This window comes from Pararge aegeria, chromosome 1, assembly GCF_905163445.1.
Source record: "Pararge aegeria chromosome 1, ilParAegt1.1, whole genome shotgun sequence".
Classification (NCBI taxonomy): domain Eukaryota; kingdom Metazoa; phylum Arthropoda; class Insecta; order Lepidoptera; family Nymphalidae; genus Pararge; species Pararge aegeria.
In genome coordinates this window covers 2,742,441-2,814,529 of record NC_053180.1, presented here as the reverse complement: position 1 = coordinate 2,814,529, position 72,089 = coordinate 2,742,441, and the positions used below count along the sequence as shown (strand labels likewise).

The window sequence follows — 72,089 nt, the reverse complement described above, 5'->3', positions numbered from 1 at the left end:
TACAATTAGTTGGAAAATCTTTATGTTCTTTATGGTATCCCTGGGGCCTGGATATACATATAAACAAATTCACATTTGCATTATCTATATTAGTTACTATGCATTTGTGAGTTTTATTATACCTTCAAATGGGAATTTATTTTCCAAGTAAATCAATAAAAATGAATTCCTGTGTGATCAGCTTAGGAATTGCATTTTAATTCATGGGCTGATGATATAATCCACCTCGCTTCGATGGAGTGTATGAAAGCTGCCCAAGAGAGAAAAGAGTGGCAAGATATGGAGGAAGGAGGCTTTCACCCATCCTATGGGATCCATCTAGCATCAGGACTAACATACTAACTAAAGAATTTATTGAAAATCACAATAACCAAGAACTAACACAAGTAGTTTGTGAGGATTGAAACTTTTTTGTAAATTTATATGGAAAAAAATATTTTTATTTTTTATCATTATTATTATATTTTAATTAATTTGAATCTTACAACATGGCAGTTTTAACTGAAGCATTTTCTTAATTTTATTACATTGAGAACAAACTGTTAAATTAACGCAGATAGAATCTAGCTAGGATAGCCAGTTTTTCAACTCATTATATGTGCAATTTTGATGAAAGAAATAAACAATATTATTATAAACCTCATAATTTTGTATTCATTTCAGTTGCACCTTCTACGGTATTCATTTACTGACATGTTGGTTCTACAACAACAGTTTCCCCACCACATTCTCCTGGTGGGCGCTCAACATAGCTTGCGCTTCGGTCATGTGCGTAGCTGGTGAGTTCCTCTGCCTACGCACCGAGCTTCAAGCCATTCCACTTACTAACATCGGCGCTAAAGTGGATTTATGAAAGTTAACCGTTATATTCACATAATGGTTGGACTATTCGTTGATAGCTGGACTATGCCGGGTGGACTATTTCTGTGCAATGGCTGGAATCCTAACGATGTGTGAAAAGTTACTCTGTACGTGAATGTGTAAAAAATAAGTCTGATAAATATGGGTACATGACCAATGACTAACGTTCTTCATTACGATTTATATAATGTAGACTTCAGTTTTCATAAAGATAATTTATTAAAAAAGCCGATTCCGTTTATAGAACCATGATAGGTGGTCTGGATTGTTTTTTATGCGCATTTCTCTAAAACGTGACGTGAATGCAAAAAATTAAAAGAGAAATTTGGTAATAAATAACTATTTTAGTGACAGCTGACTTTCTGATAGACGATGGGTTAAACCAAGAAAATATTACGAAGCTTTCTCTTTGTTAAGCCTAATGTTATTATTCTAATGAGTGAACACCGTCCACCATAGTATCTGGATGAGCATTTATCATAAAATGTGCATTCATCTTATAAAGTGAATAGCAGGAAAATGTACCAGTGAAAATGAAAATGAAAATGACCTCTAAGTAATATTGGCGCTAAAGTGGATTTATGAATTTTAACTGTTGTATGTACAAAATTCCTCTCTCGAACCTGTGCTTACACAAAAAAACTTAAAATGAAGCGGTGATAGCTCATTGGGCAGCAGCTCGACTTCCCTTTCGGGGGGACGAGTTCGGATCCCAGCACGCAACTCTAACTTTTCTAAGTTATGTGCGTTTCAAGTAATTAAAATATCACTTGCTCCAACGGTGTAAGAAAACATCGTGAGGAAACCAGCATGCCTGAAAGTCTACATTATTGAGTCCATCAATCCGCACTGGGCCAGAGTGGTGGACGACGACTTTAACCCCTTCTCATTGGGTTGATGTGATGATTAAGATTTACAAAATGGTTGGACTAGTCGCGTGGGGACGAACTAGAAGTATTTAAGGGATGGACTATTCGTGTTTAATGATTGAACTACTCGGCTGTAAAATTGTAAACAATTACTCATAATGTGAAGTATAGTAGTGTCTACTCGTAGCATCCTACAAAGCTAGGTATAAAAAAATATACGATTGGTCGGCTAAGTGTACTAACAAATGTTTCTCATATCATTCTGATGCTGGTGTGAACCACCAAGCGTGTTACATATGAGCTGGCGAATTCTTTCGCCAACACCTCGAGCCTGCCTGTTATAGAGGCTATGTATTTATGGAAGTTAAAAGGTAGGTTAAAAGTTACTATATGAATATAATGATTGGACTTTTTTTTTTTTATTAGTCAACTTAAGAGCAAAACAAATTACGACAACTAGGTCACTCACCTCATCGCAAACCACACAGAGTTTGTGACAAGGTATAGATTAATGATATTCATTTTTAAAACAATATTTTTTTTATTATTTAAGTTGCAATCACAACCCTACCAGTAGTCAGTCTTTATGGTGTGTAGTGTGAAATGTTGCGAATAGGAGTAAACAAGCTGATACCCGTCACTTCGACTAAATACATGCCAAATTTCATCCAAATACGTTCAGCCGTTTTTGCGTGATTGAGTAACAAGCATCCTTACTTTCACATTTATAATATTACTAGATGTGCCATGCGGCTTCGCCCGCGTAATTTTGGGAGGTAGCGTACTGCTGCATATTCTAATATGAGATTTTTACACAAATTTTTTTCAATGAAAAGTAGGTACTATGTTATTTCAAATACCTCCAAGAATATGTATAAAAAGTTTCATGAACATCGGTTAAGTAGTTTTCGCGTAAAGGCGTAACAAAGGAACTTACATTCACATTTATAATATTAGTAGGGATTGTAGGATTTTTCCAAGTAGTAGTAGAATTTTATTTAAGATCGGTGTTAAAAACCGACATTAAGTTAAGAACGGACTCTCAGGTATCCGTCAATCAATGAGTAAAACTTAATTTGGGAGTCTGCTCGGTAACTTACAGAGCTAGTGAGTAGGTTAAGGATCGTGCTTACTATATTTTTAACAAATCTCTAAACAAAATTATATTGACAGGTCTAAAAAGCTCTTACAGTGAAAAAATCCTTCTCACTATGCTCGTCGTAGAACACAACACCTGTCAATTTTGACTAAAACTTTAGGTTAAAATAGATTTGTGCCTAATAATTGTCACCAATTAATCTTTGGCTGTGCTCTATGTAAATTTTAAATGGCGTAAAGGCTACATCTTTGGTCATCATAATAATAAATTGATATTTTTAAGGGCAATGGGCAGGACTTCGGGCTTTCTTTTGGGGGTCCGAATTCTATTCAAGCCACCGATTCGATCGTTTAAGCAATAAAATGTCACTTGATTCAACGTTGAAGGAATCCTGACTAAGAATTCTCCACAATGTTCTAGAAGGCTACGTGAAGGCTACCAATTCGTAATAGGCCAGCGTGGTGGACTACGGGCAGTGGCGTGCACTTTATACATGCACAAAAGCACTGCCTACCCTAAAATTTATAAATAACTGGTGTTAGAAGAGGATTTTTAACCCTTTCCATACAGAGACCGTGACCTGTATAGGGCTCGAAATGGGTGGATGATGATAACAATATTTGGGGTTTGGCCCTAACATTGAAAAAAAAAATACGAAACCCTTATAAGATATAGGTACTTTAGTTTTCACGTTTTATTACGCAGGCATAAAAACCTACTGTCGTGTTTATGTAGATTGTGGACTGTATTATAGATTATGTAATGAAATTAAACTGATTGCTGGTTAACTAGGAAATTTATTTTGTTAGAAAGATTTGTAGTAAATGCACTGAGTCAGTCGATGCGAGAATGCGAGTGCCGGCCACGTAAGATGCACTCGCGTTTTTGATGCATACAGGTGGACATCGACCATATACAATCCGCGAATACCATGTTTGCATTATTGTATTTGTATTCTATAATTTATTTTAATTCTTAAGGATAGCGATTCTCTTCAGAACAAAGTTATGGGTGATGTAAGGACGAAAACTTACTTTTTATTTGTGTTTTTAAATGAACATGCCAGCTGGAAAATGGCATTCATTGTAAAGAATACAACTTTTTGTTAAAATCAATAGTTTTAACTGTACGAATCTGGCAAAAAATTTAGCGATGACAAAACATCAGCTGTTTTTTCATCAGTAAGGTCTTGGTCACGGATTATTATGACAACAGAAAATAATATGATAAAGTCCTAATATATACACACGAATACACATTGTGAAAGTGATGTCAACATATTATAACTTTTCATTATAAAATAACCATTCAGAAAATTGTCAACAATGTCTAATTGCAATGTGTGGATTCACACGTGTATCTGTGTGCGTAAATTGAAGTTTTTTTTTTTCGGTTCACATATCCTTAAATAATATATGTATACATAGCTGATGTTACGGTTGACACCGCGTAAGTTTTATGAAGATTTTGTTGATACATCCTTAGTACCACGAATTGCCTGCCTTGTAGGGCTGTGACAGAAGGACAGACGGACGAGAGCTCTTGTCAAAAAGGATTTGTACTTGGATTTATAGACCGGAATTTTCTATTTTAATTACATAATAAATATTTACATAATAATTAAAAATTAATTTGTAATCCCCACACGGACTAAACAACTGTTTAAATAAAAATTACAATAAAACGTTGTGTTACTTTTTGATTAATTGTTAATAAATATAATTAATTACATAAAAATTGTTTTATTTTATGTACTAATAATATGAATCTAAATACAATATACGACCTACCTACTAGAACTTACCACCAGTTCGTGATGCGTAGTGAGAGATTCTCTACCTACGATTACCGATTCGATCGTATAAAAGTTAACTACTATTTGATATGGAATCGAAAGAACGCCATCTAGTGACACTAATATTTCACAGAATTGTAACTAGATGCTACTTTGATTCCATACAATTTTAGGCGAGGATATATAAAGGGGATTTTAAATAGCTACATTCAAATTCCAGCGCCCCCGTTAACGATTCTTCTCGGTAGAATCTGCCTTCCGAACCATACATACTTGACGTGGTAGTCATTACAAACAGACATACTTGACGTTCAAAAGTGCTTATATTAGGTTGTTTTTTTTTTTTGATGTGGCAGCATTAAATTTCCTAAGTACGAAAATTGAAAAAAATCGGGCTCTAGAAAGTTAGTGAAGTATGAATAAAACCAGGAGATTGATTATAAAGATATATTTCAAAACAAAACAACAATTAGTATCAGCAACATAATAAAAATATGGAAGTTATCACAATATTTCACAATACAGTTCAGATACCTACTACAGTTAAGCTATTGCATTTCACATTACATAACTTAGCTTAAAAACTAATTTATATTATCTATGTTTTTCATTTGCTCGTATGGCTCGTATATTGGATATTCGGATACATGTTTACCATAAGTAACTAAAAATAAATATAGGACTCATCATTTTTATCATTTTTACTATCGATACAAAAGTGCATTCCATATTGGCCAACACACTACTATTATCCAGATAGTTGCAAGAAGCCGTTTCCATAGTTTCATAGCCTTAAAATAACTTAGGTAAACATCAGTGGCGTGGGGTTTTTGACCAGGGTAAGCATAAAGAAGGAATGTGCCATAAAATGGAAAAATCTTTCGCATTTACGAGTCATACAATAATTTTAGGGTATGCAGTGCTTTTGTGCATGTATGAAGTGCACGCCACTGGTAAACATGCATCAAATTTTACCATCTAAAGTCATAACTTAAGTCACAATTACCAACATTTCAAAGCAGATTATTACAATTGACTGCATTTTTCCACGTGCCTGAAGAAAAATGGTAATAATATGTTTGTTACCACAATTGCTTAAAATAAACCACTGGACCGATTTGAATGCAGTTTTCTATACTAAGTAGCTATAACTTTAGTTTTATGATATGTATTGCGGCTATAATATTACATAAGGGCGCTGCATAATAAACATATTAGTCATTAATTGAATTGTACAAATTAATTGTATTAAGTATAATATAATAACTAATAATAATAATTGTATTTTATTTATATTTAATAATTTTATTGTATTTATAATTAAGTCCACGTAAACTTCAAGTAAATTGCATGCCATATTTACGTGGTTTAAGATGTGCATTTTGAACACCTGTTATCAACATTAGCCAATATATAAAAATATTTGTTACCAACCTCCAAAGAAGTGTAAAGTAGAAAAAAAATCGCATTAAAATCGGTCCTGTTATTTTTTAAAGCATATATATTCATATAGCTACAATCTCGGTTTGGTTGATTTGTTAATTTTTGATCATTATCTGGTAAGTAGGTAATACCTGGTTTCGAGGCCTAGGTCATAATTTAAAATTTGTCTCTCATTAGTCGATCAATGGCATAAAGTAGTGTATTATGAAAATTAAGCTTAATTTGCTATATTATATGGTGTAATTTATAATTTCTTCAATCTTTATACTCCACACCAAACAGTTCTTCGGCAATGTAACCCTCTACGCACGTTTCGCTCCGAAACCGGAGCATCCTCAGGAGATGTTGACTTTACAATGAATAAGGGGGGTTTGTTGTGGGCTTCTTCTTAGACCGGGACGCGTTTGGAACCCTCGTAGCTTTAGTTTTAAGTTTACGAATGTGGTTATCGCCATCATCTCACTACCGTGTAATTCTTATGTACGCATCAAAAGTGCCACCTGTGGGCCTACTTGAATAAAGATATTTTTGACTTTGACTTTGACTTTGACTTTGACTAAGTAGTTGTTGAAAACCACAATAATTCATTGTAAAGATCTGGTACGGTACATAGCGGTATAGCAAATTAGGATGAATTTTCATAATATAAATTAAAAAAAAATAACATTTACTTTTGTACCCACTCTTGGGTCTCTATGTAAGTCTTCAAGTCTTGTTATCTTTTACGGCTACCGTAAGTTATGTACCAAGAAGTTAATCAATAAAAAAAAAACAATTAGTGCTGATTTCATCATATTTTGAATGGTCAAACGACTTAATAAAATACGCGTTTTTCATACTTTGATTTCATTGATCGACCACTGAGACAAAATTGCAAAAAGTCCACTACTTTTTGCTCTAGGGCGTAATAACATTATTACTTAATTATTAGTAGCATTATAATTACCTACGTTATTGGTACAATGTTGCGGTGCGCTAGCGTCCTTTATTTATGAGGTGCGTGTATCTTATTAAGTATATTATAGTTATTTCACAACACATATAGGTATACTATGTAACATATTGATATATTTAATTTCCAGCCAGCCATTTAGCGACAGGATATACTGTAATACTTTTTGTTATAATATAACATAATTTGCAACGCATTGGTGTTAAAAAACAGAAGGTATACGTCGTGCCCTGAAAAAAGAGCGCTATCTTATTTGTAAAGAAAATTGTAAAGTTACATTTTGCCTTTGACCACAAACGCTTTAAAAAAAGGCATACTCTTAAATCAATATCCAAATTTAAATGATTTCATAAATGGCAATTCGTTGTTCTAACTTGGCAATTAGTTCCTGTTCATTGTGTGTTAATATTTAGTTTTAAGTGGTTATTGGATGTGGGACTTACAGGGTCATTTAGGAAAAACCTATGGTGTTTGTGTCTATATTTGTAGAAAAAACACTTTACAATTTCTGGATCGGTAATCTAAGCAAAAACCACGTAAACCGCATGCTGGCCACTGGACCAACGATCGCACTCAGTCGCAAGTTAACAACTCTCTTTTTGCGTGACACCTTGGAACTCGAATATAATGTAGCTAATTTTTATGAGCTCTTTTAAATACTGGTCTTCTGCCCAGCGTGGTTATTATTACTTTTACTCCAGCAGTGGACTGTAGGCTAATGATGTATTAAGATAGTCAACTCTAGGTCAAATATATAAAAAAAAATACTCATTTAAGATCTCGTTCAGATCACTTAATAACAATAAAAATAATATCTGGTAACATTATGACATAGATAACTAACAAATTTATGGCTAAAAATTCACTAGTCATTTTTAATGGTAACTATTCTGTTACTAAATTATGATTGTACAAGAGTTTTTGGTTTAACTTAGGAGTTTCTAAAGAAATAATCCTACTAAAGAACCCTTAGTACGTGGTTTTTTAGTTTTCGCAAAAGTGATAGTCGAGTTAACAATATACGTTTAAGATCAGATCGGTACAACTAATTAGAACAACAGTATTAAGAATCCATTTTTTTAACATTCTAACATTGTGACAACTAGTGTCTTGTTAGGCAAGGAGTGTTTTGGAATTTTTATTTTTGTTTGCAAACAAAAAACAAAATGATCATTATTCATTAATTTTACTTACAAGTAGACCAATTTAAACACTATTGACCCGTAATTAATGCCTGTTTGCAATGCAGATTCTACTTAGAAGAAGCCGGCAAGAAACTAAGCAGTTGTAGTTTTTTTTTCACAATTGAAACAACATTTCACAATTTAACAACGATTTCACAATATTTTGTGATCGATGCGAGCGACATTAAAACCTGGTTGTAGTTTCTCGATTCTCGAAATAGATCGACGTCTGCGAGGTGTGTAATCCCTTACGTACTAAAGGTATAACGCTAATGTTTTTATTGCATCTTATAATAAATACATACAATTTACATGCGCTTAGTAAGGCTCCGGTAAGTATAAAAGCAAATAAGTAGGCAAATTAAGGTCTATCCGCATATTTCAGGAAGACGAGTGATGGTCATGGAACCACTTTTAAAATTACATATTAATTTGGGCTGAACCGGTTACATAAATAGGGTGTCGTTCGTTAGTAAATTTAGAAACGATGTATCGAACTGTTCTTTAACTGGTCTCTTCCGTGAGATCGAATACGAGCGGTCAATGAACCCACAAACCAAAGAGTACCAAAAGAAGAATAAAAAGATTCAATATAAGCTTCCATTTATTTATTTTCAATTGAGTGAGTTTGAACATATCCATGAGATTTAGTTCGCGCGAAATTCACTCTAATTGAATAGCTTCACAAGTTCACACTCGGTACATACGTAAATGAAATAACAATTGTAAGTAATTTTATATGAGTATAGACATGAGATAGGATTCTTTAGAATAACCCGCGCGATTAAAGAATAGTTTTATAAAAGGGAACTGATGTCCTGGGCCGTGGCATCTCTTAAGCTTAAAAGGCGTCCGAAGTCGTGATATCACATTCGCAATATACTTATTATAATTAAATAAATATACTACGACAATACATCTCCAACTAGCCCCAAAGTAAGCGTAGCTTGGGTTATGACTGACTGACTCGTACTAGATGACGGAATATTTTTACGAATAATATACACAAATACTTACATACAGATAAACACCCAGACACTGAAAAACATTACTGTTCATTACACAAAAAAAAAGTTGTGGGAATCAAACTCACGGCCTTGGACTCTGAAAGCAGGGTCGCTGCCAACTGCGACAATCGCACATGTGCCGTAGAAGATATTCGAATCGGGTTTGAGCCCCGGCTTGATAACTTCTAAATCACGGTCTGGACTGCTGGAAAGACGTGTTGTCTATCTATTTAGCGTACCAGTACGCCGTGTATAACCCGATAAGGGGTATCTACCGGGTTATTACACTACATCATCTTATCCAAGGGTAATTTGTAGAATTAAAAAAACCGCCCGTATGTTATGCTTAAGAGATGCCACGACTCTGCTTGTTTTTATAAAACTACTAGCTTTTGTTTTTCGAAAGACATGTGCCTCATAAATGTGGCAGCACTTTATATATTTAGGATAGCTAAGCCTGGTGTAAAATCGTCAAAGACTTTCGTCCCCTCTCCCGAGAGAACTGAGCTTAATTTTGGGATAAAAAGCATCCTATACTTCTAATACCTTCAGGAATGTGTACAAAGTTTCGTGATGATCGGTTTAGTAGTTTTTGCATGAAAGCGTAACAAACAAACTTACATTCACATTTATAATATTAAGTAGGGATTCTTTAATCGCGCGGGTTATATTATACTGATAAGGAATAAAATATTTCTATTTATGTATATAATATTTACGCTTAATTATAATTAATAAACACTCAGTTATAATACTAACATTAAACTGTATGTGCAAGGCAGTGAAAAGGCGTGTCGACATTCGATTTTCGTAAATAATTCTAAGCATTTATTAGCATGTCGTGTCATAATATAAAAATTAATTATATTTATATCATAATAATAATAAATAATATAATTCTACTGGGATCGAACGATTATCACTGACAGGTATATTACAGCTAATAGACCTGATATAGTGCTAGTCGATCGATCAGTGCGCCGTGAAATAATTGTTGACATTACTATTCCACATGACGATAATCTGGTGAAAGCTGAAAAGGAAAAAGTATCTAAATACTTGGACCTTGCTCACGAGATTACCGCCATGTGGAATGTTGAGTCGACCGTTGTTTTTCCGATCGTCGTTTCAGTCTCGCGAAAAGCTTCGACCAACATCTCAAGAAGCTTTCGCTTGGTTGTTGGATCAAGGGTCGGATACAGAAGGCAGTAGTCCTTGAAACGGCGCGTATTGTGAGGAGGTTTCTCACTCTGGAGCCCTGACCACCGGTTGCTTGGGCATTCAAAAGCCCCGCAAGCGGAGAGTGGAAGTTTTTTTTTATAAATTTTTAATAGTGTTTTTTAATTTATTCTTAAGCATTGTTAATAATTTAAAAAAAAAAAGAAAAATAATAAATGATAGATAAATAATATAATAATAATTTTAAAGTTTAATTTGCGATTACAAAAACGTTTGATTTAACTTATTAGATTTAATACCCCTTGATAAAGGATACCCGTTTAGTGCATATAGTGTTTTTACAACTTGAATGCCTTTAAGGCAAGAGTGAATAGGCATTTTCTATGATAGTTGTCAAGCGCAAGTCTATCTAGTAATAAAAAAAAAACCCGAAATAAATAAATAGATAAATATACTACGACAATACACACACCGCCATCTAGCCCCAAAGTAAGCGTAGCTTGTGTTATGGATACTAAGACGACAGTCAGTCATCTTAGTACCCATAGCACAAGCTACGCTTACTTTGGGGCTAGATGGCGGTGTGTGTGTATTGTCGTAGTATATTTATTTATTTATAACCTTATTCGAGATAAATCGAAATTGTTGTACTGGCAACACACACGCGAGCAGCTGTCGGCAGATAAATGACATAAGAAAGTCATATCTGACGTGTAATTTAAAAATGGAACGATCTCTTACTGCCTGATCTATCAATTAAGTATGAAAAAAAAAACTCCTGCTATCTTTGGTGATATCGAAGACATTATGGGGATCAAATAAAGTACAGTTTAAGCACTCCAAAAAGCGAAGTGAAGTGCCAGTGTATATTATGTTTGGGTACTTATTTTACCTTCTATCGTATATCTAGTTGATTATTATGTCTTCATACTTAAATATTCGGCCCGGATCGTTGGCAATTTTGACCTCCGCATTCAATTAATTTCCAGTAAACATTGGCAGTTATGTATGAAGGAACGTGCTTCATTATACTTCAAACCGCGGTACTACATCAGATCGACCCATTGCTGGCCCACTACAGAGCACGGGTCTCCTCCCACAGTGGGAAGGGGCAGTGGCGTGCATAGAGGGTATGCACAGGGTATGCAGATGATATAAAATGAAGAAAATCCCCAGTACGAGTTATAAAAAACTTAAGGATAGGCATTGTAACAGTTATAAAAAGCCTACCCATAAGTATTTATAACTGCATTATATTTATATTACATCTGCATACCCTGTGCATACCCTCTATGCACGCCACTGGGAAGGGGTTAAGGCCGTAGTCCACAAAGCTGACCCAGTGCGTATTGGTGGACTCCACATACCTTCGAGAACATTATGTAGAACTCTCAGGCATGCAGGTTTCCTTCACCGTCGAAGCAAGTGATATTTTTGATTACATAAAACGCACATAACTTAGAAAAGTAAGAGGTCCCGCACAGGATTCGAACTCGGCCCCCCGAAGGTGAATTCGAGCTCCTACCCACTGCGCTATCACCGATTCATAACGTACTACATAAATGTGACAAATTAGGGAAAACAGATGTTAATACTTATTTATGCAATTTGCGATTTTATGTATACTTAATATAATAAATATATGAATAATATACATAAATACTTATAAAATACATATAAACACCCAGACACTGAAAACATTCATGCTCATCACACAAACATTTTCCAGCTGTGGGAATCGAACCCACGGCCTTTGACTCAGAAACCAGGCTCGCTGCTCACTGCGCCACTCGGCTGTCAAAATTCAGTTTCGTCAGAAATGTTCACAGAGTATACAGATGAAAAGTGAGAAAATGTGACCAAACACATGTGGCAACGGAAATGTGAACTCCTGTTTTATCAACCAATAATCTCAAACAGAAGGTCCAAAAAAGGTGTATTTCTGCTCCATCTCAATAATGCCAATATCAAACTTAACCTACCCTCTGCCACTGCATACTAAACTATAAAACTCTCGATTGCTTCATAAAATATCACAACTCAGTAAGCTGCCAAAACTGCAAAACTTAACTGGCTTTACGGAACTGGGTTTAAAATTAAAAGCCCTTTCGAGCTTTCAAAAGTGCCATCGTCCGCAAGTGTCGTACTTATGTAAATAAGCTAAAATATGCAACTTTACGAATGAAATCTCGACGGTATAACGTAGTTAGAGCATTCTTACGGCTTACGGTGAGTCTTCATCCACTTCTTTTATTACGGAATCTGATTCCCAACGGGCTCTCTCGGCTAATAGTTCCTGAAGTATCTGTTGAAGATAAAATAATAATAAATAAACAAAGTTTGTGTCAGCTCAGACGCACGACTGGAGTTTACTCCTTAAGTACGATTACGAAACATACACAAAAAGAGTTTATTTAGCTGAATAAAGTTTAATACCATATGAAAGGGTAAATTAAAAATGCTGCGCAATCTATTCACACACGGCGGAAGTGTAACTTCTTAAAAGTAGCCTACGGGAGATTGAGGTGGATGTAGAGTATCAGAACTATTAGGATAAATGTAATGTTTATTATTTAGTTTCCATGGTAACAAGAATAAGAAAAAAAAAATGTATAATGTTTTCTATCTCACTCTGTCCCATATACTTATGTATTTGTGTCTTTACCTAGATAATATTCGGTTTCCTTGGTAACTTAAATAGGAAAAATAAGTTAATTAAACGAAAGCGACGTTGCATGTTTGCGCATTACAGTTGCCGAGCATGCAACGTCGCAAAGCGAAAACGTAACGAGGTCATACATCAGTAGATTTTACTCCTCACATTTTTCTCATACCGGGCGCCTTATATATGAAAATCGATTCTTAAGGAGTAAACTCCAATAATGTTCTTACTCGAAACGACTTCGAGTGACATTGCGAGCTTGTAAATTGTATACTAAGGCTACAGGGCCAGGAGAAAAAATTCTTTAGGATAAACTCACCTCTGGTTTGTCGAGAATGATGATTCTGTTCTCTATTTTGGGCGCCAGCTCACACGCGTTCTGCTCCAAATCGTCCAAGGACGCTCGTCTTGTTAATCTGTGGATAATTTTTTTTACATTTTATTTTTAGTTTTCCCATAGGGTAGGACCTAACCAAGGTAATACGCAAAGGCTCTGTGTGCTAACTGTGAAATGTGTGAATTTTATATAGGAAGAAAGAAAGAAAGAAATGTTTTATTTTACATTTAGCCACACATTAAAATAATCACAATACCACATATGTTATGTGTTGCACAACCTAGAAAAAGGTGGCAGCTCAGCATTGTGCTGCGTGCGCCAGTGGGTGCATACAGCGCTGATTTTCAGTTGGCACCTTGTACTAGGTAACACCACGGAAATACGTAGCCATACACTGTCCACATTTTAATATTTTAATTTAAATGTTTAACAAAAATCAATCAAAACTAGGAACTCGTAACTAGTCACTTGTTGAGGCCTTCTCCCATACGGAAGGAGTAGGGTTGCCAACCGTGGATTGTGTGAATTTAACGTGGTAACAAGAACTTAGTTCAAGATTTGTTCGCTTGCAAACGCGGACTCGTTTTCTAGTATGGAATTACTTGAACATCGGAGTAAAATGAATCTTATTGGCATTATGTTCAATCTCAAATTTGCTTACAATTCTTTAGCTCTGATATCAAATTTTGTGCTCACACGAATTTTAAATTCTCACTTTGCCCCCGCTGCGGAACCCCCCCCCCCCCACTTATAAATCACCACTGCGACAGAGGGGTCGTATCACCGCCAAATTCTGATGTTTGCCATATACATAACAGCATCGTTTCTTATCATTGACGTCAAAATGTAGGTTTAAAAATGGTGAATAATTGTTTAATTTTTTTTTTTTTTTTTTTTAAATTGGCAACCCTATGGCCCTATGCCTAGCGTCAATAGCCTACAACAGTTCACTGCTGGACTAAGGGCCTCTCCTGAACGGCAGGATTTACTTATAATCATCACGCTAGTCAGACGGCTTGGTGATTGCAGAAGATGGTAAGATGGAAAGAGCAACTACTGAGTTTCTTGCCGGCTCTTCTCGGTAGAATCTGCTTTCCGAACCGGTGGTAGAGTCACTACAAACATACATACTTGACGTTTCAAAAGTGCTTATAAAGTAGGCCTACTTGAAATAAATGCATTTGAATTTGGTAGTAGTAGCAGAGTACTGTTATCGGGGGTTACACGATTTAAGTTTTAAAAAAAAGATTTATTACTTGCTATAGAAACTTTAATATAAAAAAAGGAAATAGAAAATATTAAACAATATGGGATTGGTCAATAAAACACGAGTATTTCCCTTGAATGCCGGTGGAAGACTGACTGTCCCTTTCCATTATATTTGATATGCAATAGGACTGAGGCATCACTGTCTCAGCATTATTGCTAGCATGGGGAAGGATATAACAACCCCCATGTTAAGAGGAAACTTACGGAAAGGGTAAGTTTTCGTTAGCCAATGCGTAAGCGAGGTTCGATTGATTGGACTTCAGGGTCGACATTAGAACTTTCTCGGATCGGATCGTCGGATTTCTTAAATAATTTGTAGAAATACTTGTGCTTTTTACAAATATAAGCTAAAGGTAAACAGAGACATAAAATAAAAGATACAATACTTAAGATAGGAAAAGTAACATGATTATTCCACTTTAATGGATTAGCTATTGAATCTAAGTCTTTCACGACTTGATCCGATACTAAATCTAAAGTTTTAAGGTTTTCTAAGTTGACATTTTGGATTTTAATACTTGGTAGGTTTACTGCCTTAAGACGATCTAGTGTACAACAACTGTCATTAAGGATATTAAAAGTTGGTTTTACAATGGGAACGTTAATACTAGTTGATAGTTTACTTACAAATCTAGAATTCTTATGATAAGCTATGCAATCTAGTGGTATAGTAAGTACACCGGTTCCGGAGATAATTAATTCCGTTATTTTATTATTTATACATTCAATAGATAACTTTGCGGGTTTTGATTGAACAAATACCCATTTTTCGTTATGTAGTTTATGCCAGATATCTAAATCGCCATAAACGATCCTGTACTGACAGGTTTGAGGCAATTTCGTTACAGCTTTTGTTATTAGTTCTATTTCACAGGATGGGCTTCCAGCTACAATATAAATATCTGTCATATCACAAAGAAACGTTTTCATAGTAATAACATTCTTACAGAGACTAGTATCCTTGAGAAACGTAAACGAGGACTTGTCTTTGCTTAGTGCGATAAATTCGGAAGAAGGTATAATCATCGCAAATGAGTTAGCATCTTCAGCTATATGTGAAGTTGGTAAAGGTATACTTTTATATAAATTATAATCTAGAGCGTTTACTAAAGGTATCTTAACGACAAAAACTAACTTATTATCTAGATAATAGCAAACTAAATCAGCGATGTTCAGCAGAACATGGATATTACTTAAATCTAGACTTATTGGGAAATCTCTATATTTAGGAACTACTTTAAGATTAGTTAGTATTTCTCTATACAATTGATTTGGAGTTAATACAGACGGATGTAGTATGTTAGCTTTAACGAACAGAATAGAGTTAAGGATGTCCTCTACTTTGAAGGAAAGAGTCAATAGACTTGATTGTAATATGTTTAAAATGGAGTTAAGATTTGTTTTGAAGTTATCTAATTGTATGGCTTGAGAAACATTATTTACTGCTATAGACATTCTGTCAATAGCATCGCTTAGCTTAGCTTGGTTCAGATTCATTTCTTGCAGGGATTGATTCATATTTGACATTGCTATTTGGGATACAATAATACTTTTCTTAACAGAATTAGTTATGATCTTGTCATTATCATACAAGGTCTTAATGGCTTCGTTATAGTGTTTGGCATCATCCTCATTCATAGTGCCAAAAATGTGTTTAAATACAACACCTACACCAGCAAACCATGCTGATCGTTTTGATATGCCATTAGATATTATGTGTGAGATAGAGTCGAAGTCACGTAAAATATCTTTGAATAGTGAATCTAAAGGTTGTAGAATATTCTGATACTTTATGTTGTCCAAACCACTGTTTTCTCGACACTGAAAGCGTACAAGGTTAAATGTTTCATGAATATTTTCAATGTATACTTTATATGGTGAGACGTCCATAGGAATTACAATATGAAATTGGTCATTAATTAATTTTAAAGTTCCGACAGGGTCGAAGAGTATACCAGGACTCTTTGTAATGGGTTCCACATATTGATTGCCATCAATACCCAGGGCGGCGTTACAGTGAGTGGCGAGGATTCTGCAAATTATAACAACTATGCTAATTTATTTTTTAAAAGATTAGTATTTTGTAAGATGAATGATTGCAATGACGAATTCTAACTACTTTGAGTTGCATGTTTGACTTCATCAAAGTGGTGAGATACGTGGCGTCGGTTTATTAATAGAGTTAAAGTATTATTACTGTGTACTTTAATGATTTTGTAAGGTCCTTTCCACAGTGGGGAAAGAGCTTTCCGAAGTCGATGGTGTGATTTTAAGTAAACGAAATCACCAACTTTATATTGTACTGAACGACTGTGTTTATCATAATAGCTTTTTGATTTTTCTTTCGAGGCTCGAATATTTTCTACTGCTTTTTCCCGAGATATTTTGAGGCGATGATGGAGCATTTTTATGTAATCAGGATATGTTATGTCGGTTCGTAGTTCGAAAACAGAGTCTGGGATGAATGGTTTGTGTCCAAACACGAGTTCATATGGAGTGAAGCGGGTCGTAGTGTGGACAGTGCTATTATAGGTTAACATGGCATAAATTTGTGTATACCGCATACACAAATTTATGCCAATTCGTCTGATTCTCGTTAACAAAGGATTTCAGGTACTCCTTTAGGGTTGAGTGGCTCCTCTCGAGTGCCCCTTGGGTCTGCGGATGGTAAGGCGAAGACCAGATCTGTTTTATTTTAAGGAAATCACAAGTTCTTTTAAATAAGTCAGCGGTGAAATTTGTTCCTTGATCTGTAAGAACTGACCTTGGGATTCCGAAAAGAGTTATAAAGTGCACGAGACATTCACAAGACTCTTCTGCAGTAGCATTTGAGATGGGATATGCAATAGAAAACTTTGTCAGATCGTCTTGTAGGGTAAGTATATATCTTAGATTTAGTTGTCCAGCTTCAGGCAGAGGGCCTACAATATCGAGACTTATTCTTTCGAATGGACGAGTTGAGGAAGTTGTGATTTGCATTGGGGATCTATTTATTTTACGAAGAGCTTTGTTTGACTGACATAGGCCGCAGTGTTTTACGTAGTCCTCTATTTCGGAACGCATTCCTTTCCAGTAATAGCGTTCTTTAATTCTATCATACATCCTATTGGACCCGAGGTGTCCGGCAATCGGGATGTCGTGATTTTCTTTCAGGACCTTGGCTACTTCAGATGGGGTAAGGTAAATGATGGTATTATGATGAATATTAATTGTAATGTTAGTGTTATTAAATAGATACATAAGCATAGTATAAATTTTTACAAAGGAATTTTGCTCGAATGGATTTTTAAAATCGTGTATGGCTATTTCATTGATGTCGCCAGTAAGCATGATATCGTCTCTGACTGATTTTAAAGCTTTAAAAATATCAGGATAGGTAGAAGTATCGAAATAGTAAACTTTAGTAAAAAGGAAATAGTAAGTTTTTCTGTTTGCGTCTATTTTCTTAAAAGAGTGCAGCTCACGCTCATCGTTTAAAAAGAAATCACCTGTAGAGGCAATTATGTCTTGAACATAAGGATTCGATTCATCATAGTCAATGGACGTAGGAATAATTATTGTTTTAACAGTACTTTTAAGAAGACTTTCATTGTGCTCCTTAATGTAAGTGTTACAAGTTTCATTTGGTTTAGTTGAGGATTTCAAGAATTCTGAATAATCTCTATTGGAATGTGTAGGTGAATTGGATTGGGTTGGAATTTCTGAAGTCTCTTTTTCTATTACAGTTGGAATGTCTGGTGGAGAAACGGGGTTAGGTGGAATATCACCTGGTAAAACAAGAGGATCTGAAGGAGATGGAAGATTCAGCGGGGAAAAGTCGATGTTTGGATTTTGAAGTGGACTAATATTCAAGTCACCCAGGTCGATTAAATCATCGAGAATGTCGGCCGGAGTTTCAGTTTCCAGAGTAGGGTGATCATTGGGAAACCCGGAAGTTGAAGGTTGCGGATCCGAGTTTTCTTCAATGATTGGGTTAACTGGGTAACGTGACAGTGTGTCAGCGTTACTGTTGATTTTTCCTTTCTTATACATAACTTCGTAATCGAATTCTTCTAATTTGAGCCTCCATCTTACTAATTTAGAACCCGGTTCTTTACAATTGAACAGCCACTTTAAGGGGCGATGATCGGTAACTATAGTGAATTTGTGTCCATACAAATATGGTCTATAGGTTTTTGTGCCAAAAATGATAGCCAAACATTCCTTCTCGGTTACACTGTAATTGCACTCGGCCTTGTTCAAGGTCCGGGATGCATATGCAATGGGACGGTCGTTGCCTACTGAACCCTGAGATAAAATAGCAGAAATTGCGAAGTTGGACGCATCACACGTTAGTAAAAATGGTTTTGTAAAATCAGGATAAGCTAAAATGGGTGCTGAGATTAGTGCATTCTTTAGATGTTCGAATGCTAGTTGATGTTCATTACCCCATACGAATGGTATATCCTTTTTCAAAAGAGTTGTGAGTGGTTTAGCGATTTTGGATAAATTTGGAATAAAACGTCGATAGTATGATACTAATCCCAGAAAGGATTTTATATCTTTTGGACGCTTGGGGATCGGGAACTCTTCTACTGCTCTTGTTTTTTCAGGATTAGGTTTGACACCCTCGTCGGTGATGATGTGACCAAGATAGGAGACTTCCCTACGGAGAAACTCGCATTTGTCAGGTTGAAGCTTTAAATGGAATTTTCTTAGTCTATCAAAAATGTTTGAGAGGTTCCTCATGTGTGTGTCTAGGTCATATGAATAAATTACGATGTCATCGAGGTATACGAAGCATTGGATTCCTTGGAGACCAGAGAGAGCAGTGTTCATTAGTCTTTGGAAGGTAGCAGGGGCATTTTTAAGCCCAAATGGCATGCGAGTAAATTCGAAATGTCCCTGAGGGACTGAAAAAGCGGATTTAGGGGCATCTCGTTCAGCTATTTTTATTTGGTGAAATCCAGATGCAAGATCTAGGGTGCTGAAATATTTACATTTTCCAAGTTGGTCTAGTATTTCTGAAATATTGGGGATAGGGTAAGAATCACCAATTGTTATATCATTTAATTTACGGTAGTCGATGACTACTCGCCATTTGCGCTGACCAGATGCATCAAGTTTTTTGGGGACGATCCAGATCGGAGAAGACCATGGGGATGTAGAGGGTTTAATTATTCCATTATCAAGCATTTTATTTATTTGTGATTGTACTTCTTGTTTATGTATTTCAGGAAATCGATATGATTTTGTATTAATTGGGACTGAGGAAGATGTGGTTATTTCGTGCTCTAATGCTTCAGTACACGTTAATTTATCATCCGAAAGATGAAAGATGTCTGAGTATGTTGAGCAAAGCTCGTATAGAGCATTTGCTTCTTCAGAAGTTAAATGACCGATACGCAAGAGGTTTAGTACCTCTTCGGTTCGAGTCAATGTGCTACGAGAGATATTATGATCAATTGAATAAAATACCTCTTGATGATTTGTTTGTTCTAAAGGCAGAATTTGAAATTTTAGGTTTGAATCTACATGTACTGTGGATTCGGAGGTGTTTACGACAGAAATATTAACTCTGGAGTTTGGTTTAACCTTTACAATGCAGTTTGCTACAAGTAGGCCTTCCATCGGATTTTGATCAAGTATAAGTCCTTCGTTTATTTCCGGATTGAGCACAGAACATTCAATTATTGTTTCTGTTCGGGGAGGAATAGTAAAAACTGGTTCAGTAAAATTAAGATTAAGTTTCGTTTTATGAATTTTCAGTGTACTTTCGGCGTAGTTAATTATACAGTTATGCTTAGTAAGAAAATCGTTACCAATTATTCCGTCGTATGGGAAATCGAGGTCAGGTATAACATGGAAATGGTTATTTAGTGAATCAAAATTCATTGATATGTGTCCGAATGAGAGCATTGGATTACTTGTTGAACCTAACCCGCTAAAACTTATGATATGTTTTATTAATTCAGGCATTTTTTCGATAGCGTTAACTTTCAGAAGACTTATGGAAGCGCCACTATCGACAAGAAGTTTCAGTGGTTTAGTAGAGACAGAGGTTTGGACTTTTAGAAATGGTAAGTATTTTCTCGTTGGATTTGTGTTGATGTTGTATGTTTTTAATGATTCCATATTTCTGCCAGGTATAAAACATGAAGGACACGAGTTAGCAGTGAACGAGACAAGGTTAGTTTGCGGTTGAATTGAGTCTGTTTTTGGTGTATTTGTAGCGTCAGTGTTTTCACGATGTGAGTTCTTGGATTCATTAGTGGGATTAGAAACAGCGGTAGAGGAAACAGCGGTAGAGGAAACAGCGGTAGAGGAAACAGCGGTAGAGGAAACAGCGGTAGAGGAAACAGCGGTAGAGGAAACAGCGGTAGAGGAAACAGCGGTAGAGGAAACAGCGGTAGAGGTATGTATTTGGTTACCTTTGGCACTAAGGACAGTGAGATGCTCACTCCGAATTTCGGGCTGGTTACCGTGATTACGAGTAGACTTGGAGACAGTGAGAGGGCTACTATGAATTTGGGGCTGGATACCCTGTTTGTTAGTAGGCTTAGATACAGTGATAGCGCCACTATAAGTTTGGGGCTGGATACCCTGTTTGTTAGTAGGCTTAGATACAGTGATAGCACCACTATAAGTTTGGGGCTGGATACCCTGTTTGTTAGTAGGCTTAGATACAGTGATAGCGCCACTATAAGTTTGGGGCTGGATACCCTGTTTGTTAGTAGGCTTAGATACAGTGATAGCACCACTATAAGTTTGGGGCTGGATACCCTGTTTGTTAGTAGGCTTAGATACAGTGATAGTGCCACTATAAGTTTGGGGCTGGTTACCCTGTTTGTTAGTAGGCTTAGATACAGTGAATTTTGGGGTATCGATTTTAGTTTTTAATTTTCCCATACGATACCGGACGGGAAGATCTACTCGTTTAAAGGATCGTTATTATGGTTGTCTACACCGAAACATTGATCGTCTGAAGAGTTAGTCAGGTGTATCCGGTTTCGCGGTAGGAAACTATTTGGAGGTTGACGATTCGGACTATGTGCGTTTTCTATGTTGTTGAAACGTCTATTGTTATTGTATTGTCGTTTCCTGCAATTTTCTATAGTATGACCAAGGTTTTTGCAGTACCTGCAGACGGGTGTGTTGGAGCTTGGTTTGAATTGAGCCTGAGGTTGTAACTGTGGCCTTGAGTATGTTGCAGTTGAGTGATTTTGTCTGCGCTGTTCGAAGTTATTCGCAATAAAGGAGCCTGTGGTCGGGTTTGTATATTTTCGGTTGTTGATTCCTACGATTTTTTCCTCAGCAGTGGCAAGATTTATTGCCTCATTAAGAGTGTTGGGGTCCCTACATCTAACGACCGTGGATAGCGATGATTGAAGACCAATCATAAATACGTTGAGGGCTAAATCTTGCATTGCGGCTACACGGCCGGCTAATTCGTCTTTCTTCCTCGTTGGAATTGAAATGTTTATTTCGGTTAAGAGTTTTGCGAGACAAGCCTCAACTCTTAAGGAGTAATGGCTCACGGATTCGTTGCGACCTTGTTTGCATTCCTGCAGGTCGGAGAGAAGATAAGCATAATGTTTTATGTCGCCGAATTGTGTTTTTAGAAATTCTTCTAACTGTGACCACTTTGTGAATTCCTTTACAGCGCATGCAGTTTCTGCTTTGCCTTCAAGGCGGCTAAGGATATATTTGAAAAGAATTTCTGTTTGTGTGGCCGATGCAAGGTTAATCGCATTACGACAATTATTAATAAAGGGAGTCAACTTTTCTCTGGTACCGTCGAAGGTTCCAATGAATTTAATTAATACGTTTAAATCAATATCTGACATTTTGTATTGAGAGTCTTCGTCCTTTACTTCTTTCAGTTTTGACATAAGTATAACAAAAAATTTATAAAAGCAAATGAATCTTTAAATTACTAGTGTGAATAATTATACGAGCTATTATAATGGTACAAATTAAAAGTATCTAAAACTAGCATTAAGACACAGGTGCGACTCGGTGTTATCAGTTCTTCGAAACGGCGTGTGGGCGAGAAACGTTCGGCAGAGTCTTATCGTTCATAAACAATGATCTTCGAATGGATGGAATGTTTTGGTTTTACACTAAGTTATAAGCACAAAGGTATAACTCACAGTGTTAGCAGGAACATGGTACTTGATTTTCAGGATGTAGCTCGCTGGAGGTAAATCTTGAGTTTTCGTCTTGGGATTCAGCGGGGAACAAATTGGATGATATTATTACGGCTCTTCCAGGATACAGTGCGGGACACGACGAAACCGGAACCAAGATACAGCGACAGTGGTAGATAGGTTCCGCGACACTTTCTTTCTTTCAGGATACGGAGATTAGAACAGTTTTTAGTATTGGCACTTTCACTTCACGACACTGGTTTTTGAGTCCGGGGATTTAATATCCCTTTTACGCTGCCACCATTGTTATCGGGGGTTACACGATTTAAGTTTTAAAAAAAAGATTTATTACTTGCTATAGAAACTTTAATATAAAAAAAGGAAATAGAAAATATTAAACAATATGGGATTGGTCAATAAAACACGAGTATTTCCCTTGAATGCCGGTGGAAGACTGACTGTCCCTTTCCATTATATTTGATATGCAATAGGACTGAGGCATCACTGTCCCAGCATTATTGCTAGCATGGGGAAGGATATAACAGTACGCTGCTGCCCGTTCTTTGTGACATTTCCGTGCGACATAAATAGTGGGATGCTATAAAAAAGGTAAAACTACCTGTGGTGAGTGTTATGCGGCTCGACGGCAACAGAAGACGCCCTGCGTAGAGGCGGAGGTCCATCCAACTCGCTGCCGTCTAACATCTTCACCAGACTGTGTCTGTAAGTTTTTTTTAATACACAAGCCTACATAAAAAGGATAATTAAATAGTTACTGCGATAACCCTGTAAGAATTTAAAAAAAAAACACATTTATTCCTTTTAATAAATACTTTTAGAGAAATAACTGAACTCAGTTGTCAAATGGGGTCACGGAATACTATGACAACAGAAAATTTTATGGTTCTAGATAATTATGATCATCATCATATAAACCCATTACCGACAGGGCACGGGTCCCATAATAAGGGGTTTAGGCCGTAGTCCACCACGCTGTCCCAGTGCGGATTGGTGTATTCCACACACCTTTGAGAACATTATGGAGAACTCTTCAAGCATGCAGGTTTCCTCACGGTGTTTTCCTTCACCGTAGAAGAAAGTGATATTTAATTAGGTAACGCACATAACTTAGAAAAGTTAGAGGAGGTGAGGCTGGGATTAGAACTCGGCCACCCGAAAGTGAATTCGAAGTCCTACTCACTGGCCTATACACCGCTTTAGCTTAGTTCTCGATACAATTGAACAGTTATTCACACATACATACATGTTATGTACAACCCGTGTAAAATTTAGCATCATATTTTGTTGCACTTTTATATATTCTTTGGAATTTTTATAGGATACGCTTTCATATGTTATCCTATTTTACCGCCACAGATATCTCGTACCTATCTTCAGGATTGAGGCGTCCTTCTAGACTCCCAAACCCAACGCCGATTTCATCAGGTGACGCCCCAAACACGTTCTTAACGACCTGGGCGAATTAATAACGACCGACAATGCATCCACAATGCATGCATCTCTGCACAATTGTTTCGTCGGCGAATACGAGGTCCCCGAACTAAAGTCATCCGGACGTGGATAATATACACTGCCATGTGGGCGTTCAGTCTGAACCCTAGTCCAAAAAACAGCCTGTGCAACTTCTCCCTAAACCGAGGTCCGATGCTCACAGAAGGTTAACGCCTTCTTCTTTCCCTCTGAATTCGTCACAACCCTCAAGCTACAATTCATCCAAAACAATGCTGGAATATAGGTCGTCAGAATGGAATAGTCTTACTATACCCATTGTGTATATTGTTGAGATGGAGATTCAAATGTTTCTGGCTTTATTTTATTACACTAACTATCTTGGTTAAAGAAGAAAAAAACTCACCTCCGGCTTAGGGTTACCAACGATTGCCTGTGTTTGGAAGGACGCGATTTTCCCGTGCGCACGTTGATCGCCGCGAAGTGGTTCTGTATTGCCATGCCGATCTCGGGGCACATGTCGTCTGACACCTGGAATAGATACATAGATGATATACATATAGATAGATAGATAAATAGATGGATAGATATCATCGTTATCTACACCAGGGCCATATTATTAACGTAGGATAGCGTCGGAAACGTTCTGCAGTTTGTTACTCAACTGACATACAGTTTCCCTGACCGATTTCCGCCACGGTGTGGATAGTGAAAAGTTACGTGCGCACACACAGTTGCATTCTCTATTGCCTCACTGTCATAGTTTGATAGAACCGCTCCAACACAACCGGAAAGAGATTAGACGCAAAACCGGCAGCTTAACGTGCTCTCCGAGGCACGGGGGTGAATAACCCAAACTCGAGGCTAGTACTTAGAATTTCTGGATAGAAAAATCCAATACTAATAACCGGTACTTCGTGATCTGCAGTCGAATACGATAACCACTAGACACAATACAAAACAACATTGCATAAATATTCCAACGTTATGCCATGCTTTTCAATAAGGTCATTATATATTACTTAGGCGGCTTGACGGTGATGTGTGTATTGTGGTAATATATTTATTTATTACTAGCGTACCCCAGCCCGCTTCGCCGGGCTAGATTTTGCTTTATTCTATTTAAACAATAAACTTACATCATTAAATTTTAAATTTAAGTCTCATAATATATTAAATCATTTATTTCTCTCCGTATTCATTCTCTTCTATTCTCTTCTCGAGCGGGTGAAGATCATTATCTACACCCATGTACACCCAACAATAGAATATCATCAAAGTAAATAAAAGCTGTATTTGACAGTTCAAAAATAGGAGTGCTCCGATCGTCACCAAACTATACAGGATTACTCGCCAGGTCAATCCGGAGATTCCCTAAAAGTTTCATTGAAATCGGTCCTGCCGTTTCGGTGCCTATACGGAACATACCCACACACTTTCTCTTTTATATATATATATATACAAGCGGACCCCAGCGCCATCTATCGGGCTGATTTGTGAATCTAAACCATCCAGGGTGCCACCCAAAGGCATATCAAAAAATTTATTTAAATCGGTCCAGCCGTTTAGGAGGAGTTCAATGACATACACACGCACACAAGAATTATATATATAAAGATAGATAAATAATTCACAGGCATGTTTTTCTTTGCAGTTAAAGGAAGGGTTATATCAAAGTCATAAAGAAGAGAAAAGTAAATATTTTATAAACTCAACGCCTCCTAAAAGTAGCCTTTAACGGCCCTAATAATTCTTTCAACGGCCTCACTTTAAACTTGTACATCCAGCAATGCTGGATTACTTCACTAGTGTTAAATACTGAAGGTGGGTTGTTCTAACTCAAAGTTTCCCAAATATTCAGTCGTATATCACAATACACTTTGAAAAACTCATTTCAATTACTTTACCATTTTCATAAGTATAATTTACTTCATATTAAGCAATTAGGTTTCACACGGGGTCGCTCAACAATCGACGCAGGTGTTGAGCTAATACAAAACATATTTGAAGCCTGGGAGGAGTCACGTGATGCACTTGGTGTGTTCTGTGACTTATCTAAGGCGTTTGATTGTGTTCAACACGAAACGTTAGTTAGGAAACTACACCACTATGGAATTCAGGGTGTAGCTCTAGACTTAATGAGTAACTATCTACGCGATAGAATTCAGAAAGTCGACGTGAATGGAAAACGGTCTAATGGATCAGTTATGAAAATAGGTGTCCCACAGGGGTCTATATTAGGACCATTTCTGTTCCTTATTTACATTAATGACCTTCCTTACCTTGCCAAGGACAAACACGGGATAGTTCTGTTTGCCGATGATACATCACTGACTTTTAAAATAAATCGACGTGAACTAGCTTTTTACGACGTAAACAACTCTCTCGCTAAAGTGGTACAGTGGTTTGAAGCTAATAATTTGGTTCTTAACGGAAAAAAAAACCAAGTGTATAAAATTCACTTTACCTAATGTTAAACACGTGAAAACCACTGTACTACTTAATAATGAGGAACTGAAACTGGAGGATACGACAGTTTTTCTAGGAATAACGTTAGATTCTAAACTTCAATGGGGCCCTCATGTAAATAATTTATCGAACAGGCTTAGTTCTACTGCCTATGCGGTAAAGAAGATACGCCATATGACCGACGTAGAAATTGCTAGACTGGTATATTTTAGTTACTTTCACAGCATTATGTCATATGGAATTTTACTTTGGGGTAATGCTGCTGATATTAGCACTATTTTCGTGCTGCAGAAGAGGGCTGTTCGTTCTATCTACAAAATAGGTCCGAGAGAGTCATTGAGAGATAAATTTAAAGATTTTAAAATAATGACAGTGTATAGTCAGTACATATTTGAAAATTTAATGTACGTTCATAAACACATTTCTCAATTTAAGAAAAAATGTGACTGCAATAATTTAAACATTAGAAGTAAGAATAAACTTACAGTTCAATATACTAGGTTACATAAAATTCATAATTCGCTTAAAGGAAATTGCATACAATTCTACAATAAACTACCAATTGTCATCTTGGAGATGTCTCTTAAAAAGTTCAAAGTTTGTATTAAACGTAAGCTTATAGAAAAGTCCTATTATAGTATAAAGGACTACGTAAACGATAAAAAAGCTTGGGTGTAAATTATTGCTCTAACCAGGTTGCTCTTCTAATAATTTAAAATAACATTGTGAGATGGTGATAACAAAAAAAAAACACCCGGCTAAGTTTGTTGTGGGCTTCTTCTTAGACCAGGACGCGTTTGGAACCCTCGTAGCTTTAGTTTTAAGTTTACGAATGTGGTTATCGCCATCATCTCACTACCGTGTGGTTCTTATGTACGCATCAAAAGTGCCACCTGTGGGCCTACTTGAATAAAGATATTTTTGACTTTGACTTTTTGACTTTACACCCTGTTTTCCTAATATTGAAACTGGTATTTCCATACTGGATAGTTAGTTAGTTTTTACTCACTAAAAATAAACTCATCAACTTGATTTTTGGCATAGAGTTAGTTGAAAGGACGGATAGTAATATGTTACTATTTTATCCCAGGAAAACAAACGGTTCCCAAGGGATTTGTAAAAATTCGTAATAAACGCGACCAGAACTTGTATTTGTAATTGTATTTCACAGAAATTAAGATTAACAGAAACCGTGTACACAGAAACTAATATTGAAGTATCAAAAACCTACCCACCCACTACCCACTTTAGTAGCGTTTCTCGAACAGGCGGTTAGTCATTTCATTCCATTTAGGAGTTGACAGTAATGATTCCACCTTTAATGTTCTAAACGTTTATCATAAAAATGGGAAAAGTTCGCGAGCTAGCAACATTCCCCATCTGTGAGACGTACGCGGGGAGTTTTCACTGTTATTGGACAATGTACTGCACGCAATTATGGCTGAATTAAGTTTTCAATTCTGGGTATGATTTTTTATTATGTAGGTAGCGACTTTTATCAGTTGCTATTTATAGTAATTGTATTTATACCGACGGATTTATTGAGCGCAGCATTGATAACAAATGTTACAGTAATTTTATAAAGTGAGTAAATAACCAAACTTTTGATAAATATAAATTTATTATTCACTACCCACTACTGTTTTCCTTGTGTTTTTCCTATTGTGTTGTATTCCAATAAAGTTTTTCTATACTATTCTATTCTAATTTTCTTATTCCTAAAACGAAATTAGGTGAATAAAACCTAATTTTAGTTTTTGTGAGAGACGTGCACGAAAGATTATTTATCATGTAGTCGTTACAGATATACCCAAGCAACAGGGATGATACTTTGAACTAATATAATTAGTAATATTTTAAAAGCCACTTCCCATTTATTTTTGGATTATAATAAATCCGTTATCTGTCTCCTGTGTGCCAGCTAAGTCTGTGTCAACTTTTATCAATATCAATGCAGTGTTTGAATCGAAATAGGTCACAGAAAAACAGCCAAAATGATAATGTTAACTATGTTTCGGAATTACCACTCTGTGAGGGCGTACTTTAGGAAGTTCGAAATTCACCGTATCATATGATCTTAAAATTAAAGTTACAGAAACAAAAATGGCACTTTATTTAAAACAACGTTTATAAGTAACGCTTTATCAAGAAGCCATTGTCGGTAATGTAGTTAGAACCAGTGATAGACTTCGCTTTGTCGCTGGCGATGAACAAAATTAAATCTGCGATTTCTTCCGGTTGCGATACGTTATTGAGGGCCGTGAACGGTTTTAGGTCGTCCCATGATCCAGTATCGCCGCAGTTCGCTTTTATATCGGTGACGACAGGTCCCGGGCTGATCGTGTTTACCCTCACTCCATGCTCCGCCAAGTCAGCCGCGAGACAAGCGCCGAAATGATCCAGCCCAGCTTTGGAGACGGAATACGCTATGGATTCTAAAGCAAACTGCGTAGTTCGCGCAGCAACACTGGACACATTGACTATATTTCCTTTCGCCTTTATCAAATAGGGGACAGCCAAGCTCGTCATACGAAAGACTGCCCGAAGGTTCAGCGCCATTGTTGAATCGTACGCTGTCATTATTTTATCATCGAATATACTTCCAAAACTTAAACCTCCGGCGTTGTTGATGAGAATGTCTATCTTTCCAAATGTTTCGATTGTCTCATTTACGATTCTTCGGGCGTCGTCATCGTTGGTAACGTCGGCTTGTATGACCAAAGAGTTGGCGCACCGCGATGCTGTCGCGGCCAACTTGGTCTGGTTACGTCCAACAATGGCCACAGAAGCACCTTCTGCGCTGAATGCAATCGCCACTGCGGCTCCGATGCCCGAACTCGCACCTGTCACAATAGCCACTTTATCTTTGAAGCTCATTTTTTCTATGTGTCGACTACAGCGTTCCAATTGGAATTGAAGGATTTCACGTTATTTACTAACCTCTGCTTCATAGGTTACGTTTTTTTTTATAAATAAAATAATGATTGCAATATATTTGAGATAGTGATATATGTATATCTAAAAAGTGAAACGTGACTTAATGTTTAAGACATCGGAAGTATTGAACTTCGAGGTTTTTTAACAAGGAAAACGTAGATGTTTCCTTAAAGGGTTTATGGATTTATTTAAAAAGGTTTTTTCTGAAGAATAATTCCTAAGGAAATTAACCTTTGTATAGATTTTCTAGCCGTAAAAAGTTGAAAACTGAAAGGGTTGCATCGTTTATTTTTTAATTATATTGTTAGTTGTAGGTTTTTGAATATTATTGAGATTATGCCAGACCTATAATACCGTATTACAAATATTCTTTTAACAATATTTAAATCTTATTATACATAGATACATTCTCAAATTAATTAATTAAAGCAAAAATAGGATTCCGCAAGAATCTTCACATCATATAATAAAACAAAGTCCGCGCGTATGTCTGTCTCCCTGGGCGCGAAAAACTAAAGAACTTCTGAATGAATTTTTATACGGTTTGCACCAATAGACAGAGGGACTCATGAGAAAGGTTTTAACGTATAATTTATTAAAGTTTTCTGTAAATTGGCTGAAATATAACAATGTTTGTTAAAGATGTGGGAAAAATCAGACCGTATGGCGTAAGCCGCGGAAATTATTAATGATACATTAAAATAATGTACTACATGTTTAAAGTAATCCACATGACCTACAAAAACTGTTGTAGGTCATGTTGATTATTTATTTGAGTTATTATGTTGACGTCTAACTGTTGTAGTTAAGTTACAATAAGCGCTTTTTGTGATGTGTTTGATGTGTCAATCAAAACATGGGTACAATCAAATTCAAATTCAAATTCAAATTCATTTATTTCAAGTAGGCCTACTTTATAAGCACTTTTGAAACGTCAAGTATGCATGTTTGTGTGACTCTACCACCGGTTCGGAAAGCAGATTCTACCGAGAAGAGCCGGCAAGAAACTCAGTAGTTGCTCTTTTCCAACATCAACATTTACAATCATTTTGCTATCTTGCGGGAGATGAGAGCGAGGCTGGCTGCTTCCATTCTACCTTGTCATTGAGGAATTCATCAAATGTATAGTAACCTCGCTGTACTAGATGCGTTTTTACACATTTTTTAAATGTATGCATTGGTAGGTCAAGAATTTCCTTAGGAATCATGTTGTAAAAGCGTATACTCAAGCCCACAAAGGAGTTCTGCACCTTTCGCAGACGATATGCAGAATCTAAAGATGATGACATACGTATCATGAAAATAATCTTTATCCACATAAACAATTTTATACCTAATTAAGATTGTGAATTCATCATCATCATATCAACCCATTACCGGCCAACTACAAGGCACGGGTCTCCTCCCACAATGAGAAGGGGTAAGGCCGTCGTCCACCACGCTGGCTCAATGCTGACGTTTCCTCACAATGTTTTCCTTCACCGTTGAAGCAAATGATATTTTAATTGCTTAAAACGTGCGTGCTGGGATTCGAACTCGATAACCCGAAAGTGAAGTCGAAGTTCTCCCCACTGGGCTATCACCGCTCTATAACGTACCATTAAATACGATAGATTGATTACGTATCAGTAAATTCATCTTTTATTTATTCGAATTGGACCTATAGTTTAGAAGTTACGACAGGTATAAAAATGACAAAAGTAGGAAAGATGCCGCCGCGGTGTAAGCCGATCGGACCTACCTATATGGCAGTACATTTAATATTTGGGTGCACGTTTTACAATCGAATTTAAATGTATAAAGATATAATTAAGGTGTAATAATGAATGAATGAATGAATGAATACACTTTTATTGTACACCAAAGAAAAAAAAAGTTCAATAAAGTAACTTAAAGTAGCAAAATGTTGCCTATAAAATTCGTTATTTTGCGTGCGCTGAGAAAACTATTGTTGATAAATAAAAGTACTACATGATTAAAGTACTCGTTAATACACAAAAAATGTCAGTTCCCGCGGCCAATGTTAATTGCCGGAATTAACGCAGATGAAGTCGCGGACAACAGCTAGTATTCAAAAAAATACTCACGCATTGGCTACATTATATAATTCATTGTCATTGGGACTCTCATAACCTAATTTCAAGCGTATTACATTAATTAACAGATGTCACCACAAAAATAGATGATAAGTTATTTTTTATTAAATTAATTACCTACTGGAGTGGCGTTAATAATTGTATCTGTGGCGTTCATTTTATACATGCGCAAAAGCATTGCCTACCCTAATTTTTATAACGTAACTCGCATAGTATAAGGATTTTTCCATTTTATGCCATCTTCCTGCTTTATACATACCCTGATCAAAAGCAACATACCTATATTCACGCCACTGAATTGCACCCATTTTGTTGTTTTATGTAAATAAACCGAGAAAGAAATAACCGCTTTTGAGCTGTAAATAAATCGAGAAAGAAATAACCGCTTTTGAGTTATCACCATCTACATGGTTAATTTTCAAATAAGAAAATTAAAATCCATTCGCGAAACAAAAATACTAAGACACACACAAATTAAGGCAGGTGAAATTAAAGGTAAACAACATCTATAAATTTCTTGACTTGATGGTAATGCTACATTAACATCAATCAAATTTAAGATAAACAGAATAAGCGTTCTTCAGGGAAGCGTCCTGGGACCCTTACAATTTCTAATCTATATCGATAACCGGTCTAATGTGACTCAATTGAGTGAAACTTTATAGCGAATTTCGTATCTCGAAATTATTTATTTGAACTAAACAATACTTACACACAAAGTATAGCTAACCTGTGTCGTGATTCACTTTGATATTGGAATCGTTGTGTTCATTTCGCGACTTAGAATGCTAGGAAACATCACGACAAAATGCCCATTTCGATGTCGCAAGACAAAGACATTATAACGCACGCCAGCCGCGAAATTGAAATGTGGGTGCATTTTTGTGCGGTTGTCATAACTGTATAAAAACTGCGAACTGACTGCACAGTCAGCTTGCAGTTGGTGTGCAATTTTGCATGGATGATATACCTACACTAGCCTAGCCACAGTCGAAGTCTCCCTTCAGACCAGACCATAGAAAATTCAGAAATTATAAATTCCATAACAGCCCCCATGCCAGGGATCAACCCCGGGACCATAAAATTACAGCGCTCACCGCTGCGTCATCGAGGTCGCAAACTGCAATATAACTGTATTTAAACTGCAATATAACGGAATTTAAACTGCAATAGAACGTATTTAAACTGCAATATAACTATATTTCAATTGCATTAGAACTGTATTTGAACTGCTATAGAACTACATTGAAACTGCCATATAACTGTATTTAAACTGCAATATAACTGTATTTAAACTGCGACATAACTGTAGTATTTAAACTGCAATAGAAATGGAAATGCAGAGACAGACTAGACAAATACGGTCCCACCTCAGCACGAAACCACAACAATCCGCGGCACCAATAACGATATGTAATGAAATAAATAATTAAATAAATTACGCTAATAAATCGCTTCATTTATTTAAACGACATTCTAAAAACCACTATTTATCACTGTAAGTTTATAAATAAGTAAAGAATAGCTGTTGCTCGCGACATCGTACGCGATTGTTTCGACATTTTTTTTAATATCGCGGGTACGTTTAGTTTAGTTAATGAAACATACAGACACTCTCTCTCATTTTTATAAGTAAGGTTTAATATAGCTTTGTGGCATCGTCATTATAGTACAATTGTTACTCATTGTTCTATTGTTGCAGAAAATTGGTTCGTCATAGTTTTTCTGATTTATTAATTTATACGCTAAGTATATTTACAGCTAGCTGAAGCGTCTACTAAGTCACTTTCAGAGGTATTCCAATTATTATCTTATTTATTACATTCTATGATCATCATCATTGTAAATCTATTATCAACCCACGTACCAGAAAACGTCGTGAGGAAAACTGCATGCCCGAGATTTCTCCGTAATTTTTAAAAGGTGGGAAGGTTTTAGGTGGGAAATCTGCCAATCCTATAGCCCTGCTCATTCTAAGAGATCCGTGCCCTGTAGTGAGCTGGTAATGGGTTGATAACGATGAACGAAATGATGATGCTAATGACGATGATAATGGTGATGGAGATGTTGATGAAGTTGGTGATGAAACTTCTAATATTCATATGATAACGCTGCATAACAATCGTACTCTCTCATCATATCGTAATCTGCATTCTAAAATAATTTATTAGCTGCTTGAGTCTCTATGAAATGATTATACTTTAAAAAATATTAATGGCAGTGAAGGTGACTTTGGTATTATAATCAATCAATGTACGATGAATAATGATTAACAATTTAGTAAATGCGACCTGAGTTTTTCTGTCATATAATTAAATTGATATAGATGCACTGTAAGGCTATGATAACATGATTGCAAAAATGCAGGGCCTTTGAAGAATTCTAAGAAAGTTCAAAATTCGAATTTATTTAGGTTTACCAAGTAGGCCTAGTTTATAACCACTTTTGAAACAACAAGTCAGTCTGATTGTTAAAAAGCTAGGCATTTAAAGATCTTATTCCCGCCTCTGTTCAGTGGAAGTTCAATGTCATAATTATTGTCCATAATAACAAAAATAGTAATCGAAAATTATTTTTTGTTGTTGTTATAATGAAAAGTTTTCTATGAGTTCTTAAGACTCTGCCTCTTCACAAATATAGCTCAAAAAACTACTATTATTTTAAAGCTCTGGAATGACAAAAAGCGATACAATTATATGCTTGACTGACATAAGTTATTAGTTGGTTATTTTCTGTACACAATTAAATACATTTATTTTGGCAAAAGTAATTGTCTAAATATCCTTTAACGCGCACATAGTAGGGTTTTTAAAGCTTTTTAATAAAATTTCCGAGATGTCTACTGACATAATGAGGATTCTATTGTAGTTCACATAAATACTTAGATTCTTGCACGAAAAAATTTAACCTAAATCTTTGTAATCTGTACCACGAATGCAGCTAATCGGACGATTTTTTTTTGAAATACGAGTAAGTATTTTATTACGTCCCCAGCATAAACTTACCTTTATTATATCATGCATATAATGCAGTAAAACAACGTATCAGATAAATAATGCAAGACTTATAATTCCGTCTGGTTATTATCACGCAATATCTACCACAGCCGGCCGGGTCGCTAGACTGTTACAATAATCGAGAATAATAATAAATTGTGAGAATAATAAAATACAGCAAAATGAGCTTCAAAGATAAAGTGGCTATTGTGACAGGCGCGAGTTCGGGCATCGGAGCCGCAGTGGCGATTGCATTGAGCGCAGAAGGCGCTTCTGTGGCCATTGTCGGACGAAAACAGGCCAAGTTGGCCGCGACAAAAACGCGCTGCGCCAACGCCTTGGTCATACGAGCCGACGTTACCAACGATGACGACGCCCGAAGAATCGTAGACGAGACTATCGAAGCTTTTGGAAAAATAGATATTCTTATCAACAACGCCGGAGGTTCCACTTTCGGAAATATATTCGATGATAACATAATGACAGCGTACGATATGACAATGGCGGTGAACCTTCGAGCCGTATTCCGTGTGACGAGCTTGGCTGTCCCCCATTTGATAAAGACGAAAGGAAACATAGTCAATGTATCGAGTGTTGCTGGGCAGAGTACACATTTTGTATCGGAAGCGTTATCGTATGCAGTTTCAAAGGCAGGATTGATTCACTTTGGCGCGTGTCTAGCGGCTGACTTAGCGGAACATGGCGTCAGGGTGAACACGATCAGTCCGGGACCTGTGGTCACTGATTTAATGGAGAACTGCGGGGTGTCGATAACATGGGATAGTTTGAAACCGCTCACGGCTTTAAATAAGGTATCAGAAGCGCAGGAGATTGCAGATTTAATATTGTTCGTCGCCAGCGACAAGGCCAAGTCAATAACTGGTTCGAACTTCACTAGCGACAACGGGTGGATGATAAAGCGTAACTAAGGCACTTTTTTAAGGTTTACGAACGTATTACGCCGCCGCGCCGGGGCGGTTACGGGTTCAAAGTTAAATGGTGGTTTTCTTATTGAAATTTCTTATCTTATTATAATTTTTTTACTCATTTTGATTAATAGTCTTTTCTTGGCCTTTATGCAGTGCCCCAGTGCGGGCTGCTCTGTTTCTGTATTGTCTTGCATTTATCAATTATTTTATAGTTTTAATAATAGCACTTTTGTATAATCTTTGTCTGAATTAAATATTTAATTTATAGCTAAAGTTTCATTTTTAAATGCTTATGCTATATACACATAAATTCATTTTCTGATAAAAATGTAAAGACCGTCTTTAATTTAACTTTTTAAATTATGCTTTAATGACTCTCTTGGGCCTATTTTATATATTGCAGCCCTCTTCTGCAGGAAGACAATAGAATCTATATCAGCAGCATTACTCCATATAAAAATGCCGTAGGACATAATGTTGTGAAAATAACAACAATTATTAATAGATATACGGACAAATAAAATAATAGGGATTTTCGGAATTATTTTATATATTTCGATATTATTTTTTCTAGAAATTAAAGGTGTTGTTGTTATAAAAGACAAATTATATTTATTAAAATTATTTCTTGAAAAAACGCTCACCGTGTCATGGCCGCACTCGTGGCGTCAAAGGCAAGTTAGAGCTATATAGAAACTCCTTGTTCCATAGCTAAAGATTATTGATATTGATTATTGATAGTGAATTTGGTATTGATAACCAAAAGTTACCTGATATTTTTAGAATCGCAAAATCTTTGACATACGTCGTGTTTTTCGAAGTTCAAGCGGTACAAAATTATGTTTATACAACGTGTAAATTAAGGCTTCAGGGATACATTATTTACTGTCTATGAGACTTGTCTTTTTTTATTTTAGTTTTTATTATTCTGTTATATGATAGTGTATCTGGGTCAAAGTTACCTAATAATAAAAAATCATATTATTATCTGTGCCCTAACATCACATGCTAAATTAAAATCATGTGACTCCGATCACTTTATTTGGTACTATGCGCGTGTCGGTTTTTTAACATCATAGTTGAGTTGTCATGTGTAAACACTTAGAATGTTTTGAATGAGTTTGCATGGAAAAATAAACATGCTTCTTTTGATTTCATATTTACAGGGTGATTCCTTATGAAATATACTTATTCATTCTTCAATATTATTTCGTGATTCCGTTACACGTTGTGTAGACGTGACGTAATAAAAAATTCTTGAAACATGATTAATATCATTCATTACATAAATACAATATTTTACCGATTCCTTATGAAATATACTTATTCATCCTTCAATGATTTGATAGAAAAGTGATTAATTTATTTGTGTGGTGTTTTGTAGTGTCATTGCACATTTTAATGTCTTCTTAGTGTTTTAATAGCAGGTAAGTCTATCATGTTATGTACAACATAGGTAATTAGTGCTTGCATTTGCTTATACATAACTAAATGTTCAGGTTAGCTACAACGAAAAAATACACATAATAAGTACTTATAAGCCGAAAGTTCGTGGTTGATTTATTATGATATCCTAGACACAGATATCTAGTTAGGAGTCAAATATTCACCCAACATATGGCCAATTATTCTTTTTAAGTAAAAATTTTACGTGTATATAAATTAATTTGTATAACCTTGGGTGGGTTAAATGTATAACTAATGTATATGTACTTAAATAAATAAATAAATAAAATATTATTTCGTGATTCCGTTACACGTTGTGTAGACGTGATGTAATATTTTTTAATATTCGGTGTTTCACCTGTCATGGCGGATATTGCAGTTTTATTCATTATAAATAAATACCAATCTCACTTTTTGGAATTAAAATAAAAAAATCATAAAACATGAATAAAATTATATCATTTGATAAATACAATATTTTAGCGATTCTTTCTTACTGTCATCGTGCCCATATGGTTACAAGCGGTGCTGGTAATAAAAGAAAGGTAGGCTCACCAAAACCGGGCAGTGAGGTAGCATAGTGAACCCGTCGTTGCCTGAGTGTAGGTACTGCTTGATCGCCAGCCGGTACTTCTGATCCCTTTGCAGGTACTCGTCGCCTATCTTCACAACATGTTCCGCTACCCTCTCCCCTGGGGGTTTACTGGGGTCGAAGGCGAACGATATGCCTGCTACCTGGAGTAAATAAATTCATTAAAAAAAAACATTAAAAATACTTGAAAAAATGTGTTTGCTTTGTTACCTTTACCAGTTTTATTGTTCAATTTTACTGAATAACCAATGTCATAAATCTATAAGGCTTCCGTAAAATATTACCTGAGGGAACCTGCCCTCCAAGCTCGGATACTTGGAGACGGCATTCTCCAAAACCTTTAGGATGACTTCCCCACTCGCCTCCACCACCACGATGGGATCACGCATGGGGATGATTGTGGACAGATCGCGGAGGGTGAAGTCTCCCGCCGGGTGTACCTTAGGACCAAAGGGTTAGAAGTACAGTAATAAGTTTATCCCTACTAATACTAAAAATGAGAAAGTTTGTACCATAAGTTTAATTAATTTTTTGACAACCTCCCGTGCGCAGGGGTGAGCGCTATGGTTTTAAGTTGGAGGTCCCGAGTTCGGTTACCGGTATTGTGTAATTTATAATTTCTGAAATTTCGAAATTTCTGAAAAGCGCACGCGGTGGAAGGTCTCAAACGGAAAAAAACTCCGATTTCAAACATTATTTAATCATGCTATACTCCTTTTGGTCATATATGCTCGTATATATAGCCTACAGCCTTAGTCGATAAATGGGCTATCCAACGCTGAGAGAATTAGTTCCTGTGATAATCGTGTAAAAGTAAAAAAAAAAACTATTCGGCTTTGTATATAAGTAATAGCTTCTGCCCGCGACTTCGTCTGCGTGGACTTCAGAATTGGATCTAAAGCTTCGTTCGTTAACAATTTGAGAGATCGGTATAGAAAGTAAATGTCCTTTTCCATAGCAAAGGTGACATGCATACCAAATTTCAAAGCTGTCTGACCGCGGCTTACATGGTGAACAATTTTAAATTTTCCCTCGGGAACTTCTTAAGGAATCGGGATAAAATATAGCCTATGTTCTTTTCCATTCCAAAGGCTACATGCATGCTAAATATCATCCAAATCCGTTCAGCCGTTTTTGCGTGGTTGAGTAACGAACATCCACACTTTCACATTTTTGTATTAAGTAGGAAGTAGGATTATGGTAGGATAAGAAGTTTTGATGTTGACTTTCTCAGATCATTACCTGATCAGAGCGGAAAGTTCCAGAATTGAGTAAGAGCATATCGGCACCGGTAGCCGCCAAGAGGACATCGCACACCCAGTTGCCCAGATTGCACTCTTGGCGTCTCACCACGGAGAACCTTCCTTCTAGAGGCACGCAGAACTTGCCGAGAACTTCGTCCATTTTGCCGTCTATCATGGCTAGAATAGAATAGAATAAATAAAAATACTACGACAATACAAACATCGTCATCGAGCCCCAAAGTAAGCTTCTCTTGTGTTACTAAGATAACTGATGAATATTTAAATAAATAATATAAATAAATACTTATAATATATATAGACACTGAAAAACATTCATGTTCATTACACAAACATTTTCCAGTTGTGGGAATCGAACCCACGGCTTCAGACCCAGAAAGCAGGGTCGCTGCCCGCTGCGCCAATCGGCCGTCAAATAGAATAGAATGGAATAGAATCTAATATATTTTTTTTTGTAAAAAAAAATAGGTAATTTTTTTTTTGTAGGTTACAGTGCCATACATTGCGTGCAAAATCAAAGCAAAATGCAAAGAACTACTAAACCGGAAATAATTATAGAATGGTAAAATTTAAATCAATTTCAAAACAAAAACATTAAATTTTGTAATAGAGTAAAATTTTTACAATCCTTTCTAATTTTGTGAATCGATGAACGTATCATATCAACCCATTACCGTGTGAGTGACAAGGGTGTAGGCGTAAGTCCACCACGCTGGCCCAGTGCGGATTGGTGGATATAAATAAGTAAACACACGACAGTACACACTTCGTCAAATATCCCCAAAGTAAGCGTAGAATGTGTAATGGGTACTAAGATAGCCGATGAATATAATATACATAAATACTTATAATATACAGATAAACACCAGATAATGAAACACATACATGTTCATCACACAAACATTTTCTGATGCATGGTTTTACAATTACCATCGTGTGGCCAAAGTAAATAAATATAAATATACCACACCGCCATCTAGTCCCATAGTAAGCGTAGCTTGTGTTATGGGTACTAAGATGACATGTGGTCCCTAGGTGACTATTTAAAAAAGTGTGTGCGTGTAACCTTTACGCGCGATTTAAGTAAAACTTTCAATATTAGTTATTGATGAAAGAGTAAAATGTTCTTGGGACTCGGCCATTTCATTTAATATTCACTATTTTATTTTATATTGTATTTAAAATTCATTAATATCACTTTCACATTTTATAAATATTTTCATTTTTCATTTGTCATATTTGTTAAATAGAATAATTGAGAGTAGAAAATTGAAGGTTAGATCAGCATTGTCAATATAACCTTGTCATTGAATATTCTAGAATGTCGCAATCGTCAGAAAATTTATTAATAATTTATTCATTACAAAATTAATAAACAAACAAGTATATTTAGAGATTTTTAAAAAACTTTGCAATATAATTTTTTTTTTTTTAACTGTTGAATTTTTATTCACTATTGGACACTATTGGACACTTTTGGAAATAAATAATCTTAATTGATTATGATATTTGCCACTAGCTGGTGTATAAGTCAAGAAGCGTGGAGTATATGACATATACTTACGACCAATCCAAATTATTATTTTTAAATATCGGAAACTACACAGATGTCAGACGTAAGCGTTACTTCCGTCAGAAAAAAATCTGTGTTACTCCCTAGTCACGCTTAAAGAGGTTTTACTTAAAAAAAATATCTTACCAGAATACTTTTCCACCTTCGACTTGAGCACGGGGTCTTCGGCGTAAGAACTGCTCACCGCGACGTCTGTTATCTCCACCCGCGCGACGTCCGAGCTGAAATTGATGTTGATTTTGCTGAACTGCCGGAAGTCCGTGCCGCTTTTCACGATGTATTTGTTGTTTATCTGTGTGTGACAAAGACGTTCCAAAAGTTAGTCTTGATTTTAAGTGCTTTACTATGCAAACTTATATGAAACATGCTAGCACGGCTAGCATCAGCGGCGTGCACTTCATACATGCACAAAAGCACTGCAAGCCCTAAATTTTTTGTATAACTAATAAATGCGAGGGATTCTTCCATTTTATGGCATCTTCCTTTTTTATGCATACCCTGGTCAAAAACCCTGTGCACGCCACTGGCTAGCATGTATTTATTTATTTATACAGTTACAATTTCATTACAATCTAATTCTTTTAGATTAAATCTAGATTATTATTATTATATATCATTTATTGATTTTCATTCTTTTTAAAACACTTAACAAATTTTAAATTATATAAATAAAATCAACACTATTAAAAATTGATAAAAAAAAATATGATTACCTAACTATCATAATATATATAGATATATAGAGGGAGCAGTGTTTTTTAAGGGAGATCCCTAGAAAAAGGCTGAAGATGTGTGATGGAAGAAAAAAAGAAAGAAAATTAAGGAAGAACCTGAAGAAAATGACATTAATGTAGTACCTGACTAAACCAGTTTTCAGCATGAGAAAATCTAAAAGCAAACCCGCATGGCCTTGATGGCGTAAACAATTTAAAACCAAGAGCGATTTCTGATTAAAAAACCAGTGAAATAGGTAATAATTTCAAAAAAGGAATGTCAATCTAAAGTATTCATTCAGAAAATCGCTACTTCAGCAATCGTAATCATTCTCCGAGTAATGAATTACAGAAATGTTGTAAGAATTTCGAAAAATTTGTTTCTATTTTTTTTTACAAACGTAGCATTGAGGCGAAAGATAAAATTTTTGAAAAGATTTTCATCTCGTTACGCCAAAGTATAACTTCTAGCGCGTGTACATAAGTACACACACGTCTTTTTTTTTATTATCGATAGGCCAGCGCTTGACAACAGTTATGCCGGTTAAGAAGCAATGATGGAGGTTTGAGCACGCTTGCCTAAAAAAGCCTATGAACTTTTGCCTTGAACATATATATTGTATAGAAGCAGGCGTTACTTTGCGGAAATCCATGATATATTATCAAAATTAAGCTTAATTTGCTATACTCCGAAAATATCGCTTTTTAGATTGCTTTTCGCGGAGTATAGCAAATTAAGCTTAATTTTGATAATTGAACATATATTTTTTTTATGTTTAATTTCACAATGGTTGACGGTTTTTTGCACGGAAATAGTTACGTAAACTTATTCACTTACTCAAAAAAGCTTTCGAGTATTAACTTACCTCTAGAACTTCGTAAACGTGATCGTGGCCTCCCAATATGAGATCGATATCGGTGCAACCCTCAGCCAATTTGATATCGTTCGGCGTTCTCATATGCGTAAGTGCTATGACGTATTCACAACCCTGTAATAAACATTTCTTTAGATCAGCTTCATTTTACGTGATTTTCTTTCTATTCCTCTACAAGTTAGCCCTTGACTTGCAGTCTCATCTAGTACTTAGTGAAAATGCCGTCTCAAAGGCAGCGGGCTAATCTGTTAGGGGAACGGTAGTTATATTTTAGACCCGTACTCGGAATCTGACTTCATTATACGTGATTTTCTTTCTATTCCACTACAAGTTAGCCCTTGACTTGCAGTCTCATCTAGTACTTAGTGAAAATGACGTCTAAGATGGCAGCGGACTAATCTGTTAGGGGCACGGTAGTTATATTAGACCCGTACTCGGCATCTGACTTCATTATACGTGATTTTCTTTCTATTCCACTACAAGTTAGCCCTTGACTAGCAGTCTCATCTAGTACTTAGTGAAAATGCCGTCTAAGATGGCAGCGGGCTAATCTGTTAGGGGTACGGTAGTTATATTATACCCGTACTCGGCATCGGACTTCATTATACGTGATTTTCTTTCTATTCCACTACAAGTTAGCCCTTGACTTGCAGTCTCATCTAGTACTTAGTGAAAATGCCGTCTAAGATGGCAGCGGACTAATCTGTTAGGGGCACGGTAGTTATATTAGACCCGTACTCGGCATCTGACTTCATTATACGTGATTTTCTTTTTATTCCACTACAAGTTAGCCCTTGACTTGCAGTCTCATCTAGTACTTAGTGAAAATACCGTCTAAGATGGCAGCAGGCTAATCTGTTAGGGGTACGGTAGTTATATTTGACCCGTACTCGGAATCTGACTACATTATACGTGATTTTCTTTCTATTCCACTACAAGTTAGCCCTTGACTTGCGGTGTCATCTAGTACTTAGTGAAAATGCCGTCGAACATGGCAGCGGGCTAATCTGTTAGGGAAACGGTAGTTATATTAGACCCGTACTCGGATTCTGACACAGCTATTATACAGACATGCTTCAGAACAGACGTTTTTTTTCATCGAAGGTTAAATATATTTCAATCAATCAATCAACAGCCCATAACAGTCCACTGTCAAAATGATTTGAATACAACAGATAAAATTTTAAAATCGTATTTTTAATCTGTGGATCACTTCCAAAGAAACACGGTTACGGGCTAGTGACGTCATCTATGTGTAAGCAAACATGACTGATAGCGTTCTCTCCATGTTTACTTTATTTTTATATAAATAAAACTGGAAAATAATTAAAAGTATTAAAAACTGAATTATCCCCATGAAAGTAAATCGGAGAAGTTGCGGACATTCCTTCGCTATTTCGTTATGCCAAGTTCAATCAATTTTTAACTTATTTCGTGGAACATTAAATAATATTTTATTGGGAGTAATAGCAGAAGTATTAGTACAATATGATTCTAAACACCACCGATATGATTTTGGATTAATTTCTATTATTTAGAAGATTTTAAAAAGATGACGGTTACGCGGCATTAAAAATAAATTATAATCTGTTTTTAGATACATTAAACGGTGTAAAAAATAATTTAAACAAAAATAATGGTTATATTTAACCACTATTTTTAATTTAAAACATGTACGAACGCCTGTGACTGGCATAAATACATAAAGCATTTTTGAATAAGAAGTTAAAAATATAAATGAAAAAGTTTATCAAACACCAATAGTACTTACAACTTGTTACATTAGGTGGGTATTGTTATTAGTTACATAATTGATAGCTAGCGAACGCAATAAGCTGAGCTTGTTGTTGTGCTCGCACTATGTCTGTACCGAAAATCTCAAATTATAGTATGTGTGAGTGTGTGTGTGAATTGCGTGTGTGTGCGTGCATGCATGTGTGAGTGTGTGTGTGTGTGTGGTTTGTCTATGATTAAAATATGAATGCAATTTAATGAAAATAGCTCATCGTGCTAATGTATTACTTACCTCTTGTTTCAACTGCGACGCTAACTTGTTACCCGCCTGCAGGAAGTCGATGAAAGTCACTTCTTCTGGATTTATGGTCGCCAGTGTATCTAACCATTCCTGTCGAAGCAATACAATAAACGTAAAGACGGTGAGATGATGATAACAAAAGATATATCCGCCCAGGGGCCCATAGTATTATTATAATATACTTTTCTTTATAGAATTATAATCATTAATATCTAGAACGTCAAGTTATGTAACAAAAGCTTAAATTTTTATGGTAATACTGACATAGGCTATGGTAGTAAAATCCCAAAGCACGTTAAAAACCTCGTAGCTTAAGTTTAACTTATCGAAAGCAGGTTCTATAATAAAGCGAAAAAATAATAATTAGTGGCCATAAACAACTTATGACAGTTTTCACTAGTAGTTTAAATGGCTGTGTTCTTTAACCAGAAACTAAAATAATATACTACCAGTATAGTAATATAGTATAAAGTGACAGGAGTCATTTGTTTTTAATTTTCAATGTGATGTTAGGGCTGTATCTGATTTCTTTCAGAAAAATCTATGACAGTGGTTTATTCAAAAACTAGAAGTTCCACAGATAAGTCACAGAGACAGTACATAATGTACCTCTAAAGCCCGTGAAGTATTATATCGGTTTTCATTTACACGTTGTATATTAAACTTAACATACCCACTTATGTTTAAATAGGTACCTGTTCCACCAAGCCGATGAGTCCAATTTTATGTCCATTGCATAATAATGCGTGGGTAATTTTTCCGTCGCCGAGCGGTCTACCGGTTTCGTTGTCTATGACATTCGACATTAACCAGGGAAAGTTGCATTGAGCGACCAGGTTTGATAGCACGTCGAGGCCGAAATCTGAAACATTCATACTAGTCTATTGTTACAGTAAACTTATAAAGTGGGTACATTAACTTTTGATAACTATAACTTCATATTTGCCAGATATTTATGTTCATGACATTGAGTTGGTGGGTATTTTGATATAAATACGTCTGCATTATCGATAGACCTCAGGTACAGTCAGATTAACGTCGAACCGAGCCGGGGTCCGAGTCCTCGCAGGAGGCACCCTCGGGTCGACGTCTCCCACTTCCCCCCCGATGTCGTCGAGCCCTGGGGCTCTTCTCATGGCGAGCTTTCGCGCTCGCCCCACTCCCCCGGTGACGCCGTAGCAACCCCTCAGGTGGTTATCGGGAAATGTCTTTCCGAAAAAGCAAAAAGCGATAGACCTCAGTCCTACATGGACTCGAACGATGCAAAGATACCTCCCGGTGTATTAGTCGTATATCAGTCAGAAGTGGTACGATACAAAAGTCTAGCCCACGTGGCGCCCTTTTTCGATTTGACTGTCAGCTGAAATGACGATTGTTCTTATTGTTCTTATTCTTCTTATTGTTTTTCAGACTGTGGCCATCTTTAACGATTGTCTACTAAGCTTTTGGCAAAAGTGGTGATTGTGCTATTAATCATACGGTGTCAGCAATGTGTCTGTGCGACCTATTTACGAGAAAGTCTATGTGACCATCTACGACCGTGTGACCGCGTAGTTGCGAGAACTTATAAAGTGGGTAAATAATTAAACTTTTGATAACTATAACTACACATTTGCCAGATATTTATGTTCATGACATTGAGTTGGTGGGTATTTCGACTGCATTATCGATATACTTCAGTCCTACATGGACTCGAACGATTTAAGATACCTCCCGGTGTCTTAGTCGTATATCACTATACTAATGTTATCGTTACAAAGCACCTTCATCATATCAACCCATTACTGGTCCACTACAGGGTACGGGTCTCCTCCCACAATGAGATGGGGTTAAGGCCGTAGTCCCCACGCTGGCCCAGTGGACTGGTGGACCCCACACACCTTTGAGAACGTTATGTACAACTTGCAGGCGTGTAGGTTTCCTCACGATGGTTTCCTTCACGGTTAAAGCAAGTGATATTTTAATTGATTAATAAACGCACATAAATTAGAAAACTTAGAGGTGGGATTGGGCTGGGATTCGAACTCGCTCACCGAAAGTGAAATCCAGGTCTGACCCACTGGGCACACATATCACAAGAAAAGTAAAGTTCATAATCGCACGTGAACTTAACGTGGACGCAGTGGCGTTCACAGGGTATTTGACCATGGTATGCATAAAGAAGGAAGATGCCAAAAAGCCTTCGCATTTATATACAAAAATGTTAGGGTAGGCAGAGCTTTTGTGCATGCATGAAGTGCACGCCACTGCGTGTACGTGATTAACATGTATGAATCTAAGACCTGCGAAACAACAGTGGTATCGGAGGTACGACTATAGGAGTCAGCAATGGCGTGCACAGGAACTTGGACCAGGGTAAGTAGAATGGCATAAAATGGCAAAATCCTCCTACGTTACCAGTTATATGAAAACGTTCGGGTATGCAGTGCTTTTGTGCATTTATGAAGTGCACGCCACTGAGTGAGGGAACAGAGTATGCACTTTTCTTTGCACTAAAATGTCTCCCGTGTAGTTGGAAAATCTTTCTGGAGATCGACCACCGCGGCCGCAAACTGTGCGTGTGTGTGAATACAATGGCCTGTCTTGAGAGACGCTTCAAACACTGTCTAAGCGACACTATTTTGACGCGAGCGAGATTTACGGCCGCAAACATGGCAGTTAAACCCTTCGGCGCAATCTGAAGATTCCGCGGTATGCCTTCGTGTCCTTTTTTGAGCAACACCAAGCCAAGCTTCATCATAGATACGGCATCCCTCATTAATGCTCTTGCGAAGTTCATCTCTTCCTTGTATTTACATTCACTAGCAACTTAAATAAAATGACATTTTCTAAAAATGAATCCTAGCTAGATCGATTTATCGCCCCGAAACTGTATACTAAATTTCATTAAAAACGTTGGAGCCGATTCCGAGATTACATAAGAATTGCTCGTTTAAAGATTTAAGATATTAAATACTACCCAAAAATGCTAATCGCTTAAAATCTCGGTTAGTCTAAAAATTATTGCGGAGCAACTTTTTGTTCGGACTTAGAAGGCTCGAGGCCAGAAATTTCACTTACCAAAATCATGATTTCCAAAAACTGCACAATGCGTCCCGATTTCGTTCAGAACCGGTACCATCTGTTCGCCTTTTGTGAATGTGCTTACTGGAAAAAACTAAATATAGTCAAAGGCTAACCAGGAATATACAAAAATGTGTGATCCGTCACGGGATTCCTGGCAAATGTGAAACATTGCAACTGTTTTATACAAGTTATATGCATTAAATAACCGATTGCGACAGGAATCAGATATAATTTGATCCATAAAATAATTCCATTTTTATTAAGAACAAATTAAAATTTATAACTCTACGTAAAAGTCTGACCTGTAAAATAAAAAATCTCCACATATTGCTGATAAAAATGTAACTAAGGCAATACACAAATCGCCATCTAGCTCCAAAGTATAGCTTGTGTTATGGGCTGGTACCCAGGGCAATCGGCCGTCAACCTTATTTTTTCCGCTCCAGCTCGGCTAGTATGGCTTGTAATTTATCTTCTCCCACAGCTTTATCAACTCTCAGAGCACTGGCACACAAGTGGAAATAATATCCAAATAATATATGTGTAAATATTAAACGGGGAAAAACTTCTATTCCATGTTCCCGTGCTTTGGCAGGTGGACTAATTATATCCCCTGTCAGTGAATATAATCGAGGTATATAATTTTTTATGCCTGTGCTAGCCCAGCTATATTTATTTATATTATTATTATTTTATGTGTGTAATTTAGATAAATATTAGTGTGTAATTATTCGTAAGTATGTATGTGATAATAACACACCCCACCAATCGGTTTCTCTTAGTTTCCTAATCCCTAAGGTTGCCTGGAAGAGATCGCTACCAAGCGATAAGCCCGCCTTTTGTATCTTACCTTTAAGTTTCCTCTTGTTGTGTCCATTGTTTTTTTTCTTAAAAGTAAAAAAAAGAAAAGTCGAATACTAAGGGAACCCATAGATAAGGAAGGAAAGTAATACTTACGCATGCTAGGGGAGAAGGCGTCGCCGCTAAATAACACGAGTGGGTTCAAATGCTGCAAAGCTTTCACAGCTGTGCTAAACCTCAGTGCACCGCCCACCGGCTCCGTATCTGTTGAGGAAGAATCACTAATAATCCATCTTTTTTCTCAGCATCGCTAAGCCTTAAATGAGGGGTTTGCTGCTGTCCGCTGTGGAGTTCTGTCCTCTATCTCCAACTACATTCATCAGATCTACACAAAGTTTGGGCAAAATTAAACACATATTATAACCTCTATAGTACAAAAATAATTATTTAAATCGGTTATAATTAGTCGGAGTTATGGTGTAAAATCGTCAAACACTTTCATCCCCTCTCCCAAAGGAACCGAGCTTAATGTCGGGATAAAAAATATACTATATTACTTCTAACACTTCCAAGAATGTGTGTACAAAGTATCATGAGGATCGGTTAAGTAGTTTTTGCGTAACAAACAAACTTACATTCACATTTATAATATTAGTAGGGTAGGGATAGGGATAGGGATAGGGATGTATTGGTATGGTCAGCGAGAAGCCGTGTACATTCTTATGTGATTGATATTCAATCAACGTCTGTTATTCACGTTTCTATTACGTACCGCTAGGATGCAGAACGCCTTCCCGGCAACTGTGTTTCCTGCCACGTACAACTTGAGTACCTTCAAGGCCGAATGAATAGGCATTTTCTAGTCAAACTTCAACCTAGACCTCATCATTGCATCCTAACAGGCTTAACTGTTATAAATTGCTAACCTTTCGTTGATAAAAAGTCTATACTAGTATTGTTGCGCTGTGTTCCGGTCTGAGGCGTGGTTGCCGCTGTAGTTAAAGGCGCATGGGCTTCACGAAAGCAGTTTGTGCGCATGGCCACGGACAGTCCGTGGTTCGTGCTCGGTTCCTTTTTACACCATCACTCCGACAAATTATAACCGATTTAAATAATTATTTTTGTACTATAGAGGTTATAATATGTGTTTAATTTTGCCCAAATTTTGTTTAGATCTAATGAATGTGGTTGGAGATAGAGGACAGAACTCCACAGCGGACAGCAGCAAACCTCTCATTTAAGGCTTAGCGATGCTGAATACTTTAAAGTTTTTTTGAACTCCAAATAGCTTGAATGCCACATCAAAAACAAAATCAAACGCAGACGAAGTCGCGGGCAATAGGTCTGAGGCATGGTTGCCGGTGTAATTAAAGGCGCATTAGGTTTAACGAAAGCAGTTTGTGCGCATGGCCACGGAAATATTGGTAACAAAACTCACTTGTTGTCGGTTCGATGTTATATACATCGTTGAAGTGCACAATCAACACTTCGTCACCCATCCCTCGGCCCGCTAGTTGGCTGACCGCGCGCCTCCCAACCTGTCTCACCTCCAATGACGCCTGAGAATTTTACACTTATATTAACAAATCAAATATGTTAAGAAAATTAAGCTTAATTTGCTATACTCCGCGAAAAGCAGGTGAATCTGTATGGTGTTATTTATAATTTCTTCAATCTTTATACTACACACCGAATTTTATACATTGCCAAAGATCTGTTCGGTGTGGAGTATAAAGATTGAAGATATTAAAAATATTACAAAAAATATATCCCCCGATTATATCCAATGTATTCACCTGCTAAATCACGGGAACATGGAATAGGAGTTTACTCCCGTTTATTATTACACATATATTAATTTGATATTATTTCCACTCGTGCGCCAGTGCTCTGAGAGTTGATGAAGCTGTTGGAGAAGATAAATTTTGATCCTTACCCGGGGGAGTAATTGGCTCCTGCCCGTGCTAGCCGTGCTGGGACAGTTTATTTTTACGGGATAAAACTAGTTTACATCTTTGCAAAATTTCACTACTATAACTTTTATCAACAGCTTCTTCGGGATACATATTTAACTATGTACATCTCCAGTGTAAGCTTTTTGTACCAATGCTAAATATATTTCTCGTTTGGTTAAGTACTCCAGTAATGCGCATATTGTGTAGTCAATTCTATAATTAATTATGGCATGACCATGACGAGCATGTTTGATAGTGTAATTTTGACGTGTCAGTGATAGATGAGTGAGCCTAAGTAGGTCATTAGGTGCATGCTCAAAACTACTCAACGTTCTCTTCCCTGTTCCTTCTTCAACGTTGACTTCCCTGTTCATAGATCTTTACATGACTTCAGTGGATATGCTTCGGGAACTTTAGTACCAAAATATACATTTACTAATACAATACACACATCGCCATCTAGCCCCAAAGTAAACGTAGCCTGTGTTATGGGTACTAAGATGACTGATGAATATTTTTATGAATAATATAATAATATACAGATAATCACCCAGACACTGAAAAACACACAAAGGTTTTTCCAGTTGTGGGATTCCAAAACAGAACAGCGAGACTCCATCAAAGATAGTTATTTCATTAATTCATTATTTAAATAGGCTTATAGACGGCACTATTAATGCGTCATCATATTAACCTATTACCGGGCCACTACAAGGCACGGGTTTCCTTCCACAATGAGAAGGGATTGAGGCCGTAGTCCACGACGCTCGAGCAGGAGCCCAGTGCGGATTGGCGGACTCCAGACACATTGGAGAACATTATGGAGAACTCTCTGGCATGCAGGTTTCCCCACGATGTTTTCTTTCACCGTTGAAGCAAGTGATATTTTAATTACTTAAAACTCACATAACTTAGAAAAGTTAAGAGGTGGGTGCTGGGATTCGAACTAGGCTTCCGAAAGGTAAGTCCAGCTCACTGTGCTATCACCGCTTCTAATATAGTATAATATAAATGTATAACATAAAAATAATAATCGTATAAAAGAAAGAACCCTCAAAAAGATATACAATATGAAATAAACTAAATAGATTACATTGATCATTCCCTGCTAGCCTGTGATGCTAGTAACTTACAAAAGTTAGAGGAGCGAGTTGGGATCCGAACTCGGCCCCCCGAAAGTGAAGTCGAGCTCCTACCAAATGCGCTATCACCGCTTCCGCTCAGGGGTTTTATAAAGAACCGTAATTAGCGCAGACGAAGAACGCGGGCATCAGCTAGTACAAATATACAGTGTGTAGACTTTAGAATGCGCATGTAAGTTCATAACATCTGTTATGTCAATTTCACCAGTTCTAAAAAATTTAACAAAAGGGTGCCCCAAGGCCAATACAATTTATACAATGTCAAAGTCATTTGGACACCTATAGCATTGTGCCAAATATAGTGATCATTATTCAATAACACTTGTGTACAGCTAAACTTACACTGAGGCTGTATGTAGAATTGAATTTTAATCATCAATTTGTTGTATGTTAGATTTTAAAGTCTACCAATCCACAAAGCCCAGTGTGGTGGGCTATGTCCTAAACAGTTCTTATTGTGGGAGATCTATGCCCTACAGTGGACTGGTAAATTTTGGTCAGGTTGATATGACTTTAATTTTGACTATGAATATGCTTATGTGCCTATTTATTTCACAAAGGGTTAAGAGCCTTTTATGTATAGGCAGACAAAATAAATTGTTTTTATTCTACTACAATGTAGAATACAATTCGATCAGGTGACAACGCCTAAGATGGTAGCACGCTAGTTTGCTTGAGATATAGACGTTATTTTAAACCCATACTTTATTTCTGTTTACCAAACTCTGATTTAAAGACTATTTATATTATATTTAGTTTCTCCTCTATGTATAAATCAAGTTGGGTATGACTGTGCAACTAATTTAATATTACTTATTTGAAATAGAGGGAATATCAACCAAATTCAATTAATAAAACTTTATAGTTTTAGATTCTTTGATAACCAACCAAAGCCCAAATTGCCACTGCTTGGGAGCAGACTGGGGACCTATCACTCATCATCTGACAACTTGACAGATTTTCAGTACAAAAACTATCAAAACATTAAACTCCAATCGGTTACCGCTAAAGATTATAGATAGTAAAACCGCCCATATTAAAAAATGCTGGAAGCGATCTTATTGACGTTCAAGAAATTTCAACCATGCACTAAAATGAATAAGAGTTCTAATCAAAATTTTATAGTAAGTGATCAATAATTGTGTTAAATAAATAAATTTAAATAGATTTTCTTCAAGAAGCAGCGCATGAGTAAGTTAATTAATAATAAATGCTATGAACTTATATAAGTAAAAAATTAATAAAGCAAATATCAAATATTTGTATTTAGATTCAACAATATAGAAACAGTGATGCGGTGCAAATATATTAAAGATATACTAAACGCAAAAGATAAACCAATACTTATTCCAGCAATCTTTCTAGAAACAACTACAACATAAGCAATAATATAGAAAAAATATAACATTATTCTAGGAAAATTTCTATAAATGCACATTGCAAATATGTATAGACCATGCCTGTTTCAGCCATCCAACAACGGAACGAACGCTGTCCGTGACTTCTCCTGGCACGTCTACACTCGTTGACTCTATTAACGAGCTCCATCGTGATCTGAGTGCAGCTTGTGCTGCAAATGATGCCATTGCACGAACCGACTTCACTAAAAACATTTTTCATGCTTGTCTTTAACAGGATTGACCCTTTTTCAATATATGGCTAAGATTAAGTAAATATGAATATTTTTCATTTATAAAATTTTGTACACAATCAAAAACAATATCACTTTTTTGACAAAATAGATGGTTTATGACTCCAATGATTTTTCTAAACATAAGTTATTTCTAAATTTATGCTGTTAGTCTGAATATTAGAAACTTCATACAGTCAATCTGTCCTTCATGAACTTTTAACCAACTTATTTGTATAAACACCACACATGTCACACACATTTTATCTCCACATTCACATTTTCGCAAAACTAATGTGTCTATAAATTTAGATTTAAAGAAATCAAGGTCACATTTAACTTTTTTTAGAACGATTCATGTTTCTTCACAAAAAAAACAGGTTCGCTGAATAACGAAAGACAAATACTCTGACTATATTGTCACAGATAGTTTAGTCAATAGTTTCAGGTGAAATTCGTCTAACTAAGGCCCCGCAGTGCCGTATTAAGAATACTAATGTACATTGATAAGGTCAAGGCGCTCAGCACTGCGATAATTTATTTTAGGCACTTGGGCAACGTTTTTCAATGTCTTAATACGACATACTATATTTACTACTATTTCTTTGACACTTCACGTAATAAACACTCTTGTTTACCTACACTGAACTGAGACATTAACTATATTCCTTTCGTCGAATACTATTTTGCGCAAAATGTTTTTTAAAAACGGTATTATAACATAACTTACCTAACAAGTTGGTGGGATATATTATTTAAGTGTCAGGATTTTAAGTAAATTGATGTTTTTCATTCACAAACCAAGAGGACGTCGGGTTTATTTTAACAAAATTAGATCTTCTGATTTTAAAATTCAATGCAACACCCACAAACGGAATTCCTAAAACAAACTGTCAGTTTCGTTTAATGTCAAATTCGATCGGTTGTCAAATTAATTTGCGCTCCTATTCACGCTGAGTGAATATTAGCATTGCGATTCTGTCAATTATTATTTATCGTTGCATATATCTAAAACCGTTGATTCTTTTCAACTACGGGTTCGCCTCAAAGAAAGACCTCCAACTAGAGAGTGTAAAATCTAGACTCGCGCGCGAATTCACGATGCGATTAACTGCGTGATCGACGGCGTGAATCATGACAAGAACACTGTTCAGCGCTCTCATTGGTTAGCTCATTGGTGCTTGGTTCTTATTGGGTGTATTTGAATGATAACAATTGTTGCAATAAACCGTATTCAGAAAAGCAAATCTCTGTCTATGCTACAAGTACAACTTCATGCAAATGTACCATGCGGAGGAGTGCTATGCCACACTATTTATATGAAATTTCAAAAACTGGATTCCATAAAAATCAAATTTCTCTGTTACGGATATTTATAGAAACATTTTTTTTTTATGAAATTCAAAACTGGGCTATATAAGCAAGAAGTGTAACAAGTTTAATTAAAATAGATTTTTTCTGATTTCTTTGATTGATTATATGCATAACATAAGATGAAGACTAGGTCAGTGAATGGGAATAATTATTAATTTAAAGACTTTAGACTACGTAGACATCATAAGAGACGTCTCAGAGACCAACATAGCGCATCATGACCAGTTCCGCAAGCTTATGTAACCCATTTTTGATTATAATATAACATTAACTATATTCCTTTCCTTAGCCCTCATTTAAAAATATTTTTTATTTGTCTTAGGTCTTTGAAGCACAATATTATCATCATCATCATCATTATTACTTCAACCGATTGACTGACCTGGGGCATTTCGCGGCGGCTAGTCCCCGCGACTCGTTTGATGTCGTCTGTCCACCTCGTTGGGGGTCAAATACATGCACAATATTAACTAAGTATTCATAAATTAAGAAGTTACCTATGGGCCATTGACTGACGGATAGGGAGAAGGACGGACAGGCCGACGACAAAATACCTTTTCACCCGAACATACTGGAAGGCGCTGCTTTGTTCGCTCGCATCAATATAATTTAGAAGATGATCAAATAAAAGATTATTGTGACTTGTACATTTGCTTTATAAACAATCTGCTTAAATAAAAAGTTATTTCGAACTGAGTTGCTCAAAATCTTACAATTTAATAATTCAGATCCCTTGAAATCAATTACACTCCATGTTTGTAATAATAATCACCTTCCACGTCATACCAATCAATTAATTTTCTGTTGTACCACATAAATGTTCCTTTTAATTTAGGTGATGCTTCTAAAATCAGATACAGAACAGTCTTTGCTGCCTCATCAGGATTGACGCCTTTCTTCAATTTAGCCATATCAGTATCTACAGATCCTGGATGAACAGCATTTATGCTTATATTTGGATATAATTTCTGTTGTACCATAGTTAAAGCTGTTAATGCAATTTTAGAAACTCTATGCTCTGCATGTTTCCCATCATCTGCAAAATCTTCTTTTCTAAATGTACCATTTTTAACGCTTTCCAAATATTCATCAACAAAGTAATTGATATCTTCTTTATTGAGATCCTGTTTTGTTAGTAAATCCAACCATTTTTTGTTGCGTAAATTGGAAAGGTGTCCGCACGCACTTGACACATTAACGACTCGAGCGCCATCTCTCAGCAGCGGATATAAAAGGGCTTCGATGTTAAGTAAACTTTTGTAATTTATCTCGATATTTCTTTTCGCTGCTTCGTAAGTTGGATATACCTCATCCCATTCTAATATAGCTGCATTATTTACAAGCACATCGAATCCACCATGTTTTGTTTTAATGTATTCCGCAAGTTTTTCGATACTATTCTTTTCAGTCACATCAAGTAAATGAAACATTGGTTTTAATCCGAGATCGTTTAACTTTTTTACAGCTTCCAAACCTCTTGATTCATCTCTTGCTGTAAGATAGACGATCCCTTTGTAGTTTTGGCACAATCCTTTCACAATTGCGAATCCCAGGCCTTTATTTGCGCCCGAAACTATTGCAACTTTGCCCTCCATGTTTGTTTTGATCATAGACAACGTTAAACAGAGAATTACACTAGGGTCTGACACTTCAACCACCTTCAAAGTTCGATAAATAAATGACAGAAATTGTTTTCTTATTTTTATCTACCTAGGTAGGTAGGTACCTAACTATTGTAACATTGATATCATTTTGTAAACAAATATATATTTTTTTTATTACTTGATACAAATACGAGTAGGTATTTGGAATGTTGATGCTGTATTAAACAGTGTAGCTTATTCATTATCATTTTCGACGTGATCCACCTTTGTGTGTAAAGGTCCCAGGTTCGATTCCCGATTTTGTAATAGAGGAATCTGGCATTTAATGGTTTGAGCATAATACCTATGGACACAATAGTTTGTTGATTCGTACCGGATAATGAACAAACAAACAATCAAACAAACATTTACACATTTTTCTAACAATATTAATAGGTAAAGATTGTTATGGTAATAAAACATCTTAAGAATGGTTATATAACTTGTCTTACAAGTGTGAAATGATCCGAAGTCAAGGTTTTATTAATAAAAGTTTCCCGACCGTGCTATTTATGAGGATGCTATCTGTAGAAGGTTCCGGAAACCTTGAAGCGTAGACATTCAAGAATCCATCTTTGACAATGTTTCTGAATTTCAACGAAAGCTTAAGTGGCGCTCTTTATCTAAACTGCGGGTTTAAACAACTGCGGGTGGTAAAGTAATTCAAAAAGAGAACAATCGTAATCGCCTCTTATCTCATACTTCATATTTTTATATGTTTTTGTGTTTTAATTTGTTCTCTTCAGGACAGGCAAAGATCATAGGCTTATTCAGTCAGAAACGTGCCATACTATTTTTTGGCTCTGAATTCCTTCTGTCGCTTATTATTTTATATTCTAGCCAAAAATATTTCCAATACAATAAATATCTTAAGATTCAAGAAGATCTATTAAAATATACGAAGCTAATCCTAATTTTTTCATCTCATTATTTCTCCTCAAGATCGATTTGAAAGTATTATTTATATGGAGCCCCACAGAGAATATCTTGTTTTCCGTCTTGTTTAACGATCTACTATTCCTTTCCCGGGGAGATGTCTTCTGCTAATGCTGAGGAACAGGGGTGGATACCGTCAATTTAGTACCTAACTCCGGATTGGAACGGTGATTTTTTTTCGAAGCCTCGTAACACCAGATCTGAGAAAATTTATGGTTTCCAATTCTTACTTATAAGTAGATTTCGACGGGAGTTTATCAAAGGTATATAAAAAGTATAAAAGTACAGCAAAATTAGAAGAAGTGGGCACCTAGATACCTATTATCCTTGAAATTTTAAGTAAATAGTCATCTTATAACGTATACCTTTTCTTCGCGACAGGATCTGCCTATAAATTTTGGTAAGTAAACTCGTTCCATACAATTTGAAATACAAGAACCTTTTTCAAACTTTAATCCTCTGTATCATCCCCTTTGGAGGTAGAATCTTGTTTCGTTTAAATTTAACCCGTGAGAAGGCGCCCCCTAAGAAGTTACACGAGTAGGCACACGTTGAGCAAAATGCTCACGCAAATTCAAATGACTTTTTCGTGGGGGAAAAAAGGAGTTATATTAAAACTTTTCCCATTGTAATATAATGTTTTATTACAACGTAATAAAAAAAATATAAACTTGTGAACGAACTAAAAATCTTAAAAAAACTTTGGGCTCAACTTTTGGCTAATCTTTAGATTATTGACAAAAAAAAATTATTGCAACAGAAATTGGAATGTTTTATTCTTCAATGAGATCTTGAGATATGTGTCTGTCATAACATATACGGCACATAAACATCACATGCTCGGTGCAGAGTCATTTACTGCACAAAGTGCACGCTTTTTTGGAACGCCTATTTCCCTACATCTTGTTTCGTGTAAACTGTCGATTTCGATTTCATCGGAAGATTGTTCAGTGTCGGTTTCGTGGAGGCTGTGAATGACTGAACAGACGCTTTCTACGTCATCTACACGATTCTGGTCCGTATCTTCAGGATCTATTAAGTCTCCTTCTTCAGAATCGGGCTCTTCAAGCCAAGCACAAATTGGAGAGATTTATCGGTCATCCATTTTAGACTTTGTATGCTGAAAATAGCAAACAGAATATTTAAACAATAAATCCATATACGAAAAATGAGAATAAGTATAAAAATATTTGTTATTTACTAAAAAAAAACTTACACGAGTAAGCGCGCACTGAGCATAATGTCGCGCTTCACGATGCACTGCGGAGGAACACCTCACAACGTGGACAGAGCGACACTGAGAGGCGCACGAGTCATGTCAGGGGGGAGAGGATGAATAGTTAGGAAGGTACTGTGGAGCTTATAGTGCCCGAGGTTATAGTAATCAAAATAAACTGTAACAAATTTTTGCGTGAGCAAAATGCTCATAGCGCGCCTTCTCACGGGTTAACCGAGTGCAGATATACCTTTATGGATATAACCTGGAAAAGGACTTTCATACATACTTCCTTTTTATGGAGGTGGATTTTCAAAAACGTTCCATATTATGTATTTATTTACTTTATGTATTTACATCATAAAATTTACTGTCACGTAAACCACGAGAGTTAGATACTTATAATGATAAGTATCTAACTCTCGTTCGGTTTACGCTGTCTATGGCAGGACATAACTTTTTACATTTAAGTATATAAAAGAAGTGTTGTAAATTTTAATACCTAAAAAAACAATATTCTGTAATTAAATTCTATCGTAGATGTTAAGTGTTAATTAAATAATTTTCCTTAATACTTCTCAATTAGTACGACTAGTGGATGCTGGCGACTTTGTCCGTTTGTTTTCACTTGAAATTACATTTCTAAAATCTTTATTAGCTAGCTAGCAGTCTTTTTTTACTGGTTTTGTTAATTGCAAATACCGTGAGAACCTTTTGTTTCCCAATATACTTTCTATTGTATTACCGGGATAAAAAGCCTATGTCACACTCCATACTTTCAACTAACTCTATTCCAAAAATCAAGTTTATATAGTATAGTATTAACTATTTAGTTAGTGCGTGAAGCAAGAACAAATACATACTACAACAACAATAATTGATAGACCAGACAGATGGTTCACCTGCAGTGACGTGCAGAGGGTATGCAGATAAAATAAAATGATGAAAATCTCCAGTATGAGTTATAAACACTTGAGGGTAGGCTTTTTAAAACTCTTTCAATGCCTATCCTTAAGTTTTTTATAACTCTTACTGGAGATTTTCTTCATTTCATATCGTCTGCATACCCTGTGCATACCCTCTATGCACGCCACTGAGCTTCGGCTTTACTTTCGCGGGGCCGATTTCGATCTCATCTCTACCTTTTCTTACTACAGTAAGGAACACGTTTTACATAGTGGTGCCCTGTGTGACACAGGCTGTGTCCATAGCTTTAGGTGTCATGCGTCGGTAATTACACCAGCAGCCATACCATAAAGACTCGAACATAGCATAGCAACAATGCTGCTTAGCGGCAGATAAAAAAAAGCTTCCATGCAAACTTTATTTCCTAGTTTACCCCGTAAGGGGTTGAGTTTTACAAATCAAGGTAACTTAAAGCTTCTTCTGTCAATCTTCTACTCTCAGCCCAGGGTGACACAATTAAACACGTTTTAAAACACAAACATAACAATATATCCTACTAATATTATAAATGTGTAAGTGTGGATGTTTGTTACTCAATTAAGGAAAAACGGCTAAGCGGATTTGGATGAAATTTGGCATACATGTAGCCTTTGATATGGGTAAAAAAAAATCATCCCGATTTCTTAAGTAGTTCCCGGGGAAAATTGAAGTTTGTTTAAGAGCTAAGCCGCGGGCAGACAGGTTTGAAATTTTGTATGCATGCCACCGATGCTATGGAAAAGGACATGTACTTTCTATACCGATCTCTCAAATACTTTCCGTGGTAAAATTAAAAGTGTTAACGAGCGAAGCTATAGAACCAAATCTGCAGACAAGTACGCGGACAGAAGCTATTACATAAATATAAAAGAGAAAGTGTGTGGGTATGTTCCGTATAGGCTCCGAAACGGCTGGACCGATTTCAATGAAACTTTCAGGGAATCTCCGGATTGACCTGGCGAGTAATCCTGTAAAGTTTGGTGACAACACTCCTATTTTTGAACTGTCAAACTGTCAAATACAGCTTTTATTTACTATGATGATATTCTATTGTTGGGTGTACATGGGTGTAGATAATGATCTTCATCCGCTCGAGAAGATAATAGAAGAGAATGAATACGGAGAGAAATAAATGATTTAATATATTATGAGACTTAAATAAAAAAAATAATGATGTAAGTTTATTTTTCAAATAAAATAGAGCAAAATCTAGCCCGGCGAAGCGGGCTGGGTACGCTAGTACGGGTACGTTTTTAAATACGAGTATTCCGGAGCATCTGTGTTCCTCCGACGTGTTGATCGGAGCCCTTTTATACCAGATTCTTTTTTTTTTTATGCATTATAATTTATTGAATTTCCTTCAATATTAAAAGCATCAGGGGTCAGCCGTTTAACTGTGGTTCATCTGTCAGTCAGATCAAACTTATGTCCTGACTTACTTATGACTTATGTCCTGGGGCAGAATTACCTTATAATATTCATCATAATGTTATTAATATGTAGTAAATACAACCCACCATTATAGAATGCTAATCGTGATCTTATAAGGAAAATTCCCAACAGATGATGCGCGCACGTGTTTGTTTTAGGTAAGTGAATAAGTATAGGATTTTATTGTTTAGGTATATTATTATATTATTGTTGTTTCATAAGACCGAGGATGTAGAGTAGCTAGAAAGAACATATTGTCAGATAAACAACCATATCATGAACTTGGTCAGTGAACGTTCACTCTAACTTATTAAGTGGAACTTATTTAGGACTTTTAATGTGAACTTTCTGTACTCTGTGGTAGCCACCCTCCAGACCTCGACTCAACGACTCCGACGTCGGGTCTGGAGGGAGGCTTCGTCCGTGACCAAAGTTACCACCCTGTCGATAGAGGTCTTTTCATAGTAATAACTCTTCCATTTTCTTCGTCCGCGTTTATTACGGTTTTTTACAAATCGGCAACCTCGCCCTTCAGAACGTAACATAACATTGCAAAATGGCGGCCAAAATAAGCGGCGGTAGTACTGTCATGAATCGGTCGTGTAGACATTCTAGAACTTAGATGTCTTTGGCTTATTTGGATCTACTACAATTAGTTTTAATTTTGTCTGTTTTTGATAAAAACTAACATAAAATCTAAATATGTTCACAGATTACCATATCTAGAGATCTTTGCTTATCTTTAAAAAAAAAGTAAGATTACTTAGGAGCTGTGTATACACTCCTTTGTTACGGACATGAAATACTTTAAAAGGAAGTCGTAGATGTCATTTTTTTAATGTCCGGTTAGTCCTACTGGACACTATTTCCAATTACTACCATTGGACAACACTATACATGGGTGTACCTTATACCTATTGTCCTTTTGAATCTTGACTGTTATTGCTGGGTGCAGTAGAAGCGGTGAAAGTCTAGTATCCGGACGGCAACGTTAAAAGTGTCTATGTATATGCAGCGTCTTATGCGAGAACACGGCGTGTTGTGCGTGTCAATCAGAAATGTTACAAAACAGAACGTGATTGCGGTCAACAATCACCGTGCTTACGGGCATATGACATGGCAATAAATTAACATTCGTATTATGTGATGTACTCTAAACATGAAATGGTTTAAAAATTAATATTACCGGTTTTTTTTTTGTCGTGGCGGAAAAGCTTTATAATCCTGCTGAAGAGACGTGTGTGTTTTTTGCATACTTATATATTTTTTGTTTTAGCCTAAACAATTAAAAACCTTAACTGAAGATCCTAAGTATTTCAAAATGAGGTTTAAATACAGATTTCATTTATTTCAAGTAGGCCTAGTTTGTAAGCATATTTGAACGCCAAGTCAGTCTGATTGTAGTGACTCTACACCGGTTCGGAAGGCAGATTCTACCGAGAAGAAGCCGGCAAGAATCTTGACAGTAGTGTGTTTATGCAACATAGTATTTTTACCTATCAGAGATAAAAGATGTGTGATCTTCATCATTGCTGACGAAATAGTTATTCACGGGTAATTCCACGATGCAGTAAAATTTTTTCAATGGAATAAAGGCCAAAGCTAACAAAAATAGGAACATACTCTCACTTTTTCGGCTGTGTGTTGCATGTCGCGTGACGGTCGGCCGCGGAGTCGGGATAAAGTGGCAGGCGCTCAGCCGAGACCAATATGGCGGCGCCTATAGTTCGCATCAGCTGACCGTGTAGTGTATAGAGTTGGTAAAGACTACCACTCATAAGTGCCAGTGCTCCATAAAATATTGGTTACAGAGGGTAGAGGGTATGCACAGGGTATGCAGATGATATAAAATGAAAAAAAATCTCCAGTACGAGTTATAAAAAACTTAAGGGTAGGCATTGCAAGAGTTCTAAAAAGCCTACCCTTGAGTATTTATAACACGTACCTGAGTTTTTTTTTCATTAAAAATAGATACACTTCGCAGAGCATGAAAAGAATACGTCCTGCGACGTGCCACCCTGTGCCCACCAAACTGAGGCGTAGGTAAGCTTCACGTGTCTGTTATTACACCGGCCACGACGGCTTGTGAACCGGAACACAGCATTGCAACAATGCTGCTTTGCGGCAGAAATAATCATGGCGGTACTTTCCCCGAGCTCTGTCTCATAAAGCTTCTATACACACTTTTTTTTCTTTGAGAGCAGTCAATTTAGTGTAATTTAATATTTGTATATAACACAGGTGTCACTATTATGTGCCATAGGTCAGGTAGATAATTATTTACCAAAGATCAAGGAAAAGTCCTTGACTAATAAATTAAATAATTACAGTAGCGTGTCGTAGTGTTTGTATCTTCTTTACTACCGCATATTCGTAATATAATTTTACTAATAACATAATAATGAATTAATCATAAGTGTTATGAGCGTTAAATTCGTATATCAAAGTCAAGAAGTTTGACATAGAGAAAAAATCTGCTGAGTGTTTTTATAGTAATCGTTATCATCATATTATTATCAACCTGTTACCGGCCCACTACATCGCTAGTCAATTATAAGGCAGATAAAGTACCTATGACATAAAATCATTATCTATATTAATATTATTCATGTGTAAGTGTGTCGGTTAGTTTGTTTGTGAGTTTGTTACCTATGTTAAACTCAGCCACTGCACCGAATCTAATTTAGAAGGCTGGGTGGCGCAGTGGGCAGCGACCCTGCTTTCTGAGGCCGTGGGTTCGATTCCCACAACTCGAAAAGATTTGTGTGATGAACATAAATGTTTGTCAGTGGCTGGGTGTTCATCTCTATATTTAAGTATATTAATCATAAAAATATTCATCAGTTATATAAGCGGTTTCGGAGCGAAACGAGCGTAGACGCTACTTTGCCGAAGATCTGCTTGGTGTGGAGTATAAGGATTGAAGAAATTATAAATTACACCATACAGATTCTCCTCCTGCTTTTCGCGGAGTATAGCAAATTAAGCTTAATTTTCATAATGAAAAGATTGTTTACAAGTGTTTTTCAGTGTCTGGGTGTTTATCTGTATATTATAAGTATTTATGTGTATTATTCATAAAAATATGCATCAGTCATCTCAGTTCCCATAACACAAGCTACGCTTACTTTGGGGACAGATGGCGATGTGTGCATTGTCGTAGTATATCTATATTTTATTTATTTATTTATAATTTAATTTGGCATAAAGATAATATAGCTCGTATCGGAGACGGCTAGATGGTAATTTTTATCTCAGAATCAGGATCTCATATATAGTCCCTACGAGATTCATAATAAAATTTGTTTTGTACTATATTTATCATCTTCGTCTTCTACTATATTAAAAACTGAGATTCTTAAGATGAGTAAGTCTTATAATATCAAACACAAATCAAAGTTATGTGCCAAGCATCTGGGGTTCCGTACCTGTGAAGACACACCTATTTTCATTTCGGAACAGCTTACGTCTAAAGCGGCCCGTTTATATTTTCTAGCACGCGATCTTGTTAAATCAAAAGCTTACAAATTCTGCTGGACGGCCTATGGCAAGGTATATTTAAGAAAAGATGAGGGTTCCCACATTATCCTAATCACGAATGAACCCCAAATTCACAAGCTATTGCAAGAAAAATGACTATTCTCTAAAATGGCCATACTCTTTAATCTCACTTTGTCATTGCATGCTGACTTCTATAATATTTATTTAGTCTTTGCAAACAGTTTTGTTTATTGTTATTGCACTTGTATTTTACTGTTTAGTCTACCTGTAAGCGATTCATTATTCATTTTGCTTGAGCTCACACAAAAATCTACACACACAATACGTGGCACAATATACATACTACACAAATACTCATACTCATTAAATAATGTTATCACTCCTCACATATATAAGTCAGGCATACAAATAACTTATAAATGTTGCACTGTGTATATCATTAAATCTTACTGGTTATTTATCGATATACCCTCAGGTATCAACTTAATTTATCACCTTGTATTCATAAGTCAGGCCTCAGTATGAATTTTAATTCTCTTGTCACTTTAAACGAAATAGACCAGTCTATGGCTCCATTATCACAGCAATGTGATATTGAGGAGCTTAACCAAATAAAGACTATTAAAAAAAATGATCTAAAAGTAGTTTCACAGAATATACGCAGTATTTATTCAAATCTGGATGATCTTCAAATTTCATTATCTCAACTAAAGTTTCATATAGATGTTTTAGTCCTGACAGAATGTCGACTAAATCCTCTAAAAATCATTCCATCCCTCAATAATTACAACTCATTCAACACTAAACACCACCTTAATCAAAACGATGGTGTAGTTATCTATGTTAGAAATACTCTTTTGGCTAGTGCTAAGGAGGTAATATTAGAACATGCATCGTGTTTGCAATTAGAAATTAACGATTATATTATTTTAGGAATCTACCGGTCTCCATCAAATACCAATGCAAATAACTATATAAACTCGCTTAGTGGATATCTTGATTCTATCAAATCACATAAAAATATTATAATTACGGGAGATATAAATATAAACCTTATACCTAAAGATAACGAATCTAATAATGAATCCAATAATAGGGTCAACTACCTAAACATGCTCTCTATGTATGGCCTACTCCCAGGTCATTCCCTTCCAACTCGAGGTAGTAACTGCCTTGATCATTTCATATTAAAATTAGAGAAAAAGAACGTATCTCCTTTCATATCAGTTCTCAACACTTCGATTACCGATCACTACATGATATTTTTATGCATAGCTAAATTGCATAGTAACCACAAGTGCCCAAAAACCAAGCTCTTCGTAGACTATGACAAAGCTATAAGAATACTTATGGAACAAAATTTGGATACATTGCTTTACTCTGAAGATCCTAAGTTGGTAGTTAAAGAACTTGTAAAGAAATTGACTGACTCACTGAAAGAGAGCTCGATTGTTATGTACCTCCCTAAAAATAAACGCAATATCAAACCTTGGATGACATCTGGCCTCCTACGATGTATAAGAAACAGGAATAATATGCAAAATAGGCTAAGGGCCGATCCTGATAATGAAATATTAAAAATCAGCTTTAAGCGGTATCGTAACTACTGTAACAGCCTGATTAAAAAGATAAAACGGAATTATGATAGACAACAATTAGCTCTTTCTGTAAATAATAGCAAAGTACTTTGGAGTAAAATTAAATCTATAGCTAATTTAAATAAAACTAGAACTCAAAGTTTGAATCTTTTAAATATAAATCCCTCTCCAGTTTACTCTGTTAATTATGTAAGTGGCTACTTTGCTAGTGTTGGAAGGAAACTAGCAGAGGATATTATGTTGAATGCCCCCAAAACTGAAGATCCCTTACTATTTGTTGATAGTCAATTATCTTCATTTGTTCTCCTGGATACTGATCTATATGAAACTGAAAATGTTATTTTGAATCTTAAATCTGACAGTGCGCCAGGCTGGGACAATATTCCAACCAAATTTCTTAAATTAGCCATACACATAGTCGCACCAATAATTTGTCATCTAGCTAATCTCTGTTTCAAAGTAGGAGTTTTTCCTTTTATACTGAAACAGTCTATCGTTACACCTGTGTTCAAAAGTGGAAATAGTGAAGATATTAATAACTACAGACCGATTTCTGTTTTACCATCCATTGCGAAAGTATTGGAAAAATTAATAAATTCTAGATTGGTTAGTTACCTTGATAAATTTAAAATTCTCTCTAACTCACAATACGGTTTTAGACACGGAAAATCCACAGAGGATGCCGTATTAGCGTTAACGTCACTAATTTCAGAACAGTTAGACAAAGGAAAAAAATGTTTAACTGTCTTTTTAGACATTAAAAAGGCGTTTGATACCGTCTCCGTACCTCTGCTTATACAAAAACTTGAAAGAATTGGAATTAGAGGCACAGCACTGCTGTTACTCAAAGATTATCTACACGATAGAACTCAGCGTGTCAAAATTGGAGATTACATTAGTGAGGACTCTAAACTAACATTTGGTGTGCCTCAAGGAAGTGTATTGGGACCAACTTTATTTCTAATATACATTAATGATCTATGCAATTTAAAACTTGACGGAGGCCATGTGTTCTCGTATGCCGATGACACTGCTTTAGTTTTTTCAAGCACATCATGGAACTCTGTTAAATTGATGGCTGAATCAGGCCTATCAAAAATCTCTCTTTGGCTAAAGTCTAATCTTTTAACGCTAAATACTGAAAAATCAAACTATATTTGCTTTACAATCAATTCAAAAACACAACCTCACAATAATTTCCTTGTTAAAATTCATGAATGTAGTAATCTAAATTCTAGTAATTGTAATTGTCCTGTAATTAACAAAGTAACAACAAACAAATATCTAGGTGTAATGTTAGATTGGCGACTCTCATGGCACCCTCATGTCGAATTTGTGAATGGAAGAATAAGGAAGCTTGTCTGGATTTTTAAAACGCTGAGACACGTAACAACAAAAAAATTATTGACTCAGATTTACGTAACATTGGGTCAATCCATTTTGGGATATTGCATTTCAACATGGGGTGCTGCTTCAAAAACAAAGTTTCTAGAAGTTGAAAGAGGTCAAAGGTCTTTACTAAAAGTTATGTTTTTCAAACCATACAGATTTTCAACTGTAGACCTATATAACCATTGTGAGTTACTAACGGTTAGAAAATTATATTTACTTTCATCATTACTAAGAGTACATAAAAATTTACCTTACAATACTGGCAAACTTAAAACGAGGAGAAGAAATATGGTTTTACACTCAATTCCAAGTAGGACTAAATTTGCTTCCCAACAATTTACCAGGAAATCGACTTATCTCTACAACATAACTAACAGTAAGTTAAATATTTATCCATTAGCACTTCATAATTGCAAAAAAGTGCTTACTGAGTGGTTGCATAAATTGAACTATTATGAAACGGAGGATTTGATGCAACAAATGAACGTATGAATTTTGCATCCCATACATTGTCATGAAAAGACACACAAGCACACGTTTATAACTTATACATCCATTCGTTTACACATACACTCACTTACACACATACGCACATAAACACAAACACACACACACACACACACACACACACACACACACACACACACACACACACTAACGCACCTCAAGTAGACACACATGTTGTAATTATCTTTGGTTTACCTTTATAATTTTGAATTATACTTAATTTTGATTTATATAACTTTGATCTACTTATTTATTTCAATTTGTATATGATGTTATGGAAGAGCGGGGCCGCCTGCCACAAGTGCTAGTAGTAATACTAGTAACTTACTAGGATGACCCCAATTTCAATGTATTATTTTGCTGTACGAAACGAAATAAATATTTTTAATTTAATTTTTTTTAATTTATATTACCCATGTTCGGCTTAACCGCTGAACTAATGTTAACGTAGGTAGGTACTTCAGTACAAAGTTAGTGGATATCATCCATCAGGGCTAGCACAGCAGGAGACATAAGTTATATCCCCGATGTTTATAATTAACGTGTCCACCTGCTAAACCACGGGAACATGGAATAGGAGAAGTTTACCCCCATTTATAAACCACGACGCACGTACCCCTAATAATAAATGGACAAAACGCACATCTCTATGGAAAGGTCCAAAGGGCATTAGAAAACGGGGTCAACCGAAGGTACGATTGGCAGATGAATTAGAGAGTGGCTGGCGAGAACGGGCTCTAAAGAGCGCTAAACAGAGCTGAGTGGCAGAAAATGGAGGAGGCCTTTACCCACAAGGGGTCATTGGTTTTATAACTCAATTTGTAAAAAAAAAAGTTTATTTATTTAACGTAACAATTTTGCAAAAGCTTATATCTATTTTCTATCTACTTCTTATCTACTTTTATATTTATTGTTTATATTTTCAATCAAGGAATAATAAAAGGCTTTTTTATTTTATTATTTATTTATTATTTATACACATTATTCGGATATTATTTCCACTTGTGCGCCAGTGCTCTAGGCGTTGAAAAAGCTGTGGGAGAAGATATATATATCTTTTCCCCGGGGATATAATTGTCTCCTGCCCATGCTAGCCGTGCTGGAGACGGAAATATTATACCTACTTTTAATGAAAAATATAAATATATATACAAGCATTTACCCCCTGCTTCGCTCGGGTTGTCATTTGAAAAACTTTGCCAGGAATAATAGGAAACCGATAATCAATACAGAACAGTGCACTATTCCAGGACGCTTGTGTCTCCTGTCTCCTTTCAAGTATCTTTATGCACATCAATCCGTCGCTCTGTTGATGCGTTATTGATGGACAAACAAACACACTTTCGCATTTATAATATTAGTATGGATTACTACTATACCACTGTAAATATAAAAGCTATTGTCTGTGTACCAGTGACGTGCACTTCATACATGCACAAAAGAACTGCATACCCTTAAATTTAAATATAGCCCGTATAAGGGGAGGATTACTTCCATTTTATGCAAATTTCCTGCTGTATGCATACCCTGGTAAGCAACCCAGTGCACGCCACTGCTGTGTACACACTAAGATACACGCGTGCGTAGCCGCCGACACAGCCTAGTAAAGTATAATTATCAGGTTCCTACACCAGCTTCTCCTAGACCCAATTACTTAACGTACTTACTTGGACACAGTATAGTAACTTGGCTTGCACGATCTAGCGCCTAGTGAGAGATATTCTACATATTCGATCACGTGAAAGTTAACCAAGATTTGTATGGAATCTTAAGAGCGCCATGACCATTCTGCATGCTAGTGTGACATTTTTACCTACATTTACTTATTTGATCGCGTGAAAGTTAATTACGATTTATATGAATAAGATACCATCATACCATACTGTACTAGGTATATTAATTTTAAGAGCACCCATTTGGTCAACGAGCCATGGAGAGGGCTATGTTGGGAGTTTATCTGAAGGATAAAATAGACGCGAAGATATCCGGAGCAGAATCAGTCACTGACATAGTCCAAACTATCAGCTAGTTGAAATGGCAAAGGGCAGGCCAAGCTTGTCGAAGGTGCGATGGCCGTTGGATCGGGAAAGTTCTAGAGACCACGAATAAGCAAGCGTAGTATGAGACACCCTCCAGCACGTGTTTGAAGTTCTGTTGAATATTAAGATGTTTGTGATTTTTAAATGAATGCGATATTAGTTTTATAAATAGTCAATTTAACAAAATGGGAATCGTTTCCGAGGAGAAGAAACTTAGTATTATTTTTGAAATCCAAGATGGCTGCAGTGTCAAATTTACAGTTTGATGGTTTTCGCGTGGCAACTATGGAGGGTAGAGGTAAGGAGAGTCATCTGTGTATATGAAAAAGTGTCGTCAAAATGTATTAAATTAGGATGGCGCCACATTTGCATCAGGGTAACTCTTAAAAGAAGCGCCAAATATAAATATTGTTAGAGTAGGCTTGAAAAATAAACAAGGAAGTATGGAGATACAAGGAAGTAAGGTTATATTTACCACAATATTTTGTACAACGTAAGTTGTTGAAATGCTCAATAATTAACTACTTTAGACGATAATGACATTAAATTTTTTAACTCGGCATCATTTTTCTATTCATCTACGATTGCTACATTCATACCATACCCTGTGCATCCACCAGCGCCATTGTGGAGGATTTTTGAACTGTTATTTAGCGCAACAACTGGACACTTTTTCAACTTTTCTCCCATATAAGATGACTCTCCTTACCTCTACCCTACATAGTGGCAACGAATGAATATGATATTATTTTTTAAGTCCAAGATGGCTGCCGTGTCAAATTGTCAATTCAACAATATGGGTGTCACTTCTAAGGGTTACCAGGTGCCTACGAACGAAAATGATTTTTTTTTTTAATTTAAGATAATGGTTCATGTGACAGCATTCCTGTGAGAGTCCGAATGACATGATATACGAAGTAAATCCCCAGTACGAGTTATAAATAGTTAAGGGTAGGGTTTTTATAACTCTTACAATGCCAATACTTAAGTTTTTTATAACTCTTACTGCGGATTTTCTTCATTTAATATAATCTGCATACCCTGTGCATACCCTCTATGCACGCAGCTGCTTCTTCTCATTCAATCTAATCAACTTGTTACGGTTCATTAGATACATCCCGCTGACAGACGGACGGACTGTAGGCTTCGTTTCCATACTGCATTAGCTTATATATTTACTGTTCCGGTCTGAAGAGCGTGTTGCTGGTGTAATTACAGGCACCTACGCCAAATGTTAGTAATTCTATTAGACTTGTATGTTGTATATGTATTTATATCGTCTATATATATATACATCGCACAGACCATCGCCTTTAAACAGGGCAACACTTTGCAGGGCAAGAATGAACGAATGATTGTACTGCAAAAAGTACAAAAAACAGAAAATCTATTTTAATAAAAAGGCCTATACTATTTTGCGGCCTTATCACTACATACCGATCTTTTCCATGCAACCAATAGCATTAAAAATAAATACAGGGAAAAGGAAAGTGGTGCATATACACACATACCATAAGAAAGATATTTTATTATGTACATATGTATATATAAGATATAAATTGATTTTCAGTTCTTTGTACTATTTGTGGTACAATCAAAGTACATTCATTCATTCATTCATTCATGCCTTAAGAAGTGTTGCCCTGTTTAAAGACGATGGTCTGTCCATTATGACTATAAAAGTTGATCACATTATATTTTCTTGTTCATTCGCTACGATGCCATAGCGCTGATTTTAAGTTTGCTTTAAAATACAAAATTTAATATGCACTATTAAAGAGTTAAAGAGTTAATAATTGTAACCTTGATTTTAGTTAATTTGCAAGCTAAAATTAAATCTAATCTCAGCGCGTGGGAAACGAACTAAATTAGATTTTTTTATTTATTAACGTAATAATAATTTAAAAGTTAATTTAAGCTTGATAAATTAGGGTCAAAAGTCCCATTCCCCTTTAAATGTTTTGCCAGATAACTAAGTATTATCTCTACTTATACAAAACAATAAGAATGCACGTCAAATGTATATTTAACGTTCACCTTAATTTATTGGCTGGCTAAAAATAAATTTTAAGCCAGCGCTCGGTATCTTCGCTTCAAATTAATGGAAACAGGGTGGCACGTTGCAGCAAGTGCTCCTTGTATGCCCCTTGCAGTTTTGCTGTGTTTATAGGTGATGGATTTCCACGCACCATCAAGTTGGCCATCTTTGTCCGTCAATTATTACTATGAAAAAATATTCTGGATCTTTTTGGGATAAAAAAAAATAACAATGGGTAAATTACTCGCATAAGCTGATTTTGTGCTAAACGTGCGTCAACACACCGGCAATGTAGGATTGTAGGAGGTAGGTATTACCTTAGTCGCCTCGTATGCGGGACGACTAGGGGTATCGACAACTGTATTGTGATCTGCCGTCTCCGCACGGCGTACTCTTAATATATTTTATTATATATTTCCCACCCGGTTAGCAAAGAGGAGACAGAAATGTAATCCCCGATTATGTCCTTTACCATTTCATCAAAATTCGTGCAGTGATTAAGCCGAACATCAATCAATCAATCAATCAATCAATCAATCCTACCCGTATTCGGTCACAGCGACTGTTTCCGATTCCGGCTTAGAGCGCCGCTGGTGAGCTCTTAGGTGACTCGCATAACCTCCTTAAGTCGTCTCGACCTCAAATTTCGTCACGTTCGTGTTCACTAGGCGCCGCCAATGTGAGCGGTCTTTCGTA

At 36.1% G+C, this 72,089-nt stretch overlaps 4 protein-coding genes across 6 annotated transcripts in view; 2 read left to right on the top strand and 2 right to left on the bottom strand.

Moving 5' to 3' along the window:
- Positions 1 to 1,557, top strand: part of LOC120623661 (protein SYS1 homolog) — a 3,643-nt gene extending 2,086 nt beyond the window's left edge. Inside the window, exon 4 of the mRNA XM_039889825.1 lies at positions 664 to 1,557. Coding sequence (XP_039745759.1) covers positions 664 to 853 — 190 coding nt within the window. The 3' untranslated portion in view covers positions 854 to 1,557. The remainder of the gene's footprint in view (positions 1 to 663) is intronic.
- Positions 1,558 to 12,169: 10,612 nt separating this feature from the next.
- Positions 12,170 to 54,742, bottom strand: LOC120637127 (snake venom 5'-nucleotidase). Of its 3 annotated transcripts, none has more exons than XM_039908797.1 (15): positions 54,645 to 54,742; positions 49,485 to 49,605; positions 48,203 to 48,310; positions 47,240 to 47,326; positions 44,875 to 45,041; positions 44,171 to 44,269; positions 42,136 to 42,258; positions 40,683 to 40,848; positions 38,964 to 39,142; positions 38,006 to 38,161; positions 37,685 to 37,864; positions 24,663 to 24,787; positions 23,406 to 23,507; positions 13,371 to 13,467; positions 12,170 to 12,694 (listed from the first exon to the last, which is right to left on the bottom strand). In XM_039908797.1, exons 2-15 carry the CDS (start codon positions 49,543 to 49,545, stop codon positions 12,614 to 12,616), a joined length of 1,731 nt encoding a protein of 576 aa, XP_039764731.1. In that variant the 5' UTR covers positions 49,546 to 49,605; positions 54,645 to 54,742; the 3' UTR covers positions 12,170 to 12,613. The 3 variants fall into 3 exon arrangements, with proteins under 3 accessions (XP_039764731.1, XP_039764722.1, XP_039764738.1); XM_039908788.1 differs by lacking the exon at positions 54,645 to 54,742 and adding an exon at positions 53,504 to 53,639; XM_039908804.1 differs by lacking the exon at positions 54,645 to 54,742 and adding an exon at positions 52,599 to 52,690.
- LOC120637156 (uncharacterized oxidoreductase TM_0325-like) lies at positions 34,909 to 35,725 on the top strand. Its single transcript, XM_039908828.1, has one exon. The coding sequence runs from the start codon at positions 34,937 to 34,939 to the stop codon at positions 35,681 to 35,683; it is 747 nt and encodes a 248-aa protein (XP_039764762.1). The 5' UTR covers positions 34,909 to 34,936; the 3' UTR covers positions 35,684 to 35,725.
- Positions 54,743 to 54,785: 43 nt separating the features above from the next.
- Positions 54,786 to 55,811, bottom strand: LOC120637146 (carbonyl reductase [NADPH] 1-like). The gene has a single exon (XM_039908816.1). The coding sequence runs from the start codon at positions 55,755 to 55,757 to the stop codon at positions 54,891 to 54,893; it is 867 nt and encodes a 288-aa protein (XP_039764750.1). The 5' UTR covers positions 55,758 to 55,811; the 3' UTR covers positions 54,786 to 54,890.
- Positions 55,812 to 72,089: the final 16,278 nt, after the last annotated feature.

Bases quoted from the DNA above. Each gene is read 5' to 3' on its own strand.
- LOC120637146 (XM_039908816.1), bottom strand. From the start codon at position 55,757: ATGATCAAAACAAACATGGAGGGCAAAGTTGCAATAGTTTCGGGCGCA.
- LOC120637156 (XM_039908828.1), top strand. From the start codon at position 34,937: ATGAGCTTCAAAGATAAAGTGGCTATTGTGACAGGCGCGAGTTCGGGC.
- LOC120637127 (XM_039908804.1), bottom strand. The intron at 44,270-44,874 runs GTACCTATTTAA...TTGCTTCGACAG, and splicing joins TCATCGGCTTGGTGGAACAG to GAATGGTTAGATACACTGGC. The intron at 42,259-44,170 runs GTAAGTAATACA...TGTTTATTACAG, and splicing joins CGTCGCAGTTGAAACAAGAG to GGTTGTGAATACGTCATAGC.